This window comes from Capsicum annuum, chromosome 10 (genome assembly GCF_002878395.1).
Source record: "Capsicum annuum cultivar UCD-10X-F1 chromosome 10, UCD10Xv1.1, whole genome shotgun sequence".
Lineage (NCBI taxonomy): Eukaryota > Viridiplantae > Streptophyta > Magnoliopsida > Solanales > Solanaceae > Capsicum > Capsicum annuum.
The window spans coordinates 172,309,379-172,381,467 of record NC_061120.1 but is presented as its reverse complement, the minus strand read 5'-3'; the positions used below and the strand labels follow the sequence as shown (position 1 = coordinate 172,381,467).

The window sequence follows — 72,089 nt, the reverse complement described above, 5'->3', positions numbered from 1 at the left end:
AGAAAGATATAGTGAAGTTTGTGGCAAAGTGTGCAACTTGTCAACAGGTTAAGGTAGAACACCAAAGATCTGGTGGTATGTTTGTAAGACCCCGCAAAATATTGCATTTAAAATTCTGCTCGTTTAGCTCCTTGAAGCTTTATAAAAGGTCCAACACTTAGAAATTTTAGCTAAGTGTTTAATACTTAGTTTCATTTCAAGCCTCCAAACTTCAGGGATTTATTTGACGACCTTTCTGACCTCCAATTTTTTAGATTTTCAAGTTGCATTGTGATGGGGCAAGGTCATAGTACATTTCGGTTGGGTTTTGGAATTTTTGAAATCCGTTTAGAGCTCGTTTGGATTTCAAAATAGTAGCTCGAGGCGATAGCAGGGCACCTCCCAGGCTTCAGCACCGCTCTAAGCAGGGCGCCGCCCTGGGTTCCTCGGTGCTCTAGGCAGTGCGATGCCCTGGAAGTTCGGTGGGTGCCCAGTTTTCAGCATTTCACCTCCGTATTTTGAAGGAAAATTTGGTCAATTTACCCACCCTATATAAGCCTAACAACACGAGATTTGGTCATAATTCAGCAACATATACTCAATTTCTCCCAAAAACTCTCAACAACAAGCCCTAGGGTTTTCATAGAAGGTTCAATTCCAAGGGAATTCACCATCAATTTCCAAGAATCTCTTCATCAATCTTTGTAGAATCACAAGCTAAGGTATGAGTTGTGTTGATTCATGAACTCCTTTCATCCATGAAGTTTAAGAACTCCATTTTAAACTATATCATGATATTCATGTTATGACTTGATTGTTGATCATGTTTAAGTGTTGAATGATTCCAAGATGAAATCTTTATGTGTTTTTATGAAACTAGGATGATATGTTAGTTGAAATATATGAATTTTGGGTGGTTTGAATTGTTAAATTGATGAATATACCTATGCCATGAAGTGTGCATGTAAGGTGTTTGATGAAATTCCTAAGAAACTAGAAACCATGCCCAATAGAAAAATTATGACCTAAATGATGAATGCATGATGTTACCTTACGATCAACATGACTTCCATGATATTATTGTGTGTTATGATAGTTGATGGAATGCTCATGAACCAAGATTGATAAAGACTTTGATTATATGCATTCCTACCATGTACAAGATTATGATAAGCATGTGTTTTCATGAAATCCCCATTTATTACATTATGGATTGTTAATGTTGTCTTGTACTCAAGAAAGTCATGCCTAGTCAGTTTCCTTCTATCAAGTCCTGGAGGTACTTGTACCCGAAAAGTATATCTGTGTGCCTAGATCCAGTGTTATGTTTTCATGATATCCTTAGTCAAGCCACGTTCAGTAAAATTTAGTTAGTCATGTAACTCACGAAATCCCAGTAATCTCATGAACTCAGTCAATTATCAGCTATCAGTAATATTCTGTAAGTCAACAGAACGTCATGAATTCAATCCAGTTTAGGTCAGTTTAATCATGTTTAGTGTCTATTCAATTGGGAGTATAAATTAGCACCGAGTGAACCCAAGGCTGGGAACTCACCTTCCAGTTTACGGTGTGATTCTTAGAAGCAATCCTTGTGTTCCAGAACTACGTAGCCAGCGTAGGTTGAGACATCTAACCTGTCAGCTTAAGGTTGATGAGGTGGATAATCTTTCAGTTTAGGGTTCCCACCATTCTTATTTTGAGTACTTGTCAGTATAGGGTCCTCACAGCTTATCCTTCCTAGTGGTGCAGTTTTGACACCCTTCTAACTGGGGTTACAGATTGGACCCCAATTTAACAATATTTACTTATTTGGGGCATGTCGGCTAGATGAATACTTCCTATAGTTTTAGTTATAGAATCAGGACTGTCAGATACAGTCGTTCAGTCTCAGTAAAAGAACTCAGATAGGTTTTTAGAATTCAGGACTGTCAGATACAGTCAACTCAAAATAGTACGGAACTCAAGTAGTTCTATCAATATCAAGGCTGTCAGATACATCCACTCATGTTATCATTACTAAAACCCAGTAATCATGTTATCACGAACTCTATTACTAGTATATCAATTACACGAAAAATATGTTATCAGTATTCAGATTCAGGACTATCAGATACAGTCAATCAGATCAGTTCTTCATAATAAAAATTATCAAAAACAATCATTCAAATATTCATATCAGTAAACTCAGTTGTCAGCCTACCAGTAATTCAGATGATCTGTATTTCAATAATAGTAAACTCAGATATCAGTAAATCCAAGTTATCACTAGACTCATAGTCAGACTAGTATTCAGTCCTATCATGATCTTAGTTACAGTTACTATGTATTTATGCATGCATTCTCACATTCATGTTAAGTTGTCAGTTAGTATTAATTTTGCATGTGAACCCTTGTATTTAGCCTACCCCACATATATACTCAGTACATTCAGTCATACTAACTTATTTGTGCTATGGTGTTTTATTCTACGTCATAGGTTCAAAGACACGAGTTCAATATCCAAAGCAGCAGTAGTATTCCAGCTTTCGATACTCAACAGTTAGAGTTTTAGCAGTGAGTCCTTATTCTCTGAAGACATGATATTATTTTATCATTCAATATTTAGTTTCTTTCAGTAGTGGAGTTAGTTGGGGACATGTCCCATCAACTCCTTATTCAGATAGTTTAGAGGCTTTTAGACTAGATATTCAGACTTCAGTATTTTTAGTATTTGTATTCAATTTTGGTATTATTATACCATATTTTCAGTTATGTATCAGTATTGAACCTTATGGCCTTTTAGTTCATGTTTCCTCATTTATGATATTATTATTATTGTGCAGTGTTCAGGTACATATATTATTCATGGGTCAGTTTATGGTCCTTCGGGGTCATGAGCACCATGTAGCATTTCGGGTACCAAATTCGGGGCATTACAATATTGGAGGAGTTTGGTATCCCGACTTGGAAGTGGGAAGAAGTGAATATGGATTTTGTGACTGGTTTACCCCTTTTGCATCATCATCATGATTCAATTTGGGTTGTTGTAGATAGACTGACTAAGTCAGCACATTTTTTGCCAGTGCATATATTTTATTCAGCAGAGGATTATGCTAAGTTGTATATCCGGGAGTTAGTCAGATTTTATGGAGTTCCCTTGTCTATCATCTCAGATAAGGGTACTCAGTTTACTTCCCAATTTTGGAGAGCTTTGCAAAAGGGTCTTGGTACCCAAGTTTACCTTAGTTCCACCTTTCATTCGCAGACAGATGGTCAGGCTTAGAGGACCATCTAAACTTTAGAAGATATGTTAAGGACATGTGCTCTTGATTTCAAGGGTAGTTAGGATGAGCATTTGCCATTGGTTGAGTTTGCGTATAACAACAGTTATCATTCTAGCACTCAGATGGCCCTGCTTGAGGCTTTATATGAGAAGAGATGTAGATCACCCATAGGTTGGTTTGAAATGAGTGAAGCAACTTTGCTTGGACTTGATGTAGTGTTTGAGGCAATCGAGAAAGTCAAGTTGATTAGAGAAAGGTTGAAGATAGCCCAGAGTCATCAAAAATCATATAAAGATGTGAGAAGAAGAGATATTGAATTTGAAGTTGATGGCTTGGTGTATCTGAAGATTTCACCCATGAATGGGGTGAAGAGGTTTGGCAAAAAGGGGAAGCTTAGTCCCTGTAATATTGGCCCTTATAGAGTTCTGAGACTTGTTGGGAAAGTAGCTTATGAAGTTGAGTTGCCTGCAGAGTTGTCAATTGTTCATCCTGTCTTTCACGTCTCCTTGCTTAAGAAGTGTATTGGCGATTCTATTGTTGTAGATCCTTTAGAGAGTCTCGATGTCCAGAACAGTCTTTCATATGAAGAGGTTCCAGTTGAGATCCTAGATTGTCAAATCCGTAGACTAAGGAACAAAGAAGTTCCCTTGGTCAAAGTTTTGTGGTGGAACCAGTCCGTGGAGGGCGCTACTTGGGAAGCACAAGCAGACATGCGAGCTAAGTACCCGTACCTCCTCTCCACAAATTCAAATTTAGCCGAAGGTATTACTTTTGTTTAATTCATCCCTTTCTAATCAAGGATTCAGCTATCTATCTATTCTTATTATAAGTTCATGCATTCTCAAAAGTATTCAAAAGTGTAGAATGATACAGAGTCAGTTTAGCAATTTGTTTCAACGTGCATACTCAGTTTTCTCCGTACTCTTAGCCTAGCGAGCGACACAGTCGAGGATGAGTGTTTTCAAGGGGGAGATATTGTAAGACCCCACAAAATTTTTCTCATTGTCTAAGCATTTATATCATGATAAAATAAGACTTAAAATTTTTGACTAAGTGTTGGGACTTAGTTCATTTTAGTACCTTAAAACTTTGATGAATTATTTCACAACCTTCCTAGCCTCCGTTTGTTGATTTGTTTGTTGATACACGATGGGGCAAGTCAAAAGTACATCTCGGGTGAGTTTCGGAATTTTTAGACTAGCTTGAGGTCATGTTTAGGGTTGCAAAATAGTAAGCCTCCACGATAAGCCCGCGTCGCGCTGGCTATCGCATTGGCTTAGGCGGGGCGGTGCCTTGCTATGTCCGACGAACTTGGAAAGGCGGCACCTTGCTAAGCTCGGTGTACTTGGCAAGGCGGCGCCTTGCTAACTCCTGCTGGTATAAATTTTCAGTTTCTTCTCCGACTCATTAAGGGCAAGATGGGTATTTTCCATCCCCTTTTCAACTTTATATTTGTTGAGAAGAGTATATATATTTTAGAGTAAAGTGTAATGACTCGCGAGATTTATACTACATGTTTCCTTATTCATGATTTATGAGACTTGGATTTCAATTATTCTCAAGCTATGTGAGTCATTTATATCAGCATGCATGTTTTCTATAAATATTGATAATATTGTTTAATTATTGCATACACCCCCATATACTCAGTACATCCTCAAAGTACTGATCCACTTATATGTCTATGTGCTACATTGTCTCATAATGTAGGTTCAGGTGCTCAGTCCCAGCAGCGACAGTGATCTCCGAGTACCTTTGTCTACATTTCATAGTTGGTGAGTCCTCATGGTTCGAGGACCTATTTTTTAGATTTCCAGTCATGATCTCAGTTGATTTTGTTTTCAGTTCAGTTTAAGTCAATTAGGGGTCTGTCCCAATGACTCTCTAGTTCTTGAGTAGTAAAGGCTTTGTCAGATTAGACTATCAGTGGTGTTATAGACTTCCCAATATTGTTTTGATATGCAGACAGTGTTTCTTTGTTATACTAGTTTGGATTTGGCATAATATAGTATTATTGCTTGGTTTGTTATCCTAAAGTAAGTGATAGAGATAGTAGCAGGCTCAAAGTGTTAGCTTAGGGCTACTTGTAGCCTTAAGCATCGTGTGACATTTCGGGATGAGATTTTAGGATGTTACACTTAACCACCAAGTTCTTTCATCAATAACCTATACTTTTCTAAAACTACAAATACTATCAACAACTTTTTTCACACCTTAAGCAAATAACAATTCACCTTAACTAATAACTCCTTCTTTACCTTCTACTAAACTATCACACCAGGACATATCACTTCATTACTAACTCGATCATATGCAAAAAGTTTTGGCTATACATATATTCAATAATTTGCCCTTACCACTTTTCTGGTCACTACACTTCTAAACTCATACTCCCAACTATAAGGAGGTTCTACTACTTATGAATCATAACACTGAAGATCATAATATCCCTCGAATACGCTCTATATTTAACAGTCTAGGTTCATACTAAATCCTCTTATGAGCATTATCTGCATAAAAAAAGGGTCAACGAGCAATCTAAATATATATCTAATTCTGCATCAACTGAGCAACTCATAAGAATGAGGACATAACTTTCAGTTTGAGGGACTTATGACACACTATAGAGCTCTTCTCAAACTCCTTTGGGTGTATTCTGAAACTTCATTCTAGCAAATTTGAGAGCATTATCAGGGAAGGAAGATTGGAACTTGCCGACCATTTTATGTCAATAACACTACATAGATAAAGAAGTATAGATTAACATTATGGAGGAATCTGAAAGCATATCTGACTTGGGCTTAGTACACAATTTTTTATAAACATGATAAAACACTTCAATCTTCGGAATTCAAAATCACTGATGGGATTTTTTCTAGCCTTCTTATAATCCCATAACTATCGGTGGAGAATTAAGCTTAACTATTTTTGGTTTCTTGAAAAAAATGAGACAGAGATGGTCTGAATAGAATAGGATGAGAAGTTGTTTAAGTTTCTTAGAGAACCTTTCTATAGAACGATCTGAGACTTGAAAGAATGAAGACACTTCCTAAATGCCTTGTAGCCTCTCGAAAAAAATTACAGATATCTCTGTACCGTTCCACAAGACTCTACTAGGCACGGCTTCACAGACACCCTAGAACACTTGAACTCTATGCTCTGATACCAAGTTTGTAATGCCCTAAAAATCTGTCCCGAGATATCACACGGTGCTCAGGACCATAAGTGATCCCAAGCTAACTTTTATACTGGCATAACTCCTGAGCAACTAAATAAGATACATAAATTTGAAAAAAATGAGTGGAAGATACATCTTTAGTTAAATATGATCAATACAACTATAGGAAAAAAATGATTACAACTCTGCTTTATGAAAAAACAAAACCGAAATCAAATATATACACTCTACTGACTGTCTATAAAGCCTCTACTAATACTGACTATAGGTAGCCGGTACATGACCCCCAGCTATCCCTAATCAATACGACTGAATAAAAGAGACAATACAAAGTTATAGTTGACTTGAGTCCTTGAATCAAAAGAACCCATACCTGCTGACTGAAAGTTGCAAACTGACTGAATATGGTATGTATGCTACAACTTGTACCTACATTATGAGACAATGTAGCACATAGACATATATATGGATTAGTACTTTAGGGATGTACTAAGTATATGGGGGTACAATGCATAAATAAAATATTATCTCATCATCATAACTTATAAAACAATGCATGCTAAATGTAAATGACTTACATAAGCTGGAATGTCTAAAATACTGATATCTGAAGTCATGCACAGCAAGTCAAAACTTTTATAATCTAGTGATTCATAACATTTAGTTCTAAAAATTGTACTTGTAATCTTTCTTTAAGTTATACTATCTAAGTGTAGGAGGACTCACTCTTAATTTCTAAAGTCTAAAAGCCAAAATCTGAAGCTAATATCTTTCTTTAACACATAATCTGATTAAAACTTGTGAGCCTTCACACTTAGTTTTCTAAAAACTTTTTCTATCATTCTTTTCTTTTGGAACTTAAAGACTTAGGAGCTTTGGAAACTTTTGAAATTTGAGACTTAGGGACTTTGAAACTTAGAACTTTGGAAATCTTAAAACCATAACTTTCAAAATACATATGCTTTATCTAAAGGAGAGTAGGGGACTTCTTTTGAAACTTAGGGATTGTAGAACTTCGGGAACCTTTGGACCTGGAACTCAAAGACTTGGGAAATTTTAAAACAAAAACCTTCAAAATATATATTTTCATCTTAAGGAGCATAGGGGACTTGGGAGCTTTGAAAACTTTTAGACTTAGAAACTCTGGGAACTTTTGTACTTGGGACTCAAACACTTGGGAACTTTAAAACTATAAAACTTTGGATACTTAGAGACTCTGGGAGACTGTGGAAAACTTAGGAGTTTCTTCTAACCAACATAAACTGTGTGAGCTAACATGAAGTCCAACGTCTTACCCACGTTGGGGAGAGTTGTTCTACCTTTGCCATCAGAATAGAACCTTAACTTTAGTAACCACTTTCTTAACCCACTTAGGGCAACTTATGATCCTACGGTGGCTCGTAATTCTAGGGCATGAGACCTTAAAATCATACCCAAATCCATGCTAAATACTACTCTCATACTTAATCTCAAAACTTTAGGAAATTCCACCTTAAAAGTACAATAATGGATAATGAAAGCCAACTATGCTTCTCTTGGCTTTAAATCAAAATGATGTGGATTCCTATCTTTACTTGGGATCAAAGAGAAATCTTTCTTGAAAACTTAAAATGCTAATTCATTAAATCATGCTAATAACATAAGCTTCATGAAACATCAAAATTCATACTTGGGCTTAAAGTTTATACATATACTCAAATAATCTTAATTTCACAGAGAAGCTTAAATCTTGACATCAATATTGAAAACACTTGGAAATATCAATTCATTGTAGAGATGTACAATTCATAGCATAAATTCTCAAATTTAAACATAAATAGGTGAAATAACATGCAATTTCAAGACTTGAACAGTTTATAATTTCATAAACTCAAAATAAAGTAAACTGGACAAAAACATCACTTGAAAACATAAAATTCTTTAATAAAAATCAAATCTTTGGGCACAAAAATGCAAGGATTGTTCTTGTTCAAATCCCACATACCTTAGATTATGAACTTTAGATGAACACTCGCTTATGGGACTCTATTCTCGACTTTGAACGGATACTCTTAATGTTCTTGGTTTGGGGATTCCAGTTCTTGAGTCAATTTTGAAAAGTAACGGTGAAATCTTGAGTTCTCTTGAACTTTGGGTTGAAACTCTAGGATGTGTTCTTGATGAATTTGAGAGAAAAGTACCATAATTTGATATTTTGGGGATTAAATCCTGTGTTATAGCTTAATAGGGGTGGAAAATACCCCTTTTGCCCTTAATGAGTCAGAGAGAAAAACTGAAATTTATACCCAGTCGGAGTTCCTTGGACTTAGCAAGGCGCTGACCTTCCAAGTCCGCCGGACTTAGCAAGGCCCCGCCCTTCCTAGACCAACGTGATAGCCAGGGCGACACAGGCTTATCACAGAGGCTTACTATTTTGCCACCCTAAACATGCCCTTAAACTCGTCTAAAAATTCCAAAACTCACCTGGGATGTACTCCTTACTTGCCCCATCATGAATCAATAAAAAGAAATCAACAAACGGAGGTCGGAAAGGTCATGAAATAATTCTTTAAAGTTCGGAGGTCTTAAAAATGACGAAGTCCCAACACTTAGCCAAATTTCTAAGTATGAGACTTCTATTGATATGGTCTAAAGGGATTAAATAACGAGGAAACTTGTGGGGTCTTACATTTTCCCATGGCTAACTTAACCATAAAATCACCCGTTAAATTTGTGGCACCATCACACTACATTCTCACAGGATAGAAATCAATGCTGAAGGTTTTGATCGACTCTTCGTCGAAAGGGCTATTAGCATTTGGATCATCTCTTTCGAGACATTTCTCCTCCCCGTGTTCATTATCTTCTGCTCCTAATTGAGATAATGCTTCTAAAGCAAGCTCATAGAGTGGTGGATGTAGTCGAGCTACTACACGTGTTCCTGGACTTGATTTGTTTTTTTTCTTTTAGGAGTCATATTATCTTAAATTAACAGGAACATAAAATATATATTATAATTGATTAATATATCATTAAAAAAGATAACAGTAAATCGAACATGCACAATAGTAAAATAAAAATTCCAATAGACCACACATCTATTGCACCAGGTATGTTATATGTTGCAACATATAACCGACCTGTTGCAACGGATGAGTAAATCGTTGGAAATAATAAAAATAGGTCTCTAATCTATTGCACCGAATATTTTATCTGATGCAACATATAACCAACCCGAATGCAACAGAGTAAACTATGAAAACCATAAAAACAAATGACACATCTGTTGCATCAGGAATGTTATCTATTGCAACATATAACAGACTTGTTGCAACGATGAGTAAACCGTTGAAAACAATAAAAATAGATCACTAATTTATTGCATCAGGTATGCATCTGCTGTAACATATAACCGATCTGTTGTAACGGATGAGCAAATCATTGAAAATAATAAAAATAGATCACTAATTTGTTGCACCAGGTATTTTATCTAATGCAATATATAATCAACCGTTGCAACGGATGAGTAAACCATTGGAAACAATAAAAAAAGATCAATAATCTATTACACCGGGTATGTTATCTGTTGCAACATATAACTAACCTATTGCAACGGATGAGTGATCCGTTGAAAACCAAAAAATAGATCACTAATCTGTTGCACCAGGTATGTTATCTGTTGCTATATATAACAGACCTATTGTAATAGATGAGTAAACCATTGAAAATAATAAAAATAGATCACTAATCTATTGTACCAGCTATGTTATTTGTTGCAATATATAACTGACCTGTTGCAATGGATAAGTAAACCGTTGGAAATACTAAAAACAGATCACTAATCTGTTGAAAAATATTACTCATTTGTTGCAAAATGAATTATCTGTTGGATCAATATTATTTAAATTTCTTCCAAAAAGAAGAGTCGTCGTCGCAATAGATGAATGATCTATTATATTGTTTATTTATTGCATCAGATTTTCATAGTTGCATCAGATGTTTTTATTTGTTGCATCAGATGTATTCATCTTTTGCAAAACCATTTTTACCAAAACAAACAACAAATCAATCCAGCAACACCAACACATCACACACACCACACACTAAGAATATCAATTGTGACAAAAAATACCCAATAAATTCGAATCAATAGTACGACAACAATGAGAAGAAATGCCAGAAATTAGGATTTTATTCAATCCATATTTCAATACTAGAAGAGTAATTGGCTCAAGTTCCTCTGTTTTTTCATAATTTTTTACCTGTAAAAAAGAAAATGGGAAGACAGAGAACTCGAAGTTGTTGTCGCTAGAGAAGTCTTCACGTCGATTGATGGTTGAAAGTCGAAAGGGAACTCACCCGACTATTTTTTACTAGGAATTGAAGGGTGAATTTTGCAGAACTATTGGTTGGGAGAGAGTTAAGAGACGTTGTCAAGAGAGGGGAGAGAGAGTGATTATTTTAAATTGAAGAGGTGTGGGTTGATTTGTATTTTTAAAAAGATTAGAAAGTTTTAAAAATATTAATCAGTCTCACAATTAACTTAATCAAGATTTCTAATAATGTTTGACCATTTAAGTTGATCAATGTCACCAATCCTTCATTCAAGACTTAAAAAACACGTTTCCTTCAATTTTCTCCAATAACACACAGTGTAATTATTAATTTCAATAATCCACTTTCTAGGAAGTAATTATTTAGAAATTATACTGTGGCATAGCCAAGTGAATTATTGAAAAGGGTTAAATTGAATCTTTATCAACTTGATGAAGTGGTGTGACCTTCTTACTATAGAGAATTAGCCAGCTAAACTTTGGCAGCTCATATTTTTCACCCATAAGCATCGGTCTTTTCCACACAGGTGAATCTGAACTATGACTCTGGCAACCAAAATCATCTTAATTCACTGATCTCTGCTAAGCTTTTCTTTTTGGCTCCACCTCATAGAACTCGTAAGCACATCCTTCACCCAGCCCAACTCTCCTCGTGGCTCTGCATAATCTACGCTGGTTGACTCGTCAGTACATTAGGGTTCTTGATCCTCACTTCTCCTTCTTGTATTTCTCCTTAAAACAACAATAATGCAAGTTCCAATAACTAAGAAACAGGTGCATATTACCAGTAAGGCGATAGCTCCAGGTGTTGAAATTTTTCACTTGTCTTCTAAATTCTATATTTCTTCCATGTTGTATAGCAAGTATGTATCAGAAAATAATCGATGAAATAATTAGGAGAATGAATTATGTGCATATATTTGGAAGGAAAAAAATAGTTGTTGGTTTGTTTGTTCTTCAATTGCAATCTCTAGGGGCCTTACTGATGTTGACTAACTTTAATTTGGTTCTTGAAAATTCTATAAGTGGGGACTTCTTCCATTGAATAATTGTAGTTAGCCCTTTTTTTCTATTGTTAATCTTTTCTACTCCATTCATTCTCTTTTACTTGACACATTGTGACTTGGGCCGCCCATTAAGAAAACGCTTATTAGCATGAAAGGTTAATTGAACTCCTTGTATAGTCTCGGAAAATCATGGAGCATGAACGAGTTTTTGGGGTTGAGATAGGTCCAATGTCTATTTTTTTGCCAAAGGTGTTTGTTGTAATGGAGTTTAAGAAAGAGATACTTTAAACATAAAAAGTTTAACACAAGATAGTACTGCCCAAAGGAATTCTCTACATATTTTATCAACATCCTTAAGAATGTTTTGAGGAAGGATGAAAACAGCTCCTGGTAAGTTATGATAGGATAAGAGAATAGAGTTAATACAACTCCCAGTTATTTTGTTTGTATTAGCTGCTAGTCCAGTAGTATATGAAAAATGTTGTAAAGCCTTTCCATAATTCTTATGACAGTTTCCTCCTTACCGTTACAAAAAAATTATTAACTCATCTGCAAAAATAAGATGAGAAATTTTATGTTCCTTACACACAGATGGTATCTAAAATCTTAAAGTTGGACCAATGAAGCTAAGATTCTTGTCAAATACTCTGTGACTAGTACAAATAGGAGAGGAGATATTGGATTTTCTTGTCCCAAACCCTCCTATATTCAACTACTAATTCCCTTCACCATTACTATTAGCTATTTCTATATGTTTGATGAAGAATGATCTGAGGAAAGCTTATGATATGGTGTAATGGGAGTTTGTATAGGAGATGTTGGAGGGATATGGTTTTCTTGCCAAGGTTACTTGATTATGACTTCTATAACCACAACTAAGTTCTCTGTATAAGTTACCCTTATATTAATTAAATGATTCTTCATTTTGTTTTCCGATTTTATTTCCAGATGTATTATGGTTTTTTCTTCACAACTCTAGATATGATATGAGCCTAGATAGGAAGATTCGCTACTGTATGTGCTGCACAGGTAGGGTAAGGCACACCACCCTCTCTAGACATTTATTGGATTACACCGGTTATTGTTGTATTTTGTGGTTCTTTCTTCGTAGGTAATCTGGAGTCTATACATGTCATATTCAAGTTAAATGTTTGTCAGCATATATACATGTGCGTTTACTTTATATTTTTCTAGTAGATTTTTCTTCCTCATATATTCTGTTTTTGTATTATCTAGTTTGTAAGCTTAGCGTTGCAGGAACCAAGCTTAGAGTTTGAATAATTACATCTGATGCTTGTCAAGAGGCGTGGGAATTAGTGCAGCAATTTGCTCTGCTCGTCTTGGGTTTTGAGGATTCAGCAATTCCTCATCACCCAAGTCTTCATCATCAAGGTTCGAATGATGTACTTGTTGACCCTTGTTCTGTACGTTCACCTGAGCCCTGGCCAAGGCTGCCAGACTGTCAGCCTCTTGCTATTCTGCCATTCTCCCGATCAGCTGTAGTTCCAGATTAATTGATAATAATGGTTCTCTGAAACTTCTTATTTTTGGCATAAACAACAAAGATCCTGCAATTAAACAAAAACAACAAACAAATATAAATCTAGGAAACTTAACTAACAGTTAATTAGCGCACACAAACTTTCAGTTTACAACCGTATTCCCCGACAACGGTGCCATTTTTGATAAGGCTTAAATTACACTCTTGAATGGGTTTAAGTGATCATTGTCAGTATAAAGCCCAACTAGGTTGGGGTCGAATCCCACAGGGAATAAGGTGTGAACCCAAGTTGTTTGTGATTTAATTCACTGATAGTTTAATGTTTCCTAAAATGGGGGGTTTTAAGTTTCATGAATAATTATTTGTCACTTTAATTTCGATGTTTGTAATCAAGAGTTTATAAAATAACCAGAATTATGTTCACTAAGGCTTACGGTACATGACAGATGCTAAAGGTGATTCAAAATTCTTATGGTGGGTAGGATAATAAGCTATCTTTATCGATGTTATGCTCAAATGTAACTCGACCTACTTAAGTGTTTAATTTCCTAATCCTCTCGAACTTAGGGAATTTCTATTCACTGCCTAGATTTTACCTTAGGTCAACCAACATTGTTACAGCGCTGATTATGAAATGAAGTATTTCCGAGTCCCTGTTGATAATTCACTTCCTACTATATTTGATTTCTTTCTTAAGCAAATCAAAGCAGGTGTGTCTACTGTTTGCAACCAACAGACGTTAATTAAAGCTTCAGAATTATCAAGAAATCCTACCGCCTATTGAATCTTGAGTACTTAGCACCTTATCAAGACCTAACCCTAGATCCCATAATCCAGGTTAATGGAGTTTAGCCACTCATGATACAATAAACAAGTACACAAGTTGAATTCATAGTTGGGCAGATTAACTTACAACGATGATGAAACTCAAGAAGTGTAACTTGAACTGAATCTCAATACAAAACTCCCAAAATATTGACGACAATCTTCTCTCAACAATAATGTTCTAGAGTATATTGGAACTCAAGAGAGAGAAAAATCGTGCACAATGTATATTGCAAGATATGTCAATGATAATTAGAAAACCCTAAAAGCTGCTATTTATACTTGAGTCTAATTAAGGAAATTAAATAACAACTTAAGTAAATTTCTCGGACAGATGACACCATTAGGTGACGCCTTATCAAGGGTCTGACGCCTTATCAGGAATGGCGTCAGATTTTCTTCAATGTTAACAAGATCCGCCTAAGGCTGATAATGTGGATAATGACGTATCAGGAGTCTGACAAGGTATTATGGATGTCGTCAGCTCCTCTTCGCTTTTGATAAATTTTGCCTAAGACTGACGATGATCCTGACGCCTTATCACAACTCTGACGCCTTGTCACAAAATATCATCACAACTTCTCTTCAACTCCCATTCTCTGGTTAAGTCTGACGGTGGCCTTGATAGCTTATCACCAGGCTGACGACTTATCATAACTGTCGTCAACCACACTTGTCCTTTATTTGCTTCAAAATTCAACCTTTTTGCTTCCATTATTATTGGTTCCCCTGCACCTCATCTTTTACTGCAAAATTAAAGTAAAACTAATCAAATACGACAAAAGTTGCTTAAGACTTCATAATTATTCATGGCTAAAAGCATAAAATATGTTAGCATTTGCTCACATATCATCCAACACAAGGCCACCAAGGCTGTCCATAAACATTCTCCAAGGTATGAAGGTAAATTGAATTCTACTTCTAATTCTAAGGGGTTTCAATGCTTCAAGCATCAAGGATGGGGGCACAAGGCTAGTGAGTGCCCAAATCGGAGGAATATAATCCTAAAGGAGGTAAAATTATACTATCTTGGATAAGAGGTGGGCGTTGAGTCGGTTAAAAGTAATATCAAACAGCAAAATGGAGAGCAATAAGAAGTCAAAGTGCAAAATGAAGAGTATGGAGAAGATGTGTGGCCGCAAGAAGAAGATTGTGAAGTGCTTTTGTAAAAGAGGTTAGCCCGTGAATTTATGGTCAAATTCCTCTCAAGATGGAGAGAATGATATAAGTACGATCATGACCATGGACACTTTTTGAGCATTTTGAAGACCACTTAGAAGAATGCATAAGCCTAAGTGTGAAGGAGGCCCAAAACCATCCTTTTGGTGCACTTAAGGGGCTGCTTTTGGAGCCCTTTAGTGAAAGGGCTCTTTTGTCATTTCTCTATTATTTGTGATGTTGTATAAATAGAACCTTGTAAGGTTTATTTCCTTAGTTTATGTTTGTTATTGAAATAACACTTCTCTTGGATAAAGAGAGAGTCCTAAACCGAAACTAGGGCATAGCACAAGGGTGGAATCACTTGTGTGTTGCATTTGCTTGATACGTTGGTGCTTGGGTAGTGGAAGCCTCTCTTGTGTCATTGTAAGAGATAGGTGATTGTAGTGTGTGGTTCTAAGGGTCCAAGAATATCACAAGTTCTTAGGTTCTTAAAATTATACCTCCATTTGTCTACCTTCCTATCTTTACTTCCTTGTAATCGTTTGTTCTTATTCTAGTATAATTTATTTGTATTCTTGTCATTGTAACCGTGTGTTGTTGTTATTGTTATCTTGTTATTCATCTTGTTGTGTTAATCTAGTTTGGGTTGCCTGCCTTAGTGTGATAAACACCTTGTAATCTCTTTATTCTTGTATAGTTAGTGAATTCGAGAGTGGTCACCAAATAGGTCCTCGATTTCTAAGGCTTGTAGACTATTTTGGTGTATGTTTTAGTGTCTTCTTGGTCTTTCTTGTATCATAACCTCATTATATATTATTTACACTTAGGGTATCATTCAAAAATTTTACTTTCTTTGAACATGCATTGAAACAAATATATGAAGAAATAGTTAACATTCAAATATAATCAAGTTGGATTTTAACTACATTAAACCATCACCTATAACCCATAAATCAGTTGAGGGATTATCTAGGACTTGCAATGTCTAAGGTACATATCCGCACATATGGTTCACACCCCAACACATTCAACCTTTCATCTTAACACTAATACCTTATTGATGGTTGTCATTTCTCTAGTTACCAACATATATTCTAATTCACCAATACTAAGCACCTCTAATTTTAACTTTCATCAAATTCTAACATAGTTTTCAGATATAATACCATTATAATCATTCATAATTGGTTAACATCAACAACAATATTCACTAGTTCATATCACAAACTCAATATCATACGCAACATCAATTTGCATTTAAACAATAATGAATTGTTATTTTTATCATCCCAATATAGTACTCGCAAGGCTAAGCATAGAATATCCAATCAATTTATGTCATGAATATATTTTCAAACCCAAGTCTATATAACTCAACTAAACGTAGCCTACCTAGATGCCAAGCAGCTGCTATGGAAAGATGAACACAAACTTATAACTCCATGCTAGTACTGATGTGAAATCTATGAGAAAATCATGTATTTTACCTCGTTCAAGCTTATTTTTACCTCACTATTGCTACAGCGCCATAAGGCAACCCTAGAAGAATTCGTAGTAGTAAACCTCATCCTATTTGTAATTGAAGAGTAGAAGAAAAATAATAAAATGATGAACTATTTTCTGTCCTCGATGTCTTGCTATAGCAGTGGGTACGCTGCTATCAGAGTGCCGCTATAGCGAAAATTCTCTGTAGCGGGATGATGTCAGCTCGATCAAAAATTTTAAATTCTAAAATTTTTAATTAAGTCAATCTGTACTAGTTTGAGACCATATTTTCAAAAATCTCCATATCTTGTGCCCTTGAACGAGGTGCCTTTAGCAATGAGGAACACGTCATTACACCCAAGCAAGCAATGACTAACATTTTCTTAAGAACCTCGTTTGTTTGGTCATAAAATTATATCTTATAGAGTAATATAACGATATATGTATGAGTTTATATTTATTATAATAAGCTCACTCTTAATTTTACAATGATAGCATAACTAAAGTTTGGATACTTAAAAAATACTTTTACGCACATTGTTCATCACAACTCACAAGACAACAATCTGTTTCCTAGGTATTTTTAGTAGCGTTAGAATAGGAGTAGGAAAAAAATAGTATATTGAATTCTACTATTTATCACAGGTAATTGCCTTGAAAATGATTATTTACTCTGATTAGACTAGATTTAGTAAACTTCAGTTATTAATAGGTACATAAACAAAGATAAAATAAAAATAATATGTCTAACAAAACAAAATCCTAATATTAATCCAAACCACATGCTCATAAAAGTCGTTATTTTAAACATGTACAAATCTGCTTTACTAAATTTCTCTTGCATATTATTAAACTTCACATTTTAAATGGAGGTACACAAAGTCAATGATCTAAAAATAATTATACTATTATGTAGTATTCAACTATCAAGGTATGCCTCAAACACTAAGGAATTATCAGAATTTTGTAAGTTCGATTAAGAATAAGGATTAAGCTTTTATTATCTCATCTCATGAAATAAACAATTGTTAAGCTAGAGTTATAATAGACTTTGTTATCATAGCCATTTCAAATTTTAGGACAATCAACAATCAGAGAGATTGTATTACCACCAAAATAAAGTTGAGACAAAATCTAGTGAATAAACCAAACATAATATGGGCATCCAAAAATTATACTTACAAATAAACTCTGAAAATTATTTGGTCAATTGTTCTTATTCTTACCCTTGATTTGTCGACACGGAAGAGCCCAATCCAAGGATGAGTGTGTCACATCAAGATGTTGATCTATTTTGCATCTCCAACAAAAAAGGGAACTTCTAACCCATGTTTAGATTTTTGGATCTATCATCTTTCAAATGAAAATCTGTGTACTTCTCTCTTTTTCCTTCATCAATCCCAAAAAATTATTGTAAAAGGTTTTCAATATGCATTTTTCATATTGGTTTTGATCAAAATATGGATGACACAACCTTAGTAAGAATTTTTATAATCCAAAATTAGGTTAGTAAGAATTTTTCTACTGTAAATTATATGTTGTGTATCCTGGAGGACAATATTATAATGGAAAAAATTAAAGTAAAAAACTAAAAGTAAAAGAAGACAATGAAGGCCGAAGAGTATTGAGGAGAGAGTCGGGCACTATAAAAATAACATCACCCATGAAATTAAAAATCTGAAGAGAACGAAAAGCAAATTGAAGTATATAAAGAAATTATTACAGTTATAAAAAACAATATGACATGTCACAATTTGTATTACAAACTTATGAGTTAAGGGGTTAGCGTATCTTTCTCGTAAGAAATAAAGGAGGAAATACATAGAACTTACGAATGGAGAGCGCGGGGAGAAAAGAGAGCTATGCAGAAGAGTGGAATGATTTCAAAAACTAAGGATTACCAAGAAGAAAAACCTTATGCTCTCATATCATAAATTTGCCCATACAAAAAGCAAAAGATTGTTAAAATTCCCTTAACTATTTCATTATTCAATTCACTAGTCATCCAGTTCTCTTTGTTGTCTTTTATTAGGAGGTTCTGCCTTAGTTCTTAAACAATCCACATGTGTTATTGCTTCAAAAAGATATCACCGAAATTCCTATTATATTAGCCAAATTTAAAATTTTCTAAATACAAATTAGATTCTCTTAAAATCGAATAATCTGCTCCTCTAATTGATACTCATCCTCAAGACTGGTGTGCACATTAATACCCTTGGGGTGGAAAACGACTTTTATTCAAGTTAAAATTTTGGAATCATAATGCCCAATTTGTTCCTAAAACACACATGTGAATGCACCATAAGATGAAATGAAAAACACAGTTTTTAAATGTTTATACTAAATATAAGTATACAAAAAGTCGGGGACTTACTGTTAGGATATACTATAACTATGTGGTTTATGTTATAGTATTATATTTTCATCTCATGTAAAGACAATTTCTTTTAATTACTTAATTTAATAAAATCTTTATTTGAATAGATTATTGTGTTAGCATATGTGTCATTTACTTATGTAGTAGATAATTTTATTTATGGAGTATTTTAACTCATGCACGTAAGATTAAAATTGTCAGTTCTTATAAGTTATAAATTAATGTTCACAATCAAAGATAAGGTAGGAAAAATATCTGGATGATTGCAGCACAAGATCAAATATTATTTGATCTTAATTATGAGAGTGATAATATTTCAACTTCTTGTGCTAGTACATTTCGTATGTATTGAACGGACCAATTAGAGATGTTTGTTTATGTTTTGAATATTAATAAATAATTTTCTAGTTCATTACATGCACGTATACTCTTAATCTTGATATAATTGTTATGATCTATTGTAGTTTGATTTATTATTTTAATCTATTAAAAGGAGAGACACTTTTATGAGTCAACATATTCCTAATAGATTGGATGATGATAAATCACTTAGTGAAATAATAATTAGTTGATATAATCATGTATCGGACTTGAGATAAAAGACATCCCTTTATGGTTGTTTAAGTTTTCACGTGAAAACCCTGAAGGTGGATTTTATATTCGTCACGTGAAATAAGTTAACCATTATAAATAAAGAATTAAATTAATCAAGAAGTTAAATTTTTAAGAGAATTTAGTTTAATTGGTGTTGGTAATTCTAACATGGAGAGTTAAATAAGGTGTATGGTAGATTTCAAAATAAAATTGACGAGTGCAATTACAGATTTTTAGTGAAATAATTTTTAATTTACTATGATATAATAATTTATTTATTTGTGAATTAATACCATAAGTGTAAGCCTCAGTTAATTAATCTGCGATTTCTACTATGCCTAATTAACTAATTAAATTTAAAAAAGAAAAGAAGCTTTATAGAAGAAATAATATTATTTTATTTATCGATCTTCTATAAATAAGGAATAAAAGGAGTGAATTAAAAAATAGCTTTTGGCATTATGACTATATTAAGGCTGGAAATGTTTTTGGCATTAAGGTTGTATTAAGGCTAAAAAATATTTTTGACATTAAGGTTATAATAAGGGTAAAATCTTTTTGTCTTTTTCCGTTCCCTTCTTTAGTGAAAATAAGGAGTAAATAGAGGCTGATTTTTTATAGAATAGATATACTTTTTTCAGAAAATAAATCACTTATCCACACAAGTTTTTTATTAGAAAGTTAGTTAGGAAGTAATAGAAGGTACCAGGCCTAGCGATTAATGCATTGAACTTGTTGTGTGAAAGCTTCAACTGGTAAGTAGCTTTCTCAATGTCATTTTAGTTTATATTATTTGATTTATATGTAAGTTTGTGATTCGAGTTTATGCTTCTGCTACGTCTTTGAATTGTACATCTAGCACTTACATCTACGAGGGAGAATATATTCATACTTTTTTTGCTCGAGCAAATGCGAGTTTTAAAAATCTACAAAATTCAAAGTGTCGAACCAATATATTTCGCTCGAATAACTGATACAACCGCAAATAAGAAAAATTAGAACTACATTAAAAATATCGTACTTATATAATATACACCATTCAGCTAACACAAACATAGCAAAGAACAAATTGACGAAAATCAAATAATCACAATCCCCGATCATATGTGTAAAAAATATACACTAGTTGTGTAGATATACATAAAGTATACATGCACAAATTATTATTTTGCCGGCGACTATATAGGGTAAAAATCCCAATAAGGATATAACTTTAAGAATTGTGTGTTCAAAATAAAGATACATATATATCTCTTAAATGAGGTTAATTGATAAAACTTTATGTATACAAGAATATTGTGGTGTATATACCAGATACGAGTAAGTTTTCTTTAATTTATAAATAATAATACAATTCATTTTTTTTTAAAATGAAATGCACTAAGATTATAACGCTTATAGTCATCATCAATAGCCTTTGCCAAAATAGAAAATACTTCAATAACAATACATTAAAAAGTAGAACGATTCAAGATAAGTATTGTTATGCTTCGATTTTGAACAATCCAACCATGGAGAGCTAATATTGAGACCAATACGACAATTAAGAACAAACCACAATTTGTTATTTCAACTTCCAAGCATACGTTCAATAATCTCATAAAATTTTCTGGACATATAAAAATTTAATAATTCAATGATTATTAAGATAGTTGGAGGAGTTGAGACATAGATAATTATTGATATCTCATATTTGATTCTCTCATCTTCTAAAATATCACAATCAATTTTAATCTATGTAAAATTTCTTCATTTTTCATTTTATAAGTTAAAGTCTCTTGCAAGCAAAATTATCTAGGTTCTAAGAAAAAGAGAAGAGGAAACATTACAATTGAAGTTATGGTAAATTTGTAAATATTTCATTTTTGAAATTGTAATCTTTTCAAAGATGAATTAAATATATTGCAATAAATAAAATTAGTATATTTCTTAACATAATCTGATCACGGTAAGTTTCCTTACTTGCTGGTATTCAAAAAGAACAAATCTTTTCAAAGATGTATTAAATATATTGCAATAAATAAAATTATTATATTTCTTAACATAATTTGATTGCGGTAAATTTCCTTACTTGTTGGTATTCAAAAAGAACAATGGAAAAAAGCCATAAAAGATTGGCATCGCCCGGACTCAAATCGGAGACCTTCAAGGGTCGTTTGGTAGGCCGTATTAGAAAAAATAGTCCACGTATTAAGTGTGGTATTAATTAATATTATGTTTGGTAGGATTTTGGACCAATGTATTACTAATACCATGTATTAATTATACACCCTACATGGTATTATAGGGTGTATTACTAATACATCACATATGGTGGTATTTTTTTTTTTTGTTTCCCAAGGTATCCCCATCCAGCCCGACAGACCAAGGACTAATTCTCTGCGGATCTGAGCTCCATTTAAGGGTTTGTCGCTGGCCAATTGGTTACTGCATGCACAACAGTAATCGAACCTCCGAGACTTGCTTAAGCGACCTAGTGAGCTAACCACTAGGCCAACCAAGCTTGGTTACATGTGGTGGTATTAGTAATACATGAGTTTTAATACCATGGGATTAGTTTGTGTAAAGACAAGAATATCCCTCAAATTCTTTCAAATATTTTTTTATTTTTCTTAATTTTATTTTTTATATTTGTACTAATAAATTTATTCAAATAAATTAGTTTACAAATTTTATTATTATTTACAAAAATGTCCTCAAATTTCTTTAATTTTTTTCTAAATCTTTTTCAATTAATTCAATATGAGTTACTTCTTTTCAATTTATCAAAATAATAATATCCCTCCAAGTAATTTTAATTATAAAAAAACTACTTTATTAACTCAAAAATATATTTATTGGTCAAAATTTGAAAACAAATTGCATACAAGCTTTAATTTTGAAAATAGGATATTCATAAATAAAAATAATTTTTCTACTTAGTTTTACACTCTATAGAATACAATGTTATTTTAATAATGATGTTATTGTCTCATGCAAAAGTTATACGTACCTCCCTCAACTTAAAAAAAACACAAAGTGGAAACAACAAGCAAATGATGAACATACTAAGAAAAGATAATAAAAAAATAATTTTTGTAAGCGAATGATTAAATCTCAAAATTCTAAAGTAATAATTAATTATATTGTTAATTTTTTTAATTTAAAAAGAATAATAAAATTTTACAAAAAAAAGACACAAAGTTATAATATATCGAGGGTATTTTTATAAACAAATAATGTTCTTTTTAAAATATAATAATACATATTGCTTTCAATGTATCAAATCAAACACTGTATAAAAAATAATTTCAGTATTACTAATCTCTGCACTACTCATTTCAATATTACTAATCTAATATATTGAGTATTATTTTATACACTCAACCAAACGAGTATGTGTTAGACTGAACGTGATAACCAAATACACGACGACACCATCGCGTACTAGCTACATATATATAATTATATACCGACCAGTATATAAATAGCGCCTAAAATATCCGTAAGAATCCTTACCCTATAATGCCATACAGCTATTGATTAATTGAGAACCTTGTTTCTTCAATTTTGACGTAAAACCCTTTTCCCTCAACTATCAGATCTCAATTTCCATAGAATTTTTTGTCGTACAAATTATGTCAAATCTCGATGTCTCCCTTGACGATTTAATCAAAAGGAACAAAAATTCCACCAATCGGACCCCTATACCACGAACATCCGGATCCGGCCCAGGTCCACGACGTCGCTTCCCTAACCGCGCCGCCAATCGGCCGTCACCATATTCCTCCGGACCGGTCCGGTTTGAATTCCTTTTGTTGCTTGTACTTGCCTCTTAATGTATGTATTTTTTTAGGTTTGATTAGTTGGAGATGATATTTTTGCAGGTTCATGCACCGGAGACTACATGGGATCATGATATGTTTGCGGACCATGCTCCGTCGTATGCGTCTAGTAGAGGAGGTGGTGGAGTGTCGGGGATTGAGACGGGTATTAAGCTACTCATTTCGAATTTGGATTATGGAGTTTCAAATGAAGATATCAAGGTGATTATATTTGGGCTCTTTTACTTGTTCAATTATGTTGCCGAAGTTGTTAAGTTGCTTGCTCGTGTGCGTTTTAGAATTATTGAGTTATTTAGTTGGATGTTGATAAAGCTTTAAGTGGTCGATTGGTAGCCGGTTAGAAGTATGTAGGTTTTAGTAATGCATGTATTAGTTGTCCGGTTATTAATTATGCAGTTTTTAGTTATGCTAGTGTTCGTTATGAGGGTACTAGTTATGCAGGTATTAATTATGTGTGTGTTAGTTATGAGGGTGTTAGTTATGAGGCTGTAAGTTATGAGGGTGTTAGTTATGAGGGTGTAAGCTATGAGGGTGTTAGTTTTGCGGGTGTAAGTTATGAGGGTGTTAGTTATGCGAGTGTAAGTTATGAGGGTGTTAGTTATGAGGGTGTAAGTTATGCGAGTGTAAGTTATGAGGGTGTTAGTTATGAGGGTGTAAGTTATGCGAGTGTAAGTTATGAGGGTGTTAGTTATGTGAGTGTAAGTTATGAGGGTGTTAGTTATGCGAGTGTAAGTTATTCCATCTTCTATCCTGCATAAGATAGTACACCAATTCCTCCATAACTAGTGCATGTACCAGTTACTAAGCTTTCTAAATTGCAAACCAAACGCTGTATTAGTTTTATACATGAATATCAAACATTATATTACTTGCACATAAAATAATATATGAATAACTTGCTTCTTTATTAGGTACCAGACGACTCTGTGATAAGTTTCAACACTGTTCATGTGTCATTTGGACTTGTTACATGACACTGAATTTTCACTTAAGGGCTGACTCGTGTTCATCATTAAAATATGGGAATGCCCACCAGTAGTTTGTTAATCTCTCACATTATTATGCCTCAATTTAGTACATGAATGAGCTATAACTGTGACCTAGGAATAATGCCCTTACCCTGATAGCTTACTGATGTTAAATATGTTTTCAGTGATACGAATAGTTTTCCCTTTGTAGGAGAATATAGTATGATTTAGCAACAGCCAAATTGCATTGCGTAAGGTTATGTAGTTAGCCTTCTGTTGTTGCAATGACTGAATTTAATGTAAACATTTATAGTTGCCAAGAATGCGGGGAAAGAAAAAGAACTACTTAGTTTGATTTTATGGAAAGTTATTGCGAAGAGCTTATATTTTTGCCCTGGATATTACAGCATTACAGGTACATGCCATCTAGTTATTGTCAAAATAACTGAAGAATTTAACAATGACTAAGAACGACAGATGTATGTCATCCATGTGTGTCTTCTACTTGTCTAGTGATAATTCTCTGTCTGCTTGAGTTTTGTCAGGGACCCTTCCTTGCTCTTTATAGTTTTGGGCAATTGATCTCCACATTAATGTCCATAAATGGCATTCTCTGTCTATAACTCCCCTTCCTAGAGAAAAGAACTAAAACAATGAAAGCTTGAACTCTAATGTGTTCCTTGTGATGTTTTTACAGGAGCTTTTCTCTGAAGCTGGTGATATAAAGCGTTACGCAATTCATTATGACAAGAGTGGAAGATCAAAGGTATTCACAAATCTGTTGTGTAGGAGAGGAAAAATCCCTTTTTTTCAATGCGAATTTGACACGACATAGGAGAAGCTGTAATTTGGAAAGATTAAAACGCATCAGCAGTTTCCATAAATCCTTTAGTAACAAAAGGTTATTTCCTCTAGGGAACTGCAGAAGTTATATTTTCACGTCGAAGGGATGCAGAGGCAGCTATCAAGAGATACAACAATGTTCAGCTAGATGGGAAACCCATGAAAATCGAGTTTGCTGGAACAAATATTGCTCCTCCATCTTTTCCTCCAATCAGAAATCGTTTACATGGAAATCCAAATCCTCCTCCAAGAAGGTATTTTTCTGTTTTTAGCAGATCTTTACCCTCCACTTTTCCTCAAAAATTTATATGGGGTTTCTCAGACTACTGTACACACGGTGGACTCAAGTCGTTGAGCTTCACCCAGCTTGGTACCAGTATATCCAACATTTTGCCTTTATCAAATATTTTAATTTACTATTGTGTATAAAGTGGAAGAAAGTGGTCGGAAAAAGAATGAATTGCTGAAGTTAAAATGAGGAATGTGAATCTGTCTTCAGTAATTACAGCTTCTTGTACTATATGCTAATGTGAATGGATCATTTTGTGTGATTTATCTCCTTATATGGTTGCTATGTCATGTTATGTGTTATCTCTTATGTATAAGTTGTACAAAGCCCGTGCAACAACCATAATTACAGCATGCAAAACGAAGAAGCAGCTAGCCCTGTTCATCTCACAGGGCTTCTAGAGCATCAAAAAGTGATTATATGTCCTCTAGGGATTCTTTTTTACTCCAAAAGTAGAACAAAAATAAGCATCTCGTCTCGATTTTCTGCTTAGAGCTGCATAAATGTCGAAATATCTTGAGTTACCTCTCTTTCCACATTGTCCGCTAGATACTAGCAGGGGAAGATTTTACATCTCCTTCCATTACTTCTCCAGCATTCCGGACTTGAGCAATTTTCTTGGCATAACCCAAATGATTCCCATCAAAAATATCCTCCATATGACAATTTCCTTGGCATAAACCAAATGATTCCCATCAAAAATGTCCTCCGTATGACCTCATAGTGCAAGACAAGAAAGATGGTTGTTTTAGAGAATAGTTGAATTCCCCCTTTTCATTAGATTTCCCCGAGTTAAAATTGCTTCTCTTGACACTAGCCATATAAAACAGGCTATTATATTGTTTCCAGGGCCATCAACTAAGCTAATTGTTGCTTGATCGAAAACTCAGTACTCCCTCCATTCCTAAATAAGTGCTCATTTTGGCTTGGGCACACCGTTTAATAAACTATTCACTCCTCGAAAATTAAAGGTAAACTTACCAACTTACCCCTAATTAAATTCTCTCTTTTTAGGTTGACATTGATTACTACATTTAAACTCAAGGGCATTTTAGTAAGATTATGATCAAAGTATTCTTGAATGCATAAACATACGTTTCTTTAAGAACAAAATCACAACCCAAAAGGAGCACTTAAAAAGGAATGGAGGGAGTATGTTGTTTTAATAGTGAGTTTTCCATTAATCTGTCGCTTCCACCATAATCTACTTTCAGAACTGTTTGGCCTCTAGAATTATGCTAGATTTCTGTAAAATCTCGTCAATCTGTCCTTTTACCGGTCATTCTACAGTCTTTTGAAGGTAAGATGCCAGCCTTGGTTGGAATAAACTTCACCTATGATTTCTTCTTGTTGGTTGCTTAGATTGAAACTCTCTGGATATAACTATATTACCGAACCGTTACATTACCAATTATCTCCACCAAAAGCGGTTTTGATCCTATTTCCAGCTTTACTACTCCCTTCGTCCCATTTTATGTGGCATACTTTGACCGAGCGCGGAGTTTAAGAAATAAGGAAAGACTTGGTGATGTTTACCAAATTGTCCTTTATTAAAAAATGTACTACTACTATCTTTAATCAAATGGGACCAATAAAGGTAAAGGTGGAATTGTGTTCTTAAATAGTTACCAAATAAGGAAAGGTGGCATTCTTTTTGGGACGGACCAAAAAGGAAATGGTGACCCATAAAATGGGACGGAGGGAGTGTTACCTTTGGTTTTGAGATTGCGCTACATGTACCTGATAGACTTCCACAGGCGTAGCCCTTTAGCAAGAAGTGGCAGTTTTGTTGTCCAAGGATCTCCATTGCCATATTTTTCCTGGATGATTTCGTTCTGCAGTGGTTGATCCTCCTCAACCATTTCATAAAAGCTGGCTATTATTGTGCTTTCTCAGGTTTCTGATCCTTTGAACGAGGAGGGAGACAGAGGCATTGTGTTAGGGGAGCCGGAGCACTCGGAGGAGAGTCGTGATTTCAGATACTGTAGGCGTTTTAAGGTTGAGGAGGTCAAAGAGGCTATTCGTAGGATGCGGAGGGGTAGGGCGACGGGGCCCGACGAGATTCTGGTGGATTTTTGGAAGTATGCTGGTGAGGCCGATTTAAGGTGTGACAGATTTATTTAACGACATTTTCAAGACTGCGAGAATGCCTGAGGCCTGGAGATGGAGTACAATGATTCCGTTATATAAAAACAAGGGTGACATACAGAGCTGCAACAACTACAGGGGTATTAAGCTGTTGAGTGACACTATGAAGATTTGGGAGAGAGTGATCGAGCGAAGGTTGAGGAGGGTTGTGTTTATTTCGGAGAATCAGTTTGGATTTATGCTTGGTCGCTCGACGACAGAGGCAATCCACCTGGTGAGGAGATTAGTGGAGCAATATAGAGAAAGGAAGAAGGATTTACAAATGGTGTTCATCGACCTAGAAAAGGCGTATGATAAAGTCCCGAGGGAGGTTCTTTGGAGGTGCTTGGAGGTGAGAGGGGTCTCGATGGCGTACATCAGAGCTATTAAGGATATGTACGGTGGAGGGAAGACCCGGGTGAGAACGGCTGGGGAGACTCAGAGCAGTTTCCGGTCGAGATCGGGTTGCATCAGGGATTGACTCTTAGTCCGTTCCTTTTTGCATTGATGATGGATGTGTTGACGCGGAGCATTCAAGACGAGGTGCCTTGGTGTATGTTATTTGCGGATGATGTGGTGCTGATTGATTAGACGCGAGGGGGTGTGAATGACAAACTGGAGGTTTGGAGGCGAACCTCTGAGTTTAAGGGTTTTAGGTTGAGTAGGTCCAAAACTGAGTATTCGGAATGTAAGTTTAGTGACTTGAGACAGGAGGACGAAGGGGTGGTGAGTTTGGATTCCCAGGATGTCTGTAAGACGGACAATTTTAAGTATTTTGAGTCTATGATTTAGGGGAATGGTGAGATTGATGAGGATGTCTCTAAACGTATTGGAGCAAGTTGGATGAAGTGGAGGCTTGTCTCGGGAGTGTTGTGTGATAAGAAGGTGCCTCTTAAGCTTAAAGGCAAATTCTATAGAGTGGCAGTCCGTCCGGCCATGTTGTATGAAGCGGAGTGTTGGCCAGTCAAGCACTCGCACATCCAAAAATTGAAGGTGGTGGAAATGAAAATGTTGCGTTGGATGTGTAGGCTTACTAGAGGTGACAGAGTAAGAAATGAGATTATTCGGGAGAAGGTGGGAGTGGCTTCAGTGGAAGACAAGTTGCGGGAAGGAAGACTGTGATGGTTTGGGCATGTGATGAGGAGGAGTGCGGATGCTCCAGTTTGGAGGTGTGAGAGGCTTGCTTTGGATGGCTTCAAGAGGAGTAAAGGTAGGCCAAAGAAATATTGGAGGGAGGTGATTAGACATGACATGGAGCAGCTCCAGCTGACTGAGGACATGACCCTAGATAGGAAGGTGTGGAGGTCGTGGATAAGGGTAGAAGGCTCATGCGGGTGTGTGGGTTGTAGCTTGCAGTCTGGAGAGTTTTGTGTAACCGGGTTAGTAATCCTATGTCCGTGTTCATAGGGTCCTTGTTATGTGTGTGGGGGTTATTACTAGGTGGGTGCACTAGGTCTTATGTCTTAGTACCTATTTTCTTATTCCGTGTCGCCCTTATTGCTCGTATTTCATATTTCTCTGATGTCTATTTTATTATTCCTGATTGCTCTTATTCCTGCTCTTATTCCTGATTTTCTATTATGTTTTTCATCCCTTTGTTTACTGTTCTCTACTTTGAGCCGGGGTCTATCGGAAACAGCCTCTCTACTTCTTCGGAGGTAGCGGTATGGACTGCGTATATCTTACCCTCCCTAGACCCCATTCTTGTTGGAATACACTGGGTTTGTTGTTGTTTTTGTTGTCGTCTCAGGTTTCTGATCCCTATCCCTCTTTTTTACTGTTTGATAATGTTCTACTTTATTTGACAAAGAGTTCTCGCCTTGTTTCCTTGCCAGAGGAACTTCCTTCTCAAGCTATCAATTATCTTTTTGATGGTTGGCAGGGTTCCCGGTTCACTTCTGAGAAACTTTAGGCTTTGCATGCTTTCCACCTTATTTAAAGGATAAAGTGGACTTTTTATCTAATTTATATGTAGACCAGAAATGTCTGCAAAAAATACGTAAATCACCCTCGGGCACATCAGTTGCTCAGTGTCCGAGCACAAGAAAAAGGGTGTCATCTGCATATTGCAAATGAGTACTCTCTGTCTGCCAGTTGTTGGTCCTCTTATTAAGTTATTGGATTGTTGTTTTCAACATATCATTTAACCTTTTCATGACCGTACTCAGCCTTAAACCCTATGAGATGGAAAAACCTTCAGGTGTACCTTTTACCAACATAGGGGATCTCACCATGATAATGCAGAATTTATTCCGTCTGATCCACCTCCTTTCAAATCCCATCTTCTGAAGCATTTCTGTAGGAAATTTTGATACACATGATCAAAATCTTTTTCAATATCATGCGTACATTGAATTCCAGATTCCTTTCTTTCATTCTGGCATATAGCATCCAATCTATGTATTTGACGATGAGATTTTTCCCTTTTTGAACTGGAAGAAAAAACACTACGTGAAGTTTGCAGAATTTCTTGTCAATGGTCCGGGAAGAACCTAGTAATATTACATTGCAGACAATTAATGTTAGAATAATCACTCTTTTCGGGATCCTTCAATTTCCTAATCTTAAGTATCTTGCATTATTTGTGCTCCAGGTCTATCGACATAATTAATCGCAATGACATCTAATAAATTAGTAAACAGGGACAGTCCGAGATATCCTTATATCCTACCTGCCTCTATATATATATATATATTTATATATATATTAATATTTGTCTACAAACATTCATTCAGAATAAGCATGCATTTTTTTGCATCAGAAGACATTATTTTCAATTATATATATCGCATTCAGATAGTGTTTCTAGAGTATCTTTTTCGCTTCATCTTGAAAGCTTCTTAAAATTTTGAAATTCTAAATTTACTTAGTGCCTTAACAAATAAAAGTTGTTTCCTGATACAAGGTGCATATATATGGTTTAATGATTAGTTAGCGAATAACTGTTAGATATTGTCCTGCTAGTGTTGGGAAGTGTCCATACCTGTAATTGGTAAAAGAGTGTTCAAGCTTCATGCATTATATGCAGAGGTATCTCCACGACTCTACCCACTTTGTGGAACTACACTGGGTATGCTATTATTGTTGTCGTATGCGGAGGTATCTCTGATCTTGCTTCCAAATAAGTGACCTTAAAATTGTAAAATTCCTGAAAATGCTCGTGATGATTTGCTAAATAGGGTAGTCGATAAAGCTAAGTCTCGGGCAATATTATTATTATTGTTGTTGTTGTTTATTTTTTTATTTTAGAAAACAAGGCCTACGTGTTGAACTCCCAGGCATTATCTAGAACACGTAGAACGTAGAAGTAGTTCATTCTGTTAAGAAAGTCCCATCTATTTCTACATTTTTCTTTGCATTCACCTTGTGGAGTTGGTTGTTTCAGGTTTTAACTGGAAATTTTTGTTGCTTCTGATTTCTCTAATGAACTGTTTTGTGCTAATTTTTTTTTTTTGTTTTTTCAAGGAGTTAAAGTGTCATTGCACTTATATTGTTTTTATGTAATTTGGTGTATTGATTCGCTAAGTGAAATGCAAGATATATGTTGGCACCAGGTGAGTCTAAATGGAGTAACATGGTCGATAAGGTTCCATATAGCTGACCTCTAACTTCTTTGGCACTAAGTGTAGTTGTTGGTATTAATATGCAAATAAAATTTAATGTGGCAGCAGCAGTTTTCTCATCTAGGTATTAAGTATTAAAGCAATGGTATTTTTAAGACGTGTGGCAACGGGTGGAAGTACACCATATCCGTGAAGCGTCTTTTAGTTTGATAAGGATATTACTTTTGATCTTCTTTCTTTAGTTTCAGTTATTCTCTTGTGTGGATGTTGTGCCCTTGTCTTGAATAACATTTGTAACTTTATCTTGAAATATAATTTGACAGTCAACAAAGAGGTGGTGGATTTAGACGTCCTCGAGGTGGTGGTAGAGGGAACATGAGAAAGGATGGTGGAAGGGGCAGAGGTCGCGGTGAGAATGTTTCTGCAGAAGATCTTGATGCTGAATTGGAAAAGTATCATGCAGAAGCAATGGAGACAAACTAACATCCTTACATGTTTTGATGAGATACTTGTGTTGTACTGGATCGAAGGTTATTTTTTTCCAGAATTGAAGGTCTGATACAGATTCTGGGGAAGACTGATCAGTGCAGAGCCTACATACTGCTGGAAAATCTTAAAACTTGTATGTAAAGTGTGTGCTTGGTATTATTGCCACATTTTACTTCAGCTTTAAGCATTTGATGGTGTAGAACTCTTATCTTGCGCACGCTCTGTATTTTCTTGCTGTAGCCTTGCTTTGTGTTTGTCTTTTATGTAAAACAAATTGTGGTGAAATTCTTTACTCTCAGAAACAGATTGCTGGAGTAGCTGTGAAATTATGTTCGGTGCTTGTAATCCTAGTGTTGGTTTATCTTTGATTACACTTTAGAGTTACCGACTCTGGCTGAAAGCGTGAGGCAAGGTAAGTGAAGCTATCTCTGGCGTCATTTATTCTGTATACCACTGCTGGAGAGGTCTGTCAAATTGGTAGATTTGATTGTCTGCAGAAATTTCAAGTTGGTGCACTTCTCATTCAGTTCAATTTGTATGCTTGGTGATAACATACAAAATTGGGCAGCGACATCCATGTCTGCCTTGATTTGCTAACAGCAACTGAAAGCAAATTCAAATTATGAAGAAAGGAGATCTTTTTGCTAGAACTGGGGGAAATCAATCGAGCCTTTTTCACGAAAGACTCATCGTTGATTATGAGGATCCATATTCTGTTACGTCCGTTCAATTCTATTTTGATATTTGGTTAGTCTAGTAAAGTATGGAAGTGTTGGAATGCGTCTTCTTATGAATGTAGTAGCAGCAGTATCCTATTTTTATGTCTGCTGATAAAAATATCATTTGAAAAAGGTAAATCATGAATGAAATGTATCCTCTGGTTGATGTAACATTGTAATGGTATGGCTTGGTTGGTAAAATTTCTGTTGTTACATAATATGGCTGTCATGTGACATATGTATGTGTGAAATGTCATTAATTAGAGATAATAGTTACTAGTCAAATTGAATTTATACACCAAGAGATACTTGTTCAATTTGGATTTGAATATCTAAGATAGTTGGCCAACTTGCCAACTTGAAGTCAAGTTTGACAACCTTAGGAACTAAGTTAAGATGGTTGGCCAAATCGTCAACTTGCCAACTTGAAGTCAAGGTTGGCAACCTTAAGGAATTAAGTTTGGTGGTTTATAAATAGTCGTTCTTTGTACATTTTATTGATATATTAAAGTAGTAAAACAAAAACAGTACTAAATTTTTTGAAAATTCTCTTCTTTTTTTAAAGTTTGATATTGATATTTTATCTTTATTTTATAACATTTATCAGCACGAGACTCTACCGTCTCAAAATTTGAAGGCTAAGAAAAAAAATTGGATTGAAAGGTGGAGAAGGCAAGACCGCAAGAAAAATGTGATCATCATAATTTGGATTTCACGTTTCTACTATTTATGATAAGATAAGTATATTATTAACTCATGTTCTTAAATTAAGTTTGCAAAAAATATTAATAATCACAAAGTGGTGATATTGGTATAGGCTCAAGGTTGAGTTTATTATAATTTGGCCTAATATGTTAGTGACTGAGAGTATGATGATGGATTTAAAATTTCATGTCATTAAGAGGGTAAAACATTGGATTAAGAATTTCAATGCACCATGATGATAATATATTGGGTTTAAGTCTCATTGATTTTTGGCCTAAGACCTCTTTATATGGATAAGACGTTGAGTTTGAATTTTGATGCACCATATTGATGATATAACGATGACTAAGCGAAAATTTTGGTGAAAGTTAAGATATTTTTCATTGAATATGCTTCAATCTCTAAAGTGAATGTGGTAGCTGTGCGTAATAAGTTTGAAAGAAAACATGTGATTGAATTTATGAATATGAATATAGGCGTAACAAGGACAAAATCTTTCGTTACATTATATGTACGTCTTGATTTACTCATGAAGAAGCAATATCTTGAAAGAAATTCTAAGCTATCATAATTTGATTGGCTTAAGACGTTATTATATTTTATTTCTGGGGAATGAGAATTTTGATTGTTAAAATTACAGATTCATTTTCTGTGGTAAATGCGATAAGAGTAACACCTCCATAAGAGGTAGAATAATTGAGAAGAAATATTATGAAATATACTCCAAAATAGCAAATTTGAAAAGTAATTCATGTTCTAGTAAATCTGAAATTTACTAAGTAAAATTCATATGTCATGGTAAACTTGAAGTTTACTAATATAAATAAGTTTTATAAGTTGGCATGAACGATTCTACCATCCCAAAGATGTGCACATTGAATATTACACAACATATATATTAAAAAAAAGAAGATTCTTTGAAGAACATCATGAGTTCTCAAATGATCCTTCAAAAGATGAAGGTAATTTTTTCCACTAATGGACATAGTATGAAAGGTCACTGGGCACGTGATTGTCATGCGATCTAATTTGGTATAAGTTTTATAAATCTTTCATCAAAATAAAGGAATATAAAGTGATGGCGCACTTGACCTTTTAAATTGATGTTGAGGTCTGTCATGTAAATATAATAAATTTCATGGCGTGAGAATGAACTTCTAATAAAAATTTATGAAGCATGTGCATATGATTATAATTCATTCCTTGAAGATAATGAGATTTGTGATAAGCGTTGTTGATGCTTGATCATTCTTAAAATGTGTCAAGATGAGATAAAAATTATGAATAAGGATATGCTCATGCATGATTGGATAAATGTCACATCTCATCTCTATGGAATGTTTGAGAAAAATAAAAAAAAAATGATTTTGACATAAATGGTCAGTCATCACGTACTTGTAGTGTGCCATAAATATTTTGATATGTTTATCATGGATTACCAAATGGTAAAAGCAAGAAACAAGTCTTGCCTATATAATGTTTTAAGATTATGACCGTACTTATATGATTTTCTTCTTGAAGGAGATTTTCACCATATGAATGATGTGTGAATATGTGTAACATGAAATTAATTGAGAGCTCCAAAAGAGCATAAGTGTTATTATCTGGAGGAATGAAATTGTTTATAATATTGAGATTATAGTAAGTTTCAAAAGAAACTTATTAAGTTTCAAAAGAAACTTTTTAAGTTTCAAAGATATTAGACAAAAATAAATTATATTGAGGCTATAAATAATGAAAAGATGTTATATCTTCATATTATTACAACCGAAGCGGGTTATGAATATTTATGTAAAAGGTTACCCGTCCTTTTCCTCCTATTTGTACTACACAAATATGAGCATGATGACAGAATCACATGTAATAGTATATTAAAAGTTACTGAAATAAATACTAGTTGGCATGACGGTTTACCATCTCGGTTCAAATGTGATGCAAAAATAATTGAGAATTCATGTGGTTATATATTGAAGAAATAGAAAGTTCTTCACGATTTCTCTTGTCCTACTCGTTGTCACAATGAATTGATCATTGTACCAGTTATGGTTGAAATTATATTTCCTAAATTTTTGAAACATATAAAAAGGTGAATATGGGTCCGTTCGCCTGCCATGTGGACTGATTATTATTATATAGATGCATCTATGATATGATCACATTGCCTTTTTTATTAACTTGCAATTTAATTTTTGCAAAGTTGTTTGCCCGAATTATTAAATTCAGAGCATAGTTTCAAACTATAAATTATGTTGATAGTGTGGTTGATTTACTAGAAATTGTATGCCTCCAATTTTAACTAAATCATTGATTATGCGAACAAATCTCCCAAATGAAAGTTGATATGAGATGTGTCATTTAAAATATAGCAGCATTCATATGCATCAAGCCAACAAGGCTCTCTTATCACTATTGGTTCAAGGTCAAGAAACAAATAATTTTCATCTAAAAATTTAAATGTGTGGCATATGATGCAATTGCTTCATCACAATGTACAAATATGAATTTTCAAATAAGATTGGAGGTAAATGTTAGATTTCCTAACATTGGGGGAGAGTTGATTAACAGTTGAAAATTATGTATGAAATGAATTATCAAGATCCTCATAAAAAAATGTATGTGTGAACTTGAAGTTCAAGAGATAATTCATTTGCAAAATGTTGCAAACTAATTGTCGGATGTATTTGCTGACTCTATATGATAATTCAACTGTAAAATGCTTCAATGAGAAATTCGTAAAAAGACATAGTCTATGACACGCCTGAAGCGTGATAGGCCAATTGATTCCGAAGGAATTGAGCAATTGATCAAGATGATCATGATAATAAGACAAGTGTTTTAAAAAGCACTGACATAACACTTCATAAAACCTTGGCAAAGGTTCAGGTACCTGAATAGTAATGAATATGAAGAGATCTTCATAAGTTATGTCTTATTGAAATCGATATCAAACAATCATCAATGATATCTTGGATATATTCTAGCGCTCAATATTATAAATAATATCGAGGCTCTTGAATATAAATCTGTCAAAGAAATGTGGACAAATAAATTATTGGTCAAATAAAAATATATAATTTAAGTAGTTTGTTTCACTTGAAAAGTGAATATTTGAATTCATAATCCAAAGATCAGAGGTATAATGCTAGTGGGGTATAAATAATTTACCATACGAAAGTAAAATTTGTAAGATATAAAGTATGACTTGTGCCTTGGGACATAAATGTTTCACAAAATTTCTGGGCGTTATTGAAGGAGAATTGTTCTCCTCTAATGGATGAAATGAGGTCTATTTTAGTCTGACAATATTAAAAAACTTGAATATGTATAATAAATTATTGTCATGTCTATCTAGATGATAAAAGTTATATGAAAAGCCTGGAAGGATTTACAAGAGATTCCACTAAATGCCCCAATGATTGTAGGATTACTTAACTTGAAAACAGATTGATTTTGATCTTATGAAAATGATTGGTAAGTACCATATTTTAGTGCAGTTGGTGCACTTATGAATAATAGAGCATCATTTATAAGAGGAAAGTGATATTTTAATTGATGCGAGTATAATACGCGCTGCACTCTTTTTTCCTTAGTTGAGGTTTAATCCCACAGGATGGCAAGGTTCTTAATGAGGCAGCTAAGAATATGTATTATTGAATGTGTATCCGGAGTGTTTGAGAAATGAAATATTTGTCCATCGATGAACATACATTGAAAATGTATTTAGTTGATCCACATGAAATTCAATCTCAAATGGGCTATTTACTTATATATGGAAGTAAAACTACATCATGGCATTGGGCGAAGTATACAACAACTGTCACTTCTTCAAATCATGCTGAGATAGTTGCTCTTCATAAAGCAATCCGAGAATGTGTATTATTGAGATCCATGATACATCTTATCCGAGAAAAATATGATAAAGTGCCTACGATTTTATATGAAGATTATGCAACATGCATACCGCAATTAAAGGGATGATTCATAAAAGGAGATAGAACGAAGCATATTTCACCAAAACTTTTCTACATACACGGCCTTCAGAAAAATGATGATATCAAGGTGCAATAGATTCGTTCAAGTGATAATATTGCTGATTTATTCACCAAGTTTCTATCAATTACAACTTTCGAGTAGATGGTGCACAAGATTGGAATGGGAGATTCAAGTCATTAAATTAAATTTTCTTCATGAGGAGTAAAATACGGGTTATACTCTTTTTTCCTTAGTCAAGGTTTTGCCCCAATTTAATTTTCCTGATAAGATTTTTAATGAGGCAACATTGAAAGCGTATTACAGGATGTGTGTATTCTTTTTTCTTCACTAGGCTTTTTCTTATTGGATTTTTCTAGTAAAGTTTTAACGAGACACATTATCTCTTAATGGACATTCAAGGGAGAGTGTTATATAATATGGATGTCATGTGACATATGTATGTGTGCAATGTCATTAATTAGAAATAATAGTTAGTAGTCAAATTGAATTTGAACACCAAGAGTTACTTGTTCAATTTGGATTTGAATATCTAAGATAGTTGGCCAACTTGCCAGCTTGAAGTCAAGTTTGACAACCTTAGGAACTAAGTTTGGTGGTTTATAAATAGCCACCCTTTGTACATTTATTGTTATATCATAGTAAAACAAAAACATTACTAAATTTTCCTAAAATTCTCTCCATTCTTTAAAGTTTGATATTAATATTTTATCTTTATTTTATAACATATTTTGATTCAATTTTTCAAGTTCTGCATAAAGATAAATAAGTACTTATGACGGTCCTCCAAAGCTCATAACCAAAAATTATTGCATTTATTATATATTGTGTATTCATTGATAGCAATCATTATAGATTACATTTAGACAGATAGATGATTTTACCTTTTTAGGCTGAGAATAATATCACAAAATAATATTATAGTTGAATTATATGAAACAATAGATACTATTATTAATCGAAGAACGAAAAAATAAAAGAAATTCGTAATAATCTACTATCATAATTTGTATCCTCTATACCATACTTATTAACTAAGGTCGATGTCCATGATAAACTGCAACTGCATCATTCTTGCTTAATCATATCTCTTCAATATTTATTCGATTTATTTCTATCTCTCTTAAATTCATCTATAACCATATCTCTCAACATTCTTTGTTAGATTTACCTCCATCTATCCTAAATTCATTTATAACCATCTCTCTCATGCCTTCATTCTGATGCACCTCCAAATCTCCTCTGTTCCAACTATTTCACACCTTCATTCTGATGCACCTCCAAATCTCCTTTGTTCCAACTATTTCAATCTCATCTTTTGCATCTTATGTTTCACCGGAGTCTTGTCTTCAATATTTTATCTTTTGAGGCCGATTGACGAAGATGAGATGATGAGCCAAAATCAAGCAAAGCTGGTCCAATAGTTTGCTAGTACTAGCGTTTACAAGATTTCATTGGACCGAATATGAAGAAAGGTAGTGACAGTTAAATATCTAGATGGGCGTACTTTTCAATGGGACGATTTGGAAAATTTTATGGTGGAAGAGGTCCACTATGTCATAGTTGTGAGAGGGTGTTCATTATTTGACACATGGCATGGTGGACCCTATCCATTTATTATTACTTCCCTCAATTCTTATTTACCATCATTCTCTCTTTCCACCTTATTTTCTTAAGTTTTCTCCACTCTATTGATTTATTAATTTCTTAAGTTTTCTTTAATTTACTCCCTCAATTTTTAATAATCATCATTATTTTGTGTGATTTTTTTAAAAAAATATTGGTTACATTCTAAGTAGCCGTTTGGTCATAAAAATTATTTTCATTTTCGAAAAATTATTTCACTTTAGTGAGTATTTTGCGGAAATTTTGACTTTTGAAAGAGTCACCACTTAATTTTGAAAAGGAATTAAGAAACCTTTAGAAAGTTACTTAAAACGATTCAAAATAGGAAAATCATTTTAAGTTAGAGGTTCTGAGTAAGCGGTTCTTATTAACGTTTTAGGAAGGTGTTAGGCACCTAAAATGTCCGCTAACTTACGGTTATCCGAACTGTTTGAAAACAACTTTCGATTAACTTCTGAAAAGATTAATTTGTTGAAATAGTGATTTGATTTTTTTTAAAGACTTGTGTAAAATAGATTTAGGCGACTTAGTAGGGATTTAAACTAAGTCTAAACAAAACTAATAAAAAAATAAACACATAAAAGGGGAAGGGAGGAGAAAGTAAAGGATTTAAGCCATTGAGCCCAAATCAACTAGACCTTTCCTAGTTTAATTGGGCTTCCGACCCATTTCACCTGTCCTAAACTATTTTCTGAGCCTTTGGTTCGAGTCTTGCTCCACATGTATAAATTACAACTTCGGCTTCGGGGCCCAAATGAATGAATAATGAAAGAAAAAAGAGGAAATAAACGATAGTAAAATGACAACAATAGGTAGATAATGACAATAAATAAAGAAACAAAAATGAGGCTTGGGCTTCGTCGTCGCTTTAAGTATGGGATTTTAACCCATTATTCCTCTTTTGACTTCTTGTATCTGTATGCCATGAAATTTGTTTTTCAAAGTCTCCTAAAGGATGAGCCTCCATGGCCTACAGCGAAATACAAGGGGAAAAGTCCGTTTGGAGTCTCAAGCGGGTTCATGCATTTTGAACCTTAGAACCTAATGGTCTGCCACGCTTCAAGCGTGTTTTAGATTCATTAGCTATGACACTAGTGGATGATCCTTTAGGGACATCAATTCGAATTGGGACATTCTCTGCAGGAATATGTGATTTAGTGATCCTTTTCAAATCTGTAAATGCGTCTGGCATTTGATTTGCAATTCTCTGCAGATGAATAATCCTTTGTACTTCCTACTCACAAATAAAAGCACGTGGATCAAGATGAGATAGTGATGAATTTTTTCACAAAATTTCACTTTTGATATCACTATCTTCTCCCCCTAATTTTGGGAAAAGTATCTCATCAAACCGACAATCTGCAAATTGAGCAGTGAACATATCTCCAGTTAATGGTTCAACATAGCGAATAATAGAGGGTGATTCAAACCCAACATAAATTCCTAACCTTCTTTGGGGGACCATCTTGGTGCGGTTTAGTGGTATTATAGGCAAATATACACCGTACCTAAAAGTTTTCAAGTGAGATATATTATGGTCTTGACCCAAAACCAATTGCAACAGAGAAAATTTATGATAATTTGCCGATCTAAGACGAACAAGTGTTGCAACATACAAAATTGCATGACCCCAAACAGAAGTGGGCAACTTAGTTTTCATCAGTAATGGTCTTGCTATCAACTGCAGACATTTAATTAATGACTCAACAAGCCATTTTGAGTGTGAACATGGGATACAGGATGTTCCACTTTTATCCTAATCAATAAACAATAGTCATTAAATGCTTGGAATGAAAATTCTGCAGCATTATCAAGGTGAATAGACTTAATTTAATTATCAGGAAATTGAGCATGTAATCGTATTATTTGTGCCAACAATTTTGCAAATGCCAAGTTACGAGATGACAAAAGGCACACATGAGACCATCTAGAAGAAACATCTATTAGGACCATGAAGTATCTAAACGACCCACTTGGTGGGTGAATTGATCCATAAATATCCCCATGTATGTGTTCCAAGAACGTAGGGGACTCAATCCCAACTTTTGTTGGCGATGGTCTCACAATCAGCTTACCTTGATAACAAGCATTACATGAAAATTCACCATTCAAAAGAACCTTCAAGTTCTTTAATGGATGCCTATTTGAATTTTCTATTATTCGTCTCATCGTTATTGATCCTGGATGTCTCAGACGATCATGCCAAAGTACAAAAGTATTGGAATCGGTAAACTTTTGATTTACTATAGAATGTGTCTCAATTGCACAAATCTTTGTCCAATACAGGCCAGAAGATAAAGCAGGGAACTTTTCAACAACACATGTTTTCCCAGAGACATTCTTGGTGATACCAAGATATTCAAGATTCATCTCATCAAATGTCTTGATATGATAACCATTTTTACGGATATCTTTAAAACTTATCAAGTTTCTTCGAGACTTGGGAGAGAACATAGCATTATTTATGATGAGTTTAGTTCCCTTGGGCAAGATTATAATGGTTTTTTCAAAGCCTTCAATCAAATTAGCACTACCACAAATTGTAGTAACATTAATCTTGCCCATGTTTAGATGAGAGAAATATTTCTCGTCTTTGAATATCGTATGTGTAGTGCCAGAATCAATCAAACAAATATCTTCACAATTTGACAGCTTACTTTGAAAATTATTCATATCTTCAAATAAAATGACATACACCAAATAAGAAAAATATTAAATTTTTGTTACAAAGTGAAAACTTATACTATAAAAAATTATTAATCACACTTTACTAAATAAATAAAAAATATGTCCAATTAATACGTGATTAGCTTAGCTTAGCATTTTATTTTTCAATAGTTAAAGAAAAAAAATAGCTACATGGCATGTGCAAAAAAAAAAATTACTTGTCAACAGATTTGATAGACGCATAGTAAACCTAATAAACAGCATGCATATTATCTGACAATTGGTATTGATGATAAAGAAAGGAAAAAAAATTACTATGTATAATGATTAAAAGCACACGTAGGAAGATTAGTAAGTTAAATTACTAAACTTGAATGTAGTGTTGATGTTTTACATGAATAGCACGGCAAGGTTACGTTAATTTTATTACTTTACCACTTATTGTATAAGTTGTAGTACCTTAATTATTAGGTCACCTCATGTTATAGTTAACTGATATATAGTGTTCGTGAAAAAATTGAAGAGCTACTGTCAATGATTATTCTTATTTTTTTTAAATAAATAATGATAAAATTAAAATTCAATTCAATTTAATAATAAACTACAATAATATAATTGAACTTAATAAAAACTAATCAAAAACTAATACTCATGCAATAACTACTTTTACGTGATTCTTTATTTACTAACTTTTAGCAATAATAAAAAAAAAATTTAAAAAAAAGCATTCATTCTTCCATGTTAACGGAACCATCACCAATCAAGTGATCAATCTTTCCTTCAGGGTGCTCGTAAAAGTCTGCTACATCCAAGCATGTGATGTCAACATTATTTTCAGGGAGAAAGTTAGCCTCGGGATTTCTCTTTCTTCTTTAGTGATGCTTAATAAAGATCAATCAAGTGCTTGAGAGCATGACAATCACGTGAATAATGTCCTTTTCTGCCACATTGGAAATAAGTAACTGCTTCACGTTTCTCATCTTTTCTCTTTTTGTTTGATGAATGATTAACACCCGGAACAGGGTTTCTTTCTTGGTCATTGTGACCACGACCACTTCCACGATCAGGTCCGCGACCTTTTCCACGCCTAGCATAGTGAGCATGTACATCATTCACTTCAGGGAATGGTGCAGATCTAGTTGGTCGGTTCTCGTAATTTTTCATCAACAAATCATGATTTTGTTTAGCCACGAGAAGATAAGACCTCAGTTCAATATACTTCTTGAAATCTTTTTCTCGATATTATTGTTGTAAGAGCACATTCGAGCCATGAAAAGTGGAGAGCGTCTTTTCCATCGTATCATTATCATTGGTCATCTCTCTACAAAGTTTCAATTGAGAAGAAATTCTGAACATGACAGAATTGTATTCATGAACAGACTTGTAGTCTTGAAATCGTAGATTCATCCACTCATATCGTGCTTTCGGAAGGATGACCATCTTTAAGTGGCCAAACCTTTCTTTTAGGCTATTCCACAATACGAGTGGATCCTTAGTACTAAGGTACTCAATTTTCAGAATTTCGTCAAGATGATGACGCAAGAAAATCATAGCCTTAGCACAATTTTGACTAGCTATTGTATTTTCATTCTTTATGGCGTCTCCAAGACCCATAGCATCTAGGTGGATTTCAGCATCCAACACCCATGAAATATAGTTCTTGCTCGAACTTTGAAGGGCAACGAACTCACATTTCGTAAGATTGTTAGCCATATGAAGAAAGGGAAGAAAAATGATAATGCCTTAGCCTTAGCCTTCAAATTTGAGACGGTAGAGTCTCGTGCTGATAACGTGTTATAAAACAACAAAGAATAAAGAAGAAAAGTAGAGAGAGTGATTGTTATTTCTTCTCTTGAGGAATGATATACAATGAAGGAAACCCTTCTATTTATAGGGGGAATGCCCCTAGTTTCACACTAAAAGAAAAATACATCAAATCCTGATAGACATCAAATAGATCTTGATAGACATTCACTATAATTGATAAATATCATAACAAATTTATAATAATATATTAAAAGTGTGAAAACACTTAAAAAAGTGATTCGAACTTTTTGTCCTTCATTAAAAGACTCTCATTTAGACTAAATATTCTTTTAACCTTTTTCCTCCTATTCATTTTTCCATAAAAATAAAATATTTTCATTAATTTTTTTGGATCATACGTTTAAAAGTTTAGTTATTCAAGGTCATTTCTATTTGACTTGAATTAAATTTATGTTTATTATAAAGAACTAATTATTTAAGTCAAGTTGTCTTTGACATGGAGTCAATTTACGTTTATTTAATTTAAGTTTAATTATTGCTTTAAGACTTACTTTTATTTTGTTATTCACAGTAGATTGTCCCTTTCTCCCATCATGTAATTGTCCTTTAATTTTTGCGTAAATATTTCTTAATAAGTAATTTTATTATTAACTTCTTAAGGTTTGGTTATTTAATAAGTAATTTTATTATTAACTTCTTAAGGTTTGGTTATTTATTATATGTAAGAAATCATAATAATTAACATTTCTAAATTAATTAGAATTTCACCTTATATAAAAAGAATTTGTACAATCCTATTTAGAAGGTATTTGGATAGGATTAAAATCTGGTCAAACTAGATTTTAATCACCTTTTTTATTTTTTTAGGTGTTTGATAAAATTAAAAAGAATTTTTAAAATGCTAAAAGTGGATTAAAAAAAGCAAAAATTGAGAAGCTGGATACCCCTAGCTTTTTACTTTTTAGATTAATTTTTTTTTTAGGTTTGACCAAAACATTTACCTTTTTATCCCTTATATTTTCCTCTAATTCCAACAATACCCTAAACTTTGTAGCCCTTATTGATTTTTCTTTCTCTTTTTTTTGTCGTTTTTTTTTATTTTTTTCCTCCAGTTTTCTCTTCATCTTTCTCCTTTATTTTCAGAGAATCCATCATTACATAAGAAAACACTCAAAAATTTTATCGTCAAATCGAGCTTGTGGTAAGTTCTTCTCTATCGGTTCATATCGAATCTCTGCATGTTATTTAAATTTTAAAAATTGATTCTTTTTAATAGTTTGTTTCATTCCTAAAAATTTTATATTGTTTACAAGCTTGCAATATTACAATATAATACTATATTTATATAAAAAATATCTTAAATTTTTTTTTTAATATTTAAAAATCAAAAAGTAACTTATATTTATAAATTGACCTGGCATAATCACTTTACGTTGAAAGTGCATTTAAATAAAAAATATTTTTGAAGTATTAGAATTAAAAATCATAAATAATTCACGTTATTATGTGTTAACAACTTTAAGGACATTTAAGTCATTTTGACAACAAAAAAGTGATTGACAACACTTGTTTACCAAACACATCAACAGATTTTTTTCAGTTTCATCACTTCTATCCAAATACTTATTTGCTTAATTTAAAAGCACTTATTTTAAGCTTTTAATCACTTAACTAAAAAGTAATTTTTTTAATCCTATCCAAATGGGCTCTTAAGTAATATTTTGAATTAAAATTTACAAGAAACTTATTCTAGTTTACTTTTTCCTCTTATTTTGATTTCAATTTCAATTGTCTTCTTGCAGGATTCATGAGGAGCATGCTATTGAGACTTCTTCAATTTAACTTAAAGAGTCTCAATTTCAACAGGAACGTATTAAAACATAATATATGTATATGAAAGAAAGATATGCTATCACGGACATGCGAAAGCTAGCTAATAGGATGCAGTTTCGAATACCTGAAGAAAGTTCCTAGGTCAAGCTGGAAGTTTCAAGTGGTGTGTATTAGTTGGTCAGAGTCTTGCTACCAAAATAGCAAAGAAATTCAAGGAGAAGAATTATGAAAGTTATAGTGGTGTCACCTCAGTCCTCAAGCTTCACTTTAGGTTTGATCTTCCTCCTATCCTTTTTTTAATTACTTATTGGTTTTTTATTTCTATCGCACAATTATCATCCTCGAGATTCTATGAGGTACTGCGTGTGGAGTTAGAAAGTTGACTTATTATGTTTCAGGTTATGTTTTTAGGTAATTTGTGCATCTGCTTTATGAACTATTCAAATTTATAAGTTGTTCTTTTGCCTCTCTCTTCTTTTTTACTTATCGATTTGGGATTTTTCGGAAGCCAACATTTTCTAGCTAAATTATTGAGGAAATGGTGGCTTTAGATTGGAGTAGTAACTATTAAATCATTATTGTTATTAATTTGTTATATGTATTTATGTTTTTTGGTGATTTTGTTTATCACAAGTATAAAAGTGCATTAACAATTATTTTTTAAAAGAGTTTGCGAGGACATAAAAAGAAATTCAAGCCTTTTAAGAGACATTTGGCCATGAAAAATATTTACTTTTTTCGGAGTTGAATTTCAGAATAAAATTTTAGAATGTAGATGTTTTTTAGCAACTAATAAATATGACAGGGATCCATGTCAGCTCTCATTACCACGGAAGGAAAAATCTAAATTGATAGATTAATCAAATAAATTATTGGTAGTCTAACTAAGTTGATTATTGGATGACATGAACAAGACTTAATTTAGCATTGTCGCAAATCAACTTTCTTCATCACTAGAAATTTCACTATTATTGTTCCATTTTCTATCGTAGTTTTCTATTTATTTTCTTTTATCTTATTTATGTTGTTGAAGTTTGACGCTAATTAAAAACCCTTTACGTTTATCTGTTTATTTCTATAATAGTCTAAATATGCAAAAGTAAATTAATAATTTTGAAGTCCAAGATGTGAAACATTTCTCTATAAATCTATCCATGGTAAAGTTTTTATGTAAAATTTAATGAAAAGAACAAGTGGACCGAAAACTCAACGCCTAAAAAGAATCTTTTTATGCATAGAGAAATCTTTGAATAAACTTATAATATCTTAACTAATTTTTTAAATATAATTATAACTAAATTAGCTAATAGTTCATTAAAAAAATATCTAACTAAAGTTAACTTTAATTTAACTAAAATTAAATAAACACTCAAAAGGGTACAAGGAATATTTTGGATATAATTACAGCTATTATTTACAAATTGCATGAGTTGATATTAAAAAAAAAAAGAAATAAAACAAATTAAATAATTTTTCTTATATTTAAGAATAGTCATTTGATTATTTTTCTAATAGTTATACATAATTATTTTTAAAAAAATATTTATCACTTTAAATTTTTAATAATTTTCTTATTATAATTCCTCCACATCCTAATTAACTACAAAAATCAACTATTAACTTTGTTAGGAATATTAAATTTTAATAACTTCCAGTTTATACTAGGAAAGTTTAAACTGATTGTATTGTCATTTTAGGTTCGTACGAGGTTTTATTTTTTTTTACTAAAATTTTATCTTATTAATATATACATAATTATATATAAAAATACAACTTTCTTACAAAATATTAACAAAATGGCATTCATATTTTTTTACAACTTTTAACTTAGTAACTTAAGATTGATGAATAAAGAATTAACTATAGAAAATCAACGGAGAATAAAAAACAAAGAGTCAAAACACTCAGGTTTTTACAAATACAAAATTTTAAAGTTATATGTTCGATTGATTTTTTTTTTTTTTACCATTTAAAAATAGAAAGAGATAGAAAGAATTGTGATTGACAAGAGTAAAACATCGATATTTGAAATTTTCAAAGTTCAGAAATATTTAATTTTTTTATCCTTTTTATACATGCATTTTTCTTTTTTAGCGTTGAATACACGTGCAACGCACGTACACTAAACTAGTTAAACTATTTCCATGAAAATGACCATGAAATTTAAATTTCACTTGCTAGCCATTTTAATTTGCTGGCTTATTCTGTACCGTTTCTACATACCTTCAATACAGTTTCTATACATATCTGAGACATATAAATATTTTATACGAAAATTATACAGTTTCGATGCACAAGTTCTATAATAATTGTACATTTTTTTAACACATTTTATACAATAATTATATAATTTTTATACACTTTCTATATATTTTTTATACATATTTTATACATATACATATTTGATAGAACTATACAATTTTTATACATATATCTTATACAGATACATATTCTATATAACAATTATATCATTTTTATATAATTATATTTAATTATTATTTTTAAACAATAAAAAAAAGAATATTTTTTCAGTTAAAAAATTTATAGTAAAAAAATAATTGAAATATTTTTAAAGGGACGAATGATTCAAGTTGCAAACTGTATCAGTATTGTATATAGACTGTATCTGAATTACGTGGGTCCAAATGACCCAAATTAGAAAATGCCTATAAAGAGAAAATAGGATATCCGACTGACCACTTTTTGAAAAGATATCAAACTTGAGCTATTTGTTTTAAAAAGTGCTATATAGTGTCTTTTTTCTAAATTTAATATGAATACTTTTTTAATATTTATTTTTATTATAAATTTAAAGCCTGATTTTTTTCTGATTTTTCATTCGATGCCTGATATCTCGCATTAGAGTCCCACTAAATCGGATCCACACCGCATTGAGCTTCGGAGGGATTTTTCCATACTAAAGGCCAACTTTAAAAAATGAGAATAACATAATTAATAATTAATAATTAATAATTAATAATGATTAATTTGAAGTTGACGTTTAAAAATTGCATCGATCCAACTTATTTGATTTGAATTTGAATTGTAAATTTTTAAATTTGAAAATCAAAGATTCAAATCTTAACCCAATATGTTGCCAACTCATCCCTAGTTGTTTCCTTCTCCCTCTTTATTTCCCATTAAAAGATCCAACGGTCCTAATCATACTATAATTGGGTTTTCGAACATTCTAGAACACCCATCACTATAAAACCTTCATCTTTACCTACTTCATTCTCCCTCGTAAAAAAACCCTAGTTCTCTAATCGCATTCTTTCTTCCTCCAAAATCCGCCGACAGAAAGTGAGTAAAAGAGATGGCCGGTAAAGGAGAAGGACCGGCGATCGGAATAGATCTCGGAACTACGTACTCATGTGTTGGTGTATGGCAACATGATCGTGTTGAAATCATTGCTAATGATCAAGGTAATAGGACGACGCCATCATATGTTGGTTTTACGGATTCTGAACGGCTTATTGGTGATGCTGCCAAAAATCAAGTTGCCATGAACCCTATCAACACCGTTTTTGGTAGGATCTCTTTTTCTTGCGGTTTATAATCAGATTTAGCATGTTTTATCTGCGATTTTGTCTATATTTTGGCTTATTTTTATTGTTTTTGTTAGATTCATCGTGTTGCTGTTCGATTTTTAATTTTGATCTGTTTATTTGAAGTGTTTTAGTCCTCAGAATCATACATGATGTAAATTCTGTTGATTGGAAGTGCTTTAGCCTTTGATTGCCAATTTTAATTTATTTGCAGTGCGTGCATCGTCAGAATGATGCATAATGTTGAATTGTTATTTTGATTTCGATCTGTCGATTCGTTTCTGCTTTAATCGTCAGAAACGATGCCTAATGTTGAATTTTTATTTTGGTTTTGGTCTGTTGATTCAAACTTCTTTAATTGTGTCATAAAGATGCATAATGTCGAATTTTGTTTTCATTATGATTGGTTGATTGACAGTGCTTTAGTTGTCAGAACTATGCATAGTGTTCAATTTTTATTTCAATTATGATCTGTTGATTCGCAGTTCTTTAGTTGTCAGTACTATGCAGTGTTAAATTTCTAGTTCGGGTTTGGTCTGTTGATTCGAACTGCTTTAGCTGTCAGAGCATAGTGTTCAATTTTTATTTCGATTTTAATTTGTTGAGTAGTTGGTAGAACTATGTATGCTGTTAAATTTTATTTCGATTTTGGTTTGTTGATTTATTCTTCCGCCCTTGAATCTGTTAAACTAATATTAGGAGTAAAACTGGATTTGTAATATGGAATACTGTGATTCTTTATTGTTTTTCTATTTGATTGTTTTATTTGAACATATAACATAGTAATCTTTTTTGGTTTGGTGTAGCAGTTAAATTAAGTTCCTGGAGCGTTATCCACTAAAAAAATTGGTGTGATTTTGTTGAAACTCTGCCTTCCTCGAGCTTAATCACGTTTAATTGGCCAATCTTGTTAAGACGTAAATCAGGATAATATTATAAGCTTGGCATAGTTGGCCTCCTTAAATCGTTTAGTTTGAGTATCAGTTACCCAGCTAGTTGAGCCTTCAATGAGTAAGTGGTATGGTTAGAGGAAACTCTCTTGGCACTGAGTGATATTATTGAAACAATCACTCTTAATTATATATTAAATGGATAGGTGCAGAATGTCTGTTGTCCACCTTATTTCTTTACTGTTTAGACTCTTGCGTGTCAATAGTTATTCTGTGTTCTCTGACTATTTAGTGTTGACTTGCTTATAAGATTCCTGATGAGCAGATGCAGATAGAGCTTGGTTTTATTCAGTGATGATATTATTTGGAGGAACAAGAGAATTTTTTGTTTAATAATAAGCATTGTAATGTGTTTCTGGTATGTGAAATTTCTTTGAAGTGTTTATGGCCCTTGTGGAGCAGAAAGTGCGCTGCAATTCTAGTTATGTACTTTGTTTATTTGGTTTCTTGGAAACAACATTCTTTAATTGTTCACCTGAATTTATCTACAATGCAGATGCTAAAAGGTTGATTGGTAGGAGATTCAGTGATGCCTCTGTGCAGAGTGACATTAAGTTATGGCCATTCAAGGTTGTTGCTGGTGCTGGTGATAAGCCCATGATTGTTGTCAACTACAAGGGAGAGGAGAAGCAGTTTGCTGCTGAGGAGATCTCATCTATGGTGCTCATTAAGATGAAAGAGATTGCTGAAGCTTTCCTTGGATCAACTGTTAAGAATGCTGTGGTTACTGTTCCTGCCTACTTCAATGACTCTCAACGTCAGGCCACCAAGGATGCTGGTGTTATTTCAGGCCTAAATGTGATGCGTATTATCAATGAGCCTACAGCAGCTGCCATTGCTTATGGTCTTGATAAGAAGGCAACCAGTGTTGGTGAGAAGAATGTGCTCATCTTTGATCTTGGTGGTGGTACATTTGATGTCTCTCTTCTCACAATTGAGGAAGGTATCTTTGAGGTGAAAGCTACTGCTGGTGACACCCATCTTGGAGGTGAGGACTTTGACAACAGAATGGTCAACCATTTTGTTCAGGAATTCAAGAGGAAGAACAAAAAGGATATCAGTGGTAATCCTAGGGCACTCAGGAGGTTGAGAACTGCATGTGAGAGGGCAAAGAGGACACTTTCATCCACTGCTCAGACCACCATTGAAATTGACTCTTTGTATGAGGGTATTGATTTCTACTCCACCATCACACGTGCTAGATTTGAAGAGCTTAACATGGATCTGTTTAGGAAGTGTATGGAACCAGTTGAGAAGTGTTTGAGGGATGCTAAGATGGACAAGAGTACAGTTCATGATGTTGTTCTGGTTGGTGGCTCCACTAGAATCCCAAAGGTTCAACAACTTTTGCAGGACTTTTTCAATGGAAAGGAGCTCTGCAAGAGCATCAACCCTGATGAGGCCGTTGCTTATGGTGCTGCAGTGCAAGCTGCAATTTTGAGTGGTGAGGGTAACGAGAAGGTGCAGGACCTTTTGCTGTTGGATGTTACCCCTCTATCACTTGGTTTGGAAACTGCTGGAGGTGTCATGACTGTATTGATTCCCAGAAACACCACTATTCCTACCAAGAAGGAGCAGGTCTTCTCTACCTACTCGGACAACCAGCCTGGTGTGTTGATTCAAGTGTATGAAGGTGAGAGAACAAGGACCAGGGACAACAACTTGCTTGGCAAATTTGAGCTCTCTGGCATTCCTCCTGCACCCAGGGGAGTTCCTCAAATCACAGTGTGCTTTGACATCGATGCCAATGGTATCTTGAATGTCTCTGCCGAGGATAAGACCACCGGACAGAAGAACAAGATTACCATCACAAATGACAAGGGCAGACTCTCAAAGGAGGAGATCGAGAAGATGGTTCAGGAAGCAGAGAAGTACAAATCTGAGGATGAGGAGCACAAGAAGAAGGTTGAGGCAAAGAATGCTTTGGAGAACTATGCATACAATATGAGGAACACAGTGAAGGATGAGAAGATTGCGTCCAAGCTGTCCGCTGATGACAAGACGAAGATTGAGGATGCCATTGAGCAAGCCATCCAATGGCTCGATGGTAACCAGCTTGCTGAGGCTGATGAGTTTGAGGACAAAATGAAGGAGATCGAGAGTCTTTGCAACCCAATCATTGCAAAAATGTACCAGGGAGCAGGTGGTGACATGGGTGCTGGCATGGATGATGACGGTCCTGCTCCTAGCGGCAGCAGTGGTGCTGGTCCCAAGATTGAGGAGGTGGACTAAGTTGGTGGTGCTTAATATTGTTTTAATTCTTAGTTTTAAAGACCTATAATATTTTTGTTTCAAAGATTCTGCGTAGCAGTTGGTTTATGGCAGACACTTTATGACTTTCATTTTCTTTCTGCAATCGTTTATTTCATAATAGTATTTCGACACCTCAAAATGTTTCTCTTTACTATGTCTGCATTTTTGATCTCAACGCACAGGGAGAGCTAATGAGATTTTGATCATATCGTCTCCTGTTGTTTCAACCTAACTTTTCACTATCTTCTTATAAGGGTCTCACTCAAGTGGAACCCTCGAGTTTTTCATACTTACCCAATATATACATCAACTTTTTTTGCTTTAAATTGGAATTTGGAATATTCCTGTTTCCCATATATCCCAAGGTTTCTCAGGGATATAGTTACAGTAAACCCAATGGGTGGTTTGCATGATAAAAGAACTTCTGAAATTGGTAACTATGTACTATCACGTCAATTCATGTATGTTTTCCTTTATATTTTTAAATGAAATGATTTATAAGTATATATAAGTATCTAGGACTTTAGATCCATGACTTTATCCCTGTGGTTCTTCTTATTTACCTGTGAGGATTTGAACGTGAAAAAAGGAAAATTTTGGAGTAAATCTTCCTGGTTCATTCGTCCAGTGAAATCAGTAATGGAGTATTTTTTTAATAAGAGCTTGTGCGAAAAATTGTTGAATAACAAGAAATTCACGTTGAGAAAAAGAAAGCTCTCTTAGATATAGGGGTGGGCATGATACGGTATTTTAAATTTCGGTACGGTAACTTCGGTTTTCGGTATCTAAAAGAACAGTACCATTATCATGCCAAATTAGTTTGGTATGATTCAGTATTTTTAAATTCGGTTTTGGTATTTTATGGTATGGTAATTTGTAATCATACTTTATTTGATTTCTAATTACATATATTCATATAAAACAACTATAACTTTAAATTTTAAAAACATCTCGATCATGTTAGGCTAACAACTATCTTTGTTAATCAATTACACAAAAATGACATTTCAATCACGATTGAATAGTCCGAGATGCAAACTCTGAACAACATTACCTAAATTTAAGCATAGTACTCCTAAATAATAAGCTTCCAAAAAATTTATTTCTAAATAAAAGCTATTTTTGTGTTCAATTGGCTAATGGATGATATATAAATATATTTAATAATCTTTTATATATATATATATGTTATTAAAAAACTTCGGTGTGGTATACGGTATTTTGGTATTTATTGCATAAATATCAAATAACGTATCAAATACGAAAATAATTTAAAATTCCTAGCTAATATCATACCAAATACCATAACATCCATACCGCAGTATAAAATTTTTTGATTTCAATCTGATATTCGGTATATACCATACCATGCCCATCCCTAGTTAGATATATATAGTTTCGAAAACTTAAGTGATGTTCTCAATTACGTAGACATTGCAAGGAAAAACACAAGAACCAAATTGAGTTGGCGAAAAGTCGAAATTCGTAAATCTTCAACGAATCCAAGAGGATTTGACAATGGTGATCCACAATTTGTTTATCATATCTTTTTGTGTACTGATAGTACAAACATAATATACATTGGGGTCAAAATGATGTACTATCAAGGACAAGGTCACATTTGATAAAACAATAATCCCAAATCTGAAAAGCCAGGTTATGTTAGAAGGTTTCTCCACCTCTTCGACATCAGTAATCGATAACAAATGTTGTAAAATGAAATCATATTAAAGAACTCTATCATTGAAGAAGTCCCATTAGGTATCCAAGACGGAATAATTAGTTAGCAAAATAATAATCATGTCTTCATCAACTCTTCTCAACAATAGACTTATCAAAAACTAGATTGTTGATCATTTGGTATCTTTATCATGTCCACTTATATACGTGGCATGGAGTTATTGGTTCTTATGATGTGGACTTGTGGTCCATAAAATATAAGATAAGTCCCGTCCTCTAGTAGGTGTCCAAGAGAGATTCCTTAATGTTGTATCATTGAAGGAGCCCAAATGCCCCAAAGCCAATTAAGGAACCTAAGAAAGTGTCAATATTTTTTAGGTTAGTGGTTGATGGATTTGGTGTCGTTGAAAGTTGAGAGGAAGTAGTAGTTTACTGAAAATTGTCTTCTTGAACACGTAAGTTTAAGAGTAACCCAAGAGAAGTTGAAGTCAAAGATAGTAACACGATAACGCAAGGCGAAGATAGTTGCCTCCCTATGCGATGTAAATTTTGGGTGGAAGACTTTAAAATAAAAATTGGGATTAAGCACCTGCCAATCTTGACCTCAAAAAGTGTAACCTCGTACTTCCCATTAGCAATTTGCAAGAAAGGATAAGAAATGTACTGAACTATTGTCCACATTATATTAATTCTCCAAATTATTTTCAAGATTTTTTGAAATACTATTAGTTAGGTAAAATATGCATTTTTCTAAAAGAAAGCGCAAAGTCCACACCACATGTTTCATCTATACCAAGTCCCTTAAATTTGCATGGCACATCTCGAGACTCTCACGATGTGGACTTGTGGTCCTTAACGCAGAACATAGTTTCTTTTAAAGTGTTCAAGTGAGTTTTTTTTAGTTTTTGTTTCTTATCATCTGTTGTCCACCCTCAACTAATTTTCGCATGGCACCTTCTACCTCCCTCCAATACAAGTGCCAGATAACTCTACCTATCTATCAAAGCTCAGACAGATAGGCAAAAACTTCCTTCTGTTTTTGCCCATACTGCCAAGTGAGGTTATTTTTGGCTTGGAATAGGAGGTGGTTTGGTAAAAATTGCCTTCTTGATAAGTTGATGCTAAAGAATAGATACTACAATGAAAACAAATAGGGCTAAGGAATGAAAATATCAATAGCTTGCAGGTTAGATGCATATGCCTCGAGGATATATGTTGTGTGGCAGCCTTATTTACCTCTCTGTTTCTGTGGCCTTGGTTTGATTTGGAAAATTCACAATACAATAGATTCATATAGAGCACAATCACATTCAATAGTCAATCAATTGCACACTTCCAACTTTGCTAACTCATTTTTGTCCTTTCTATTGCACACTTCAAGATTGATCCGAATTCGTGTCACTTAAGGCACATTAAAATGGGCTCAAACCGAGAGATTGTCACTTAAGGCCCATTAAAATGGGCTCAAACCGAGATCTCGGACTAAAGTAGAGGATCAACCATCCCAAGAAACCCAAACTTTCACAATAAAAAGAAGTCATAAAACCAGATACTTCTTTATGTTAGCTAACCGAATTGCTATGTTAAGCATGAAAAGCTATGAAATTAACAGATGAACACGATATCAATGACTATGCTAATAAACCAACGGGTGAAATTTCACAGAAAAACACTTGCAATAAAAACTAGTTAAGATGACAACTGCCAACCACAACATTTAGTGTTTTTCATAAAACCACACTACATAGATAATACAAAGTGCTGAACGAAGCACCAGCCCTAACAACCACCCATGCATTCCCCCAGTATGCGTCTGTCTAGGTCAACATGAGGTCATTTCCTACAAGGTGAGGACGGAGACAAACCCGAACTTCGTGTTCTTCTTCTGGCCCCTCGCGAACTTTTGGCACCATGATCTCGAGCCCCGTCCCTGTTTCATCATAATATGCTTCAATTTTAGCATCTTCAGGAATTCTGGTTGGAAGAGGAATTTCTCTGACGAACTCTCCTGGAAGGCAGTGTTCTGAGGATGAAACTTGAAGCTTGAAAGTCCTATTGAATCTCTTGATGAATGGGTTCCGAGATGTGCTCAAACAAGACACCTTGATTATCCCACGTGTGACCATGTTCCGCCATGAAACTTTCACTCTTTGAAGATCAACAAAGGGCAAGCTGATTACGATCAAATAACCTTCTTCATCTTCATATATACTTTTCGCAGCTGTAACAGGACCATAAGTATCCCTCATCACCCCACTAAATTCATTTAACCAATGTCGTTCATTTGAGTGAATTTCAAGGTCCGGAATTTGCAAGGAAGGAGGATTGACTTGCAGATGACAATCCTCTTCAGTTCCATTTGAGAAGAAGTCCTTTTTCCTTTTGCCGTTGACAGGTAATAGATCCATTGCATCTCCATTGGTATGATTGGATGGCTGAGTTGACAAATTAAGTCCTGAACCATTAAGCAGTTTCTTTGAGTTGGAATGTGGATTACTCTTTATTGGCGGAGGTGGCCTCTCAAGCTCAAATTCGGTGTTGGGGAGGTTTCTCCATGAACTGAAATCACTAGCTTCCGGTGGGATAGTGAAGTTCACATCCCTACCAGTGAGTTCCTTCCATCTTTTGCGCTCCTCTTCATCAAGAACCATGAGATTGGGAGATGACACAACCTCAATCCCATGAACACATTGAGGATTCGATAAGCCTCTGTAATGCTTCCTTTGCATCCTATGTGATCGAATGAAACCCCTATCAGCGCTAAAGGGAAATGGACGTTCTCCTTGTCGAGAATGGCCATTCATGTAACTCCGTAGCTGCATCTTACCCAATGCATTCTCAGGTCTATCCTTGAACACCCACATATACATATTCTCCATATCATGTTGAACCATAAAAACATCGAGTTGGAGATCAGATTTATCAAACCCCGAGATTCCATTACTATCGCGGATCATCTTAGCCTTAGATTTCTCACTTAAAACAGGCTTAAAGTAGAAACTAAAGAAAAACCACGCGCCCCAGATACTATCTACACGCTTTACACATTTCCTCCCTACTTTAGGCACACTAAGAAAAGTTTCACTCTCATAGATCTGTGTCCCTAGCCCAACATCAAGAATATCATTCCACGGTTGAGGAGGCGAGCTACGCTCAGCTGATAAGGGCAAATTAATATCAGGGGGACGCGTTATAACAACTTGGCGATTCATCTCAAGGTCTAATTCCTCATGTGAAGAAGAAGCACTTGAATCCATTGACAAGAGTGTTAAAGGGTGATGATGATTCTCCATTGACAATGTTGTAAGAAGTGTATCTACCATTTCACAAATTTTATCTCCCTTAGGAAACAACTCTATTTGCTAAATGCTAGCTCCAATTCTTAATTACCCAAAGCAACAACTTTCTTGGAAAAAAATCAATCTTTACAAAAAACAACACATCCATTTTCCTACTCCCAACAACAACAAAAACAACAACATTCACACCACCATCAAAACCCTTTTTTACTTATTCATCACATAACTACAAAAACCCTCAAAAACCCAAATACCAAAATAGTCAAAAGTCAGAAGAAAAATCAAGAAAAACTAGACCCCCAAAGAATCTTGAAAAACCCATAATCTTTATTCACCAAAATCATACATAAAAACTCTTTATTTTTTTTTCCACTATATAATATAACTTGTGTATTTATTGAATGTATAATTGGATTACCAATCAATGAAACCAAGACCCAAAAAAAGGACTAAATCAGAAGGGATCTTGGAAGAGTACCTTTTAGGATAAGCTTCAACAACCAAGAACCCACAGACACTAGGACACTCTGAACAATCAATGGCCCTTACCATCCTCATCCTTCAATTTTTTTCTATTAATTTGAGGATTTCTTTTACTTAATACACATGTGAAAATGAAGAACAAAAGAGAAAAAAAATAGTGAACAAGTCAAGAAACACACAAGAAATATTGAGGAGGACAATTAAAAGGTGGACACACAGAAAAATTATAGGAAGGCGTTTGTTTGTGTGGGGTAAACAGAAATAGGCTGTACTAAATAACACCGTGAATGATGATACAAGAGAACAACAGTTGTCACCGTTAGTGAAAACGGTGACGGTGCTTTTTTGGACAGATAATTAAAAAAGTGTGGGGTGGGGGCGGTTAAGGCTGAGAGTAACGAGGATTTTGATAAGCATTTTTTGTTTTGGTAGTTTTTTGTTTTGATAAGTATTAATTAGGGTTGGTGTTTAGTGAGTTGCTTGTACCATTTGATGTTTTCTACGCTTTTTTATTTTTTAAATTTTTTTTTACACAAACTATAGCATGTCAGAAACGAAGTGTTGAAATGTTCGGACTATACTCGGTCGTTTGGTGTGAGATATAAGAAATAAGTAATCTTGGATAAAATGAAAAATTATTTTATCTCATGTTTGATTGCAGGTATTAATTAATTCCGAGATAACTTATCTTACCATTTATATCATAGTGATGGAATAAGTGATACGGAAATTTCTAGCTCGAGATCTTTCACACGAAGCCAAGCACGTGAGTTGCAATGACTCCAAGTCTTGTTCACATCCTTGGCCGTGTGTGAGGCCCTTGTGAGCCCATCTAAAGGCCTATACTTATTAAAGTGTGAAGAGGCCCACCAAGACACCCCAAACCTACCCACTTAAATGCCAAGGATATTTTGGTCTTTGTCCTCCTTTGAATTGACTATATAAGCCATGTAATAGGGCTAGTCTTTTTTTAGTTGACTCATATCATAGAAGACAACAAGACTTGTAATATTTTGACTTCTCTTTCTCATTTGGAGCGGCTCAAAATCGATTCTCACTAATAGAGTTATACTAGTGTTGTATCTTGGCTAGAAACTAGGTTCTTGGGGTGCTTTGAGTTCCTCTTGGTCCAAGTAAGAACTTGGTATTGATATTCATTAGTCTTAGGGTCCTTTCTCTTGTTAGGGTTCTTAGATCAATGAATATTATATGTCAAGCTTCTATCTCTTTTTTGGTAAATCTTGTTAACATTGCCTTGTTGAATCTAAAAGTCTAGTGAAGTCGTGTGAGGCTCTTTCGATTCACTAACATTGTTGTTATTTGTTGTTCTTGATACACACTTAATCTTGTATCACTTGGTATCAAAGCTCAAGGCTAGGTTTTGTTCTTACAAAATCAATCTTGGGAAGCTCTTACCAAAAAGTGTTTTCTTGAACATTTTTGTCGGAAATTGGTTGTAGATCTACAAAAGATTTTACTTGTTTAGTTTGTTTCTTGTGTTGGTTTCTTCCTCATCAACACAAAAAAGTGTCTAAATCTAAAGTTACTTGAAGTGGCCGTCAGTTTGTCTTGTGTTGGGACGTTGGAGTGATTATTGTGGTGTATTGTTGTTATGTTCTTGAAGGTGTTGATGTTGTGTTCATCTTAAACTTCTCTTCATCCTACGTCTTAACTTCTCTAAAGATTACTAGATCCAAAAGGGTTATAAAAACAAAGTCAAAAATTGTTTCTGAGAAAACTTACCAACATCACCTTTTCAAGACTTGACAACCACTTTTCCTTAAAACAAGGAACCTTGTCTTTTCAACATCATTGAATTAGGGATGAATCCCATGTTTTTAGGCTAAATAGGGGTAGAAAAATGACCCTAATACCCCTCTGAACGCGGGTTTAAAAGATTGAAAATGTGCCCAGCGACGCTATAGACTACACGACGCGTCAAGGGTACCTACCAACGTGATATCCGATGATGCACCGATATCGCGTTGGCTCACTTGAATTTGCCTTAAGATGAGGAACATTTTATCTATCGACGCGATTGGCGATACGACGTGCCAACATTGTGTCGACTCACTATTTTGGGATTCCAAAAAAGGTCTAAATGAGGTTCGAAAAATTTGAAACTTGTTTGGAAACCCCTATTGACATACTGATCATGAATCAACTTAAAGATCGATATTTAAAGGTCGGGAAAGTTGTGAAATAAGATTTTCAACTTATGAAAGCTAGAATAAATTCTAAGTGTAAATACTTGGCTGAAATTTCTAAGTCTGCGACCTCTTTTCATGCTTTAACGGACTGAGTTAATCTTAGAATTTTGCAGGGTCTTACAGGAGTAAAGTACTGGCCAGTTAAGAACTCTCACATAAAAAAGTTGGAAGGTGGCGGAGATGAGGATGTTGCTATGGATATGTGGACTTATTAGGAGGAATATAATTAAAAATGAGATTATTCGGAAGATGATGAGAGTGGATTTAGTGGAGGACGAGATGCGGGAAGTGAGGTTGCGATGGTTCAAGCATGTGATGAAGAAGGACACAGATTCTCTAGTACGGAGGTTTGAGAGGCTAGCGATGAAAGATTCTTGATGGGATAGTGGTAGGTCAAAGAAATATTAGAGGAAGGTGATTAGGCATGACATGAAACGGCAACAACTTTCAGAGGACATGAACCTTGATAGGTAGATGTGGAGGATGCAGATTAGGGTAGAGAGTTGGTAGGTAGAAGTATGTCTGTAATAGTAGGGATGAGTGCTTTATTTGTATCTGCGACTGTGCTTGCACCGGGTTCATTATATAATAATTCCCTCCTAGCCTCAGCCTCTTGTTCGTAATATTTTAGTGATGTCTATGATTTTGAATAACTACTTTATAGTATTTATTTGTGGGTGTCTTGTTCCCTTTATTATATAGCGGTGTGATATTCCTTTTTGTTGTTTGCTTTTATGTTTTTTGTTTGTTATACTATTATCTATCCTGAGCTGGGGGTTTATTGGAAACAACCTCTCTACTTCATCTAAGGTAGTGGTATGAACTGCATACACTTTACCCCTAGACCCAATTTAATGGAAATACACTGAGTATGTTATTGTTGTAATTAAAAGAGAGTAAAGAATACCAATAACTTTTATTAGCAATGACAAAGATTGATAAATGACAACAACTTAATAAAATTATTACTTTATCATAGAATTTTTAATCATAATTTATTTTTTATTAGCAAACACTTTAATATTGTTGTCATATTCTATGCTTAAAATGATAATCGATAAATTTTAAATTTACAAGATTGACAATAATATAGTGACTGGTAACTCATCATTCTTTATAACTTTTACAAAATTTGATGAATATGTATTTTATGAGATATGTTTGAACCTTAAGAGTACTTGTAAATGCTTGAACAATATTCATTTTCATACTTCAATATCAAGACTGTCATCACATAAAAATACAATAATTTCACCAAGTCTTAAATATATTTTGTCTAGTAAATTAATTTTGACAAATGAGTTACTGACAGTTCCACCAAATTCATTGACATCCTATTTATAATCATGATATATAAGGAGTCACCCTCAATCATATTTTTTATCATTTTTCAGTCAAAACTATAAAATGGCATTTGCCTAGTTGATATTTGTATGTCTTTATCCAAATTTTTGGCAAACTTTTGACCAATAAATTGAATATGACTACCACAAGTGACTTTCTTTCTTCCTTTGATATTATGTTAAACTACTCGATAATATTTATAGTCATCACATCGTACCTGTTGCTTAAAAAAAACCTTTTTTCACCTATGAAGCCTAACATCAAACTCAAGACATCTGGATAATGCAAAACATATACCCTTAAATTTTAAAAATAATCAGAGAACTCATACAAATCATAGTACATAGACTGTTGAATAGCAATTGTACAGATAATTTTCATACTTAAAATTATTTCAGAGTTTTCACCAAGACGATCATTCATAATCCATGATGAGCATACTTATAAATTATAAAAATATTATTTTTATGATTTTGTTCCTATCAAAAATAATACACAAGTTTATGAATTATCATTGATTTTAAACTTCTACTACTCAAAAAGAATCATCACTCCTTGTTCATGACACAAAATACTACTAGATAGATATAGTTCTCAGTATAATATGTGATGATATATAACAAGACATCATCATATTATTCAACTAAAAATGTGTAATTAATGAAAATAATCTTTTTTATGTTGACAAAACTTCATATGCAAGATTTTTTTAATTAAATTTTTGGTCCAGAATCAAACCTTTTTATTGCTTCTCCATAACAAATTATACAACCCAATTAAGCATTATTAACCCAAGTATAATAATGACCCCATCCAAAAGTGGGAATATGAAAAGTTTCGTGTATTTATACAAATATCTGAACTTTGGACAAGAAAAGTACACTCTACTTTTCATTTCATATTGCCGCCTCTGCTGAAAAATATTTCCTTTGTATTGGTGCCATCGATTCATCTCCTTTATTCTCTGGGTGATCAGCAAGCTTGATCCCTATGGGCTGTACACTATCATGGCTCTTCATATAGTCTACGCCTATGGTAAACTCACTTTCATCCATCCAAAATCTACCTCCTTACCTCACGCTCACTTTGGATTTCTCACAGGTAGTCGGGGTTTAACCTCACAGGACTGAAGAAACAACATACTGATGAATTGATTTGGCCTACCTTATGATTTATTTCATTCCTCATTCCATCTATTTTTAGAAATACCCCTCTCTTTTTCTTTAATAGTTCTTTTTTTTCTTTATAGTTGTTGATTTATCAACGTGCATCTAAGAAAAAGGTCAAAATCAGTGAAGTGCGGTAGGAGGCTCTATCTTCTTCTGTTTTTAAAGGTTTTTGATAGCTAGAGCACCTATCTAGGTTTAGCACAAATTTTTTATTTGTTTGACAAAATTATTTTACCTGTGTGCTGTTTATGAAGTTTCACTCCATTGGGACTGTAATTAATTGGACCCCTTGTGCTCATCTTTATGTTATGTAAATGTTGTTGTTTTTTCTACTTAATTTTGATTCTCCTTATTGATGCTTTCTGATTTTGTGTGTCATAACTCTAATATTAGAAATTTGTGACTTATCCATGTTAATGCACCTTCTAATATTAGTAGGTAGATCCATTAAATAATCGAATTCTCTTGTTTGTTGTAGATCTATCACCTTATTAGCTAATACATTTGTTATTGTATTGCCTCCCTGAATCTATGTGTTACTTTTCCTTGCACTATATGTAGTTTACACCAAATATCTTCTATTATCTTGATCATTGTCCTTGGTACTTTTCATTGCTTATCGATCACCTTTATTAATGTAAGAGAGTCTGTTTGCACAATAACTTCCATATAGGTCTTGTCTTGGCAATATGCTAATTCTTTCCTAATTGCAAAAGCTTTAGCTTCTACTTTTGTTGTTTCCCTCAGTCCTGTTGCTTTAGCATAAATCAAATACTCTTTCTCATTCCTAAGAAAAAATCTACGCCACCTACTCCTAGATTTCCTTTGCATGCCCTTCTGTGTTGCATTTGAGCTTACTCATCTCCGGAAAGCTCCAAGTAATTTTTTGATAGTGTAATCTAGGCCTATAACTTCTCATGTCAGTAGCTATATTGGACCAAGATTCCTTTTAAATCTTCAATCATGTATATAAAGTCTTGATTAGTTTCCTAATCAAGTCTTGAACTTGTCATACTACCTCAAAAAGAGTAACTTTTCCTTCATGTTTTATCTCATTCCTTCTTTTTTCAAAGACACCACATAACAAATGCTGGTATAGACCTACGCAGTACATACATTTTTGGGGCTAGGCTATTTGTCCACCAAGAGTTGATAGTATGATATAACTCCATATCTTTAATGTCTATACCTGTAAAAATTGCAAACTGCCACTATAACTTTTCAGCTATAGAGGCTGTTAGAAATAAATGATCAATGTTTTTGTCCTGCTTTTCTTATTAGCACCATTATGTAGATACAATGCTGACTATCATCTTTTTTATAATATCATCAGTGGAATTTTTCTTCTCACATACCCTCTATATAAAGAAATTAATTTTAAAAGAAAGACCTTTTACCCATATATCTTTGTATTCCTCCTTCTTCTCCCTCTTATTCCTTAATATCCCCAAGATGATTCTACTGTAAAATTTCCATATGAATTTACCAGTTCACCATGGTATGTCATTTCATTACTTGCAGTTAAAATGTTGACTGATTCCAGAATGTGCTTCACTAGCTTATTTGACAATTTACTTCTTAATTTATGACCGTTCCAACTGCCATTTGTTACAAAATCCATAACCTTAAGCTCTTTTTCCTCTGCATTTTCATTGTCAACATAGTAAAAAGCACCCATTCCAGTCCAGTTGTCAAACCAAAAACTAAAATTTCTTGCTTTGACTTGCCACTATATATTATGCTCTAGCTCCTCTCTCACTGTAATTATTTTCCTCCATATATGTGAAGTACCATGCCCCTTTGCCATAATAGAACGAAACTTATTGCAATATTTATTCCACATGACCTTACCCCATAAAGAGAAAGTAAAAGTCCTAAAATTCTATCATAATTTAACACAAAAAGCTTTTGAAAGTTTATGAAAAGACCTAAAACCAATGGCCTTGTCCTCCTTAGGATAACACATGTTATACTAAGAAATCCAGTTCTTATTTCTGGCCCAATGGTCAAATAAACTTGGCAAAGATCTTATGAAGTTAATTAACAATACTCACTGGTGGACTCATAACTGATAAAAGATATATACTTATCGATTGTAAAACACTAATAATTAGTGTATATATTCTCCCAACATATAAGAGGTTTAATTGTTATAAACTCAATGTTTTCATCACTTTCTTAGTAATCTCCTCAAAATGAAATTTCTTCTTCCTTCTATAAAAAACTGGACAACCCAAATATTTGAAGGGAAAAGTCCCTTCATTTATTCCAGTTGTCCTATTAACTAGATTGCATACTCTAACTAATGTCTTCTCATGAAGATAAACAAGCTCTAATCCAAGTTGATCATTTGTCCTGACATCCTTTCATATTCTCTAAGCACCCTTATCATCTTCTTCTTAGATCCCAATTGTCCTGAACAAAACAGAATGGTGTCATTTGTATTTGATAAATGATTTACTTGAGGAGTCTATTTTGACATCCCATACCCTTTGAACAATGGATCTTCATACCATTTATTTAGACTTCTTGATAGCACCGCTGTAGTAATAATGAAAAGAGTGGAGGATAAAGGATCTCCATATTTCAAACCTCTTGATGATTGAAAAAATTCAAAGGATTAACCATTCATCAATACTAAATATCAGTTATTGCTAATGAGCCTTACTACTATATCAATAATCATCTCTGAAAAGCAAAAACTTCTCAAAACCTTCACCAAATAATTCTAATATACTCTATTATAAGCCTTTGACATATTCAACTTCACAACTACATTATGGCTCTTATTTCTCAAATTTATATCCCTTATGATCTCCTATTTTAATAATACATTCTCTGTAATTATTCTCCCCTTAATAAAACCTATTTGATTTAGTGATTGATTCCTGGGAGAAAAAGCACAATCTCTCATGTATTAGCCTAGAAAGGATCTTACTGATAAAATTACTTAGGCTAATTACTCTCAAATCTCCAAAATTTCTAATAGATTATTTTTTGGATACAATACCAGATTAGTGTGAGTTACATATCTTGGAAGTTCCTGCCCATAGAAAAAACCCTTAACCATGTTTGATAGATCATCCTAACTATTTCTCAGCTTGACTGGAAAAACTGCCTTGAGAAAGCACCTATTCCACTGGCACTATCATCATTTAGCGCAAATATTACTTGCTTTACTTCATCCTTAAAAGGACTTTTCTCCATCTGCTCATTCTGTTCCTGAGTAATCAATTGGGGAATCATGTCACTGTTATACTTCTCTTGATTTTTAGTAAACTGTTACCTAAAGAGTTTTTATGCTTCCATGATCACACTCACCTATACCATTATTTTGGTGTAGGACGATCATTGTCAAATATAATAACCCAACTTGAGTTGGGGTCAAATCTACAATGAGTATAACTAGTATTCTAATCCTCAGCATGTTAAAGGCTACTAAGTATTTACCCGCAATGTAAACAAAAAGTAAAACATAAATTAAAATTTAGGGTGTATGGTTTGAAAGGTTGTTGAACAAAAACTGCACGAACTTCTAATTTAGAGCAACAATTATAGATAAGATTCCAATAGGAGAATAGTCTTGGGATTATGTTTTCCTAGGGGTAAATAGTGCATGGGAACATGAGAATAATATGTAAGCTCCAGCTAATGACTATATGGGTAGGCTAGGTTAGGTGATTTGATGTTAGTTTTTCAATCAAACATCAAAATATCACCCATGGATCCTTTTGGATACCTCATGGGTGTGGCAAAAAAATCAACCTACAACCTCAATTGGGCATCCTTATTTCTTAGAAGATGCCCAAGACATAGCAAATTCACAATCCATCCTTATTTTTAAGACCATGTAAAGGAATAAGATAACATCTACTCCTTGTTCATAAATACTTGTCACCTATATCCCTCTTTGAAGGATGATATGAGATCTAAATGAATACCCACATTCCTCTTCCAAGGATGATATGAGATTTTGGAAATTGTGGGTTTTCACCCATAAATTCCAATTTGACAGTCAAGCATTAGTGAAACCCAACATCATTAACCAAAAATCTACACTAACAATCAAGACCCATACATATTTGCACCTTATTCCAACATAAACCCAAGATAGATGTTTAGCTACTCACAAAGTTTGAGAAAAGAGATATACCTAGATTTATATTCAAAGCTTCCATTAAAGATGTAAGCAAGGGTGTTCTTCAAATTCAACTTCATTTTTAACTAAACTCCTTGAAAAATTAACTACAATAATTTTTCCTAATTTAGTAGGATTTTTACATTGCCAAAACTTCAATTCTAATTACAAGATATATCTAAAGTTAAAGGGGTTTTGCCCTTTGAAGGATTGGAACCAACTATGTGAAATGATCAGGCTGGCCATGGGAGAATTTTGCACCATTATGATCGCCATGAGTGGATTGCGATCGCGAATCCCACGATTGCATTGGACCTATCATGATCGCCATACTTTGACCTGGCCTTGGCTGGTTGCAGTTGTGGTAACTGTGGCCGATGCCAACTCCATATTTTCTAGGTTTTGTATCACTTTACCTTTTTTGTTCTCTTTTTAGCTCACTTTCCTTGTTTTCTTCTATTTACTTATAAACCTACAAGCTAAGGGAATTAGTGCATTCAAATGGTAACTTCGTCTCATTTACACCATTTAATCATAGTAGTGTGCACAAATTTGTAAGTAAATGAGCGGTAACTTTAGCACTACTACTCATCAACACCCCCAACTTAAACCTTTGCTTGTCCTCAAGAAACACTACTACTTACTCAATGAGACTATGCAATTTTAATTCCATTTTTATGACCAAATGATCTCAATGACTTCAAACTTGATTAGCACTAACAAGTAGCTCTCAAGCATGGGCAAAGCTATTTTCACAACTAACCTCAACATGAAATACAATCTCAAAGGTGCAAAAGACTTTAAAGAACAACAATGCAATAATCACTAACTCTGTAGAAGTGAATCTCCATCAATAGCGACTCAACTATACTCCTTTACCTCATTTTTGAAAGATGACAATTTCATCCGCCTCATTTAGTCTACATGCCTCCTCACAAAAAAAATTCCATACACCAAATTATTTATCATGAAATAAGAGATTTGAGTGCGTACACTCACTCTCATAAAGAATATCTCAATGCAAATGAGTATCATACCATATTCTTGCCCTTATTTTCAATTGCCACTACTATGAATACACTTGATTAGAGATATCAAAGGACTTTTTCAAGCTTATAATATAGGATCAGGGAAAGGATATGATATAATTTGGGAATAAAGTGACTACACCCTCCTTGAACATCTACATCACACTATTTAATCAAACTTTAGACCACGGGCCACTTCATTTGTTTCCAACTTTTCACATGCCTACTTTCACTACCTTGATTTACCCATATCTTTGAAAGCATTTTCTTCTTAATTATTTTTTTTGTTCAATATATGCTTTTACTTCTTTTGATGATTCCTTTATTTTTTCACTTTTTCAGTTACTCTCTTTGCTTAGCTTTAGGCATCTACATATACTACCATAGCCCAAGGATACCTCTTCTAAAACTTATCACCCCCAACTTAGGCTTTTGGCCTCAAGTTGCATTTTCAAGTTCAGGGAGGGTAGGGTTCAAAATAGGGGTAAACTTCAAATGGTTCAAGGCTTGTAATTTGGTTTCCAAAGAAAGGATTGAAGGCTCAAAATGGGTGACTAAAGATACTATTTAATGTAGGGTAGACTATTTAGGCTAAAGTGGGCTTATTTTCCCAAAGAAGGCCTAAGATCATTTCACCAATCAAGCATAATCACGATTTACCTTAAGAGACTAATGGGGTAAGTTCTAGATGATACAAGCAAGCATGAGAGTTAAACGCCTACGCTCACTGCACATGGCATGCAAACTTTTTAATGAGGCTCAATTGCATTTCCTACTAAAGTCAAAATGAGGTATTTACCATGTACTACAAACTAAGGACTTTGGAGTCACAAAAAGAGGTAAAGCATTGTTACTAAATTGTTCACGTCCGTGCCCTTGGTTTTCAAAATTTTCAAACGGAGGGGAGTGTTTGCTTCGTATTTACACCACGCAAAATTTGCTATTGAGGGAACTAAACCAAGCCTTCATGTCACATCTAAGCTCTCATGAGGGCAAACCACATGGCTACTTAGACTTCACCATAGGTATACGAGTGATCCCAAAACTACAATGCTATGGGTACTTGGACTTCCCCTGCATCTATGACTCCAAGCCCAATCACGGTGATTTTTTCTTAAGAATGTCGTAACTCAATCTACATAGGGAAAGGCTCATACGATATCATCACAAACAAGATAAATATAAAATAAAAATCTACGAATGAAATAAACAGCTAATCCATGAAATGTATGCACTATTGGGGTGCCTAATTATTACAATCCAAAAATAAAAATCATCTATATAAACATAAAAACATCCAAAAAATATCTCAATAATTAGAGATTAAGGTAAAATAAATGAATATGGAGACATGCACCCCCAACTATAAACTTGCAGTGACCTCAATACATAATCAAGAAAGCATAAAAAAGTAAAGGGTGCTCCCTGTAACCATATCAAGGACTGCCATCGCCCTCGGTCTCTGCATCACCTCCAACATTATCTGAATCTAACAATGCAGCTAGGACTTTATCATCACTTTCAGCTCTGGGAGAAGGAAGTTTGTCCTTTGGTTTTAGGACCTTCAAAAGGCCCTTCACCCCCTTCCACATCTTCATGAAAAATTTATCTCTCTTCTTCTCCCTCTTCTTTATATTCTCATGAGAATCTATGAGCTCTCCGTGTGACTGTACCAAAAAGGAGTAGCTCCTCTCAAGCCAAAAATAGTAGCTCCCTACTTTTTTTGGTCCTCTATGTATTTCTCATAATTGAATTGAGAAACGTAAGAGTGACGGGTGGTGGAAAGATCTCCCATCCCCGTAGGAAACCCAACTACAAGCTCTTTGATTGACCTTATCTCCTCAAAAGGCCTTATTGTTAATGTCTTGCAAGAGTCAGTGTCCTCATCTATCAACTTTCCTAAGTCGATCTTCCTCTTCTTGCACTTACCAGGTTTGCCTTCACCCCGAATCTTAAGAGGCTAAATAGGGGTACTCTTCAACCCCCTTTCCTGCAAAGCTCAATAATGAAGGATGGGAATAGAAGCAAGGAGCCGCCTTTGAGCTTGAAATATCACATGTCTAGCAGAATAAGATACCCAACATTCAGGGAAATGCAATCATCTGAGCTCTCACATTAGGGATATATGCCATATTGGTGCAAGGAGAAATTTGGCTACAGACGATATCCAACCAAATTTGAACCTCAGCTGTGAAGTCATGCAATGATATCCCTATCTTAGTGATGGCCCATGAAACCTCTCTACCAGGACACAACTTATCAATGAGCCAACTTCCAGGTTCACAACCCCTATATTCATATAGTTTCAGGTTAGTATTTGATAACCTATATATGTCATTTATCTACTCCGCTCCAAAGTGGAATTCCTTCCCTCGGATCCTCATAACTGGGTCTGAGATAGAACCTATGCTGATATTTGCATAAAACTCCCTCACCTAATGCTCATTTTCCTGGCTTGGATCTGGGAAAAAGTACCTCCACCTAGTGGCCACCAAGTTGTCATGAAAGACTGGGATCTTCTTTGGTACCCTGTCTAAGCAGATGCCTCTATCTAGGAGTAACTTGGTTTTAGGTAAGTTGGCATTATACCGATTCTGGCACTCAGTATTCATGAAATGAGTTTGGTCGTAGTCTTCCATCTTTAGCATTAAAAACCTTAGAACAACGCAAAAGTATTAATTTTGAACATTTACATGTGCAAAATATGCTATGTTATGAAATTAAGCTGATGGGATGGTGTCTTGGAAATTTTTGAGAAAGAAATGGACTTGAAAGATTATTGGTCCAGGCTGAAAATAGCCTCAAATACCATGATCGTAGGACACTGAGCCACTATCGTGCTAATGCAATCACAGTTCTATGACCAAGATTGCGCTAATATGATTGCAGTCCTGTGACTTTGATCGTGATAATTGAGGCATTGTCAGACCAAAATTTCCAAAGTTAAAATTTTTTAATTTCAATGCCCATTTTTGTTCCAAATTGAGAATTTACGTTATGCACATAAAACTTAGTCCCTAGATGTTCGATCATGCCCTTGGAATAAGGGAAAACTAGTAAGAACTTTTTTTGGGCATTTAATCGAACACTTGGTGTGCATATTCTATTTCTTTCATTTTGAACATTTTTGAGTACTTAAGACTTTTCCAACTATGTGCACACCGATAACAATAGCAAACCACACCAAACAAGCATAATTTAAACCAAGATTTAGCATACAACTCACAATTTTAGGCCATTCCTAAGACATGAGTTCTAAGACCTATATATAAGCATAAAAAATAATTTGAAAAACATACCAGTTTGAGAGATGCAGATGGGATGTTTATGCATTTTGGATGGCCAAAATACATTCAGAATCAGTTGTAATTTGAGAGAAAATTTGAAATGAGTGTGGGGGAATATGGGGTGCCGATTTATTTTTAAAATTAGCTTGACCACAATCGCGATCAAAGTTCCACGATCGTGGTTACGCGATGATCGCAATCGTGATAGTACACATACCACGATCGTGGTAACTGAGGCCAATTTTTGATCCTCTATTTTCCCCTGTTCTGCTCACTACTCAAATGAACCACACTTCTCCTTTCTCAACCTCATTCAAAATACCTCATAGTACCACAATTTCATAGATTAATCAGAAACAAAAATGAAACCTACACTACTAATAAAATTCAAAAGATATGGTCCACCTTCATAGCATTGATGGGTTGTCTCCCATCCAATTATCATTGTGGAACGATGTTCTTCAACTTTTAAGTTATATCTTTGAGGGATCCTTCATCCACCTCGTTGTCCACTACATCAATGAAGGACACCACTTGAAGTTCTGTTGGTTGGTTTTCCATTTCACGAATCCAGAAAGACACTTCATCATTTTGAACCCAAAATTTTATTTCTCCTTTCTCCACATCAACAATTTCTCTCCCAATTATCAAAAAGGGTCTCTTGAGGATAACGGGTATTTCTTGGTCAATTTCACAATCTAGGACCATAAAGTACACTGGCAAAATAAAACGGTCAACGTTGATCAGGACACCATGCAAAACTTTAATCGTTTTCTTAATAAAGATATCCACCATTAAGAGTCTCATTGTTTTGGGAGTAGGAGTGCCCAAATCAAGCCTTCGGTAAATTGCATATGGCAGAGATTTATGCTTGCACCATGGTTACACAAGAGTTTCTCAAATTTGTATGTCCCAATGGTGCAAGGGATTGTGAAGGCTTCCGGATCCTCTTTCTTTTTTGCCATAGCATTAGCCATGATAGCACTACAACCATGGGTAACTTTAATGGTTTCACCATCCATAAGGTGATTTTTGGACATCAGTGTCTTCATTAGCTTAGCATATACCAAAATTTCTTGAATGGCTTTTTGCAATGGGATATTAATTGAAAGGTTGCTAAGCTTGGCGAGGAACTTCTTAAATTTGACATTTTTCTCCTTTTTCTTGAGTGTTTGAAGGAAAGAAGGAGGGATTTTCATTTGGGACAATGGTTCACATTACATATCATCACCCTCAACTACCTTAGGAGTTCCCTCCTCATCAACCATAACTTTATTTATCATCGGTTTTTCATCATCTCCTTTTTGAGACTTTTGAGCCTCATCATTCGACTCTCCCACATGCTTCTTCATTGTGTTCACTAGATCATCATGGGGCCTTTATTTAAACTCAGCCTCTTGTGCAATAAGTTCATTACCACTCCAAGTTACAATTGCTAAGACTTGAGCATTATTTTTCAAATTTGCCACTATATCACTAGGGAGGCTACCTTTAGGCCTAGTATTCAGTATGGTTGGGATTTAGCCAATTTGAGTCTCCAATTATTTGATTGAATTAGAGTGTGAGACAACCATTTGGTTTATTTGAGAAAAGTCTCCTTTTAA

At 34.1% G+C, this 72,089-nt stretch overlaps 4 protein-coding genes across 4 annotated transcripts; 2 read left to right on the top strand and 2 right to left on the bottom strand.

The window, feature by feature from the left end:
* The first annotated feature begins 23,083 nt into the window (after positions 1-23,083).
* LOC107843339 (THO complex subunit 4A) lies at positions 23,084-32,134 on the top strand. Its single transcript, XM_016687578.2, has 5 exons — positions 23,084-23,462; positions 23,553-23,711; positions 25,176-25,244; positions 25,394-25,575; positions 31,624-32,134. The coding sequence occupies exons 1-5, from the start codon at positions 23,304-23,306 to the stop codon at positions 31,781-31,783; spliced, it is 729 nt and encodes a 242-aa protein (XP_016543064.1). The 5' UTR covers positions 23,084-23,303; the 3' UTR covers positions 31,784-32,134.
* Positions 32,135-48,156: 16,022 nt separating this feature from the next.
* LOC107843340 (heat shock cognate 70 kDa protein 2) lies at positions 48,157-51,936 on the top strand. The gene is made up of 2 exons (XM_016687579.2): positions 48,157-48,626; positions 50,091-51,936. Exons 1-2 carry the CDS (start codon positions 48,413-48,415, stop codon positions 51,824-51,826), a joined length of 1,950 nt encoding a protein of 649 aa, XP_016543065.1. The 5' UTR covers positions 48,157-48,412; the 3' UTR covers positions 51,827-51,936.
* A 3,248-nt stretch (positions 51,937-55,184) lies between these two features.
* Positions 55,185-57,731, bottom strand: LOC107843341. Its single transcript, XM_016687580.2, has one exon. It carries the CDS (start codon positions 56,848-56,850, stop codon positions 55,345-55,347), a length of 1,506 nt encoding a protein of 501 aa, XP_016543066.1. The 5' UTR covers positions 56,851-57,731; the 3' UTR covers positions 55,185-55,344.
* A 13,222-nt stretch (positions 57,732-70,953) lies between these two features.
* Positions 70,954-71,684, bottom strand: LOC124887835. The gene is made up of 2 exons (XM_047397750.1): positions 71,363-71,684; positions 70,954-71,201 (listed from the first exon to the last, which is right to left on the bottom strand). The coding sequence occupies exons 1-2, from the start codon at positions 71,682-71,684 to the stop codon at positions 70,954-70,956; spliced, it is 570 nt and encodes a 189-aa protein (XP_047253706.1).
* Positions 71,685-72,089: the final 405 nt, after the last annotated feature.

What these genes read in the sequence shown, in the direction of transcription:
- LOC124887835 (XM_047397750.1), bottom strand. Translation starts at nt 71,684, where the DNA reads ATGAAAATCCCTCCTTCTTTCCTTCAAACACTCAAGAAAAAGGAGAAA. An exon ending in GAAACTCTTGTGTAACCATG is followed by an intron (nt 71,202 to 71,362) that starts GTGCAAGCATAA and finishes TTATTTTGCCAG; the next exon opens with TGTACTTTATGGTCCTAGAT.
- LOC107843340 (XM_016687579.2), top strand. Translation starts at nt 48,413, where the DNA reads ATGGCCGGTAAAGGAGAAGGACCGGCGATCGGAATAGATCTCGGAACT. An exon ending in CCCTATCAACACCGTTTTTG is followed by an intron (nt 48,627 to 50,090) that starts GTAGGATCTCTT and finishes TCTACAATGCAG; the next exon opens with ATGCTAAAAGGTTGATTGGT.
- LOC107843339 (XM_016687578.2), top strand. Translation starts at nt 23,304, where the DNA reads ATGTCAAATCTCGATGTCTCCCTTGACGATTTAATCAAAAGGAACAAA. An exon ending in CACCATATTCCTCCGGACCG is followed by an intron (nt 23,463 to 23,552) that starts GTCCGGTTTGAA and finishes ATATTTTTGCAG; the next exon opens with GTTCATGCACCGGAGACTAC. An exon ending in TTTCAAATGAAGATATCAAG is followed by an intron (nt 23,712 to 25,175) that starts GTGATTATATTT and finishes ATGTTTTTACAG; the next exon opens with GAGCTTTTCTCTGAAGCTGG.
- LOC107843341 (XM_016687580.2), bottom strand. Translation starts at nt 56,850, where the DNA reads ATGGTAGATACACTTCTTACAACATTGTCAATGGAGAATCATCATCAC.